We start from the raw sequence: 72,089 nt of genomic DNA, 5'->3' as shown, positions 1-72,089 counted from the left end.
AAGAATTACATGCAAAATAATAGTACCGCTTTCAGCACCTAAAATCCGAAACAATACCGCCAGGGAGGTTAAAGTGTACGTTACCCCATCATTTCCTTTTCCTGATACAGTATGTGTCTGTTTTACTATTTACTTATGTTAAAAAGTATCCTGTTCTCTCTGCATCCCTTCCTTTGCATGTAAATCCTGGGGAACCTAGCAGACCCCCTGCTTTTCTATTTCAAACTTGCCATGCTAGGCATGATGGCACATTCTTCCCAGCGTAGTCAGTTTCCTGGCTGTGCTGGGAGAACAGGATGTCTCAGAACCTAAATATTTTAGTGTTAAAGTGTATTTAAACCCAAAAATGTAACATATTGCAGCTGACCTGTCCTAATTGCATTTTTTATTTTTTTTTGTTCACCTGGCGATTCTGCTAGTAACATATTCCCTGTCTTAGAGAGCCACTCATTCATTGTACTGTATCTATGAAGAAACAGCACTGTCACCCCAGCACAGGACTGCAGAAACCTATTCCTCTCCTCTTCTCCATAACATTTGTTAACACTTATGAAACAAATATACCAAAATGCTTTTAATGGTATATCTTACAGACCAAAATAGAGGTCACATAAGAAAAGTTAATTGTTAGGATTTACATAACTTTTAACACATGATTGGATAATTGATAGCATATAATTCTTATACATTACTTGTTATATTACTGCTAATCATAATGCTCTGTTATCAGGAAGATGCTTAAAGAACCTTCTCTTATGAATGTCAGCAACTTGGCCTAGTCACTTTGGGGTTGATTTACTAAAACCAGAGAGTGCAACATCTGGTGCAGCTGTGCATGGTAGCCAATCATCTTCTAACTTCAGCTTGTTCTGTTAAGCTTTGAAAAATAAAACCTGGAAGCTGATTGTTTCTATGCAGAGCTGCACCAAATTTTGCACTCTCCAGTTTTAGTAAATCAACGCCTATCTGTCATTAGATGCATATACACTTTATTATGACCCACCCCATGACTGGATCTGACAACTCACACCAGTAAGCATAAAATGGGTTTTATTTGGGCAGTAAGTAGACCTGTTAGGGAAGCATCCAATAAATAGTTCCAACAATTGCAAGATTATCCAAAAATCAAATACAGGAGCAATTGCAAGTGTAGAAAAGTACATACCATTAGTCTGCCCAGCTGCTTGTGAAATGGCTCTGCCAGAATGCACCAGGAGAAGAGACGGTATCAAAATACAGCAATATGAGCAGTAACAAATGTAAGCGCTTTTGTGGTACAAAATAGCAAAAAATTACAGAGTATATAACAGTGCCAGCCTAACTGCTGTCTAACCACTGGCAAGCCGAGTAACAAACAAGTCTGTGGGGCCCATAAACTTTTTCTGGAGTGCTCATCCTTAAAATGAGGCTATTTGTAATTCACAAGCAAGAGAAGGGAGATATAATCCGCTTAGGCAGAGCTTTGCTGGAAAGTTCCAGTGACAGCAGACCAGTAAAATAAAAAAAAGGCCACTTATCGCATTTATGCTGCTTAGATGCTCTCCTGATAATGGTACGTCCCCTAATGGCCACCTCAGTAGACTGAATGGTAGCAGGCCACAGAACCTCTGGCTGGATGATGGTGGGTGAAAGGTGTAAGCCGCATTATACCTTGTGGCCTCTGTGCAGTTATCATGCCCACAATGCCTCGGGACTCCCTCCTTTAGCCTGCACCTTATTCTGGCTTTTGTCCTGGGGATTTCATAGAATGTCCTCTCTCTCCATTGTCAGCCTGCACAGCATATGTCTTGTCTCTCCCTTGGTCCTAGGCAGCTAAAGTCCCTCTCCCCATCCCGCTTCTGCCAGCCTGTGCTAGTGTCCCTGGCTCATGCTGCGCTAGTGTCCCTGGCATATGTCGCAGGGGTTCTCTGCTTTCCCCCACACAGCCTTGCCCTATGCACGGCTCCTGGGTCTTAGCAGCTGCTCCCCTCCCTGTGCCATGAACAGGGTTACATTCCAGCAGCAGAAGCAGGCAATCACATTCATACCTCCTCCTCCTCTTCCTCTGCCTTCTATCAGTCAATAGTAAGGAGGAAAAGGAAAACTGTGGGCCGTGATGACAGAGGCCAGGCTGGATGGCTCTGCTGGTTAAAGGGGCTGTCGCCAGGGTTACATATAATATATACCAGAGAAAAGATACAGCTCTGTTACAGATATTGTTTGAGGCGACCAAGTGTATTATGATTATTTCTTCATTAGGCTCAAATCGTAAAGATAACACACCAGGTTCAAGATAGTTGTTTTAAAAAATGTGACAGTTGTTTTCAGCTGAATAAAAAAAGATTTAAAAATTACAGCCACAACTGAAAAAAAAAAACAAATACTTATCCTTGTGTAAAGCTTTGTGAATTGGGCTCATCGATCTTTATTATTTTTCCAAGCTTGCTTTCAGTGTTAATTTCTGTGTCATTATCTTTTGAACAATACTCCCAAGGCATGTAAAAGTATGTAGGAATTACAGGATTAATCTTCATAGGTTCTTGTGCTGCTGTTCAGTCGTGTCCGACTCTTTGTGACCTTATGGGCCATAGCGCCAGGATTTCCTGCCCCCCACTGCCTCCCAGAGCTTGCTTAACTTCGTGTTCATTGTTTCGCTGATGCTATCTATCCATCTTGTTTTCTGTCGCCCTCTTAACTTTTTTCTTTTCATGTTTCCCAGCATCAGAGTATTTTCCAATGAGTCCTCTCTTCGCATTAGGTGGCCAATGTTTTTGAGTTTCAGCTTCAGGATCTGTCCTTCCAGTGAATACTAATGGTTGATTTTTTTCAGGATTGACTGGTTTGATCTTCTTGACGTCCAAGGGGCTTTCAAGAGTCTTCTCCAACACCATAGTTCAAAAGCATCAATTCTAGGTTCTTGTGTATCATAGTAACATTTTTCAGAGGTAAAAGTGCCCCAGAGGAGGTGTTATTATCAGAGAGTTTGCATTTCACTAGATTTCTGGTAGGATCAGCTGGTATTTTTCTATACTTGCAGTGTTTTTAATCAGACAAACCTGTGCATGTATTGCAGAGTTTAACATTCTGTATATTTTTTACTTAGACGTGCACTTTAATTCTGTAAAAATTGTACTTTTCATTGTATGCATGGCTAAATTATATTCTGTAGATAGGAGATTTTATGAACATTCTTTCTCTATGGAATCTCGCCTACCCTTTTCCCAGGCTTTTGTATAATGTAGGATTTATTTCCAAATTACTGCAGATCTCCTGACAATTTATAAGTTAAGGAATGTATCTTAATCTGACCTTTATAGATATAAAAGCTGATATGGAGCAGCTTATGTATATTTATCTTCGGCCACAATATACATTTCAATTAGATAGGGTAACTAAAATCAAGGAGCCTTTTTCTATTGCTGCAACTGCAATTTATTTTTTAAGGGGATGATTTGATGAGTGTCTAGGAAATATAACAATAAACTGCATGTTTATGCAAAGCAGATATATGATTTAAAATGCATAATTGCAACAATAATGTCAGTCTCGGGCTCTGCCAGATGACTTGGCAACTCTTGATGAAACAGACATATACTATCTATGAACATCTGGTAATTGCATATCCTATCTGTTGCTGTGAATGGAAACACTGTCAACAATGTCAAACTGTGATTGGGTTCATTGATTGCTTTCTTACATCCAGTTTTAAGAAATCCATTTTATTTTTTGTTGACAAACACTGTAAGAAAAGTTTTCAATTAGGTTGGTATATAGAACATGTCATTTCATTTTTTTAAGACAAACAGAGCTTGTATACCTATCATTAGACAAAAAACAGACTAATGAACTTTGGACTAATAGTAAGAGAGTTGAATGTCCTAAAGTGGACCTCTTAACCCGGCTATACATTGACTGAAATTTGCTTGGCCCAGTGGGGCCTGAGCAGATACTGATAAGTGTTTGGCTATCCATAATTCACGGAATCTGATTATATGATCAACGTTTGTCAATGGGCCATTTAAACAATGTATGTTGATATCCACATATCCACATTTAAACCTTGAGGAACTGAGGTTTGCATAGAATAAATCCAGCACGTCTCTAATCAAATCTAGTTATATTGCATCTTCCCCAATGTGGGTTTATTTTGTCAATATCGTCAATTTTAATTACTGTAGGGTCTTTTTGGCATTACCTCCTGAAATGGTATGACAGAGTATTGTTTCGAAAACCCTTTCTAATATTGTATATCTGTTCTTGTAACGCGTCCTTCAGCATTCTCATTGTTCTCTCAATGTACTGTTTATTGCATGGACATTGTAGTAGATAGACTACATGTCCAGGAATCACTGGTATGTTGTCTGCCTGTACTCAAAGAATGGAAAGGGGTACACTTCACTTGACAAGGGGTATTATTCCTGCCACGGCTGAGGCTTGTGTACCCCCCGGCCACCTCATCTGCAGCTAAAGTAGGAGTGGTGGTGGGGGCAGTAAAATTGCATCTCAACCACTCCTCAATTGCTAATGTGAACAAGCCCCTAAACATTTCTTTCCACTGCCAAGAACTGCACAGGCATTGGAATTTACATGGGTGTGCCATCTCTGAACCCCAGCATCTTAGAAACTAAACCCTGAACCTGGATAGTGCCTGAACAAAGATTGCACTAACTATGGGGAATAAAAAGCAGATAAAGACATTATCATAGGGTGTACAGTGATCTCTGTGAATGAAAATATATACCTGCAAGTGTTACACTTACACACACATACATGTGACAGGAAAAAAATATATCCATTGAAAATAATTGGTAAACATTTCAATCTGTACTATTTGAGGAACCATCCTATTTTGCTATTAATATCATAGGCCTCATTTACACCAGATTGTGCGGTAAAACATAGGGTGTTTTGTACCACAGAGGAAATGACAAAGATGGTAGAACAGTGACCAAAGGAGTAAAAGAGGGTCCTGGTTACAATGATAAAAAAACATTGATCAATTTCCATAAAGCTTCTGATATTATATAAACACCATTATAATCATAGATGTCCTATTCTTGAATTAAACAAATCCAATTATTGGATAAGTACCCAAGGTACAACCAAAAATTCAAATTTGTAGTTCTATTTACAATAAAAAATGTTTTTTGTTTTTTTCTGTACAGTTTTAGGCACTACAATAACCACTCTCCTGAAGAAGCCACACATTTGGCAAAACATGTTGAGAAAGTAACATCATTTTAGCATGGAAAATGTCATTATAACTGCTTTCTGGTAGCACGATATGCTATTGATTTTATTGTGTTTTTAAATTGTCATTATTTTATAGAATATGTGAATGTATCATTGTTAATTAAGCACCCTCAAATTCCCGTATCATGCCAACCTTTTTTGTAAACCCTTTCATATAGTAGCCTAAATATTGCAAAAGATGATGTTAGCGAGAAAATGTTCATCTAGTTGACATGACTATAATCCAACTCTCTAAAGGCCACCTGAAAAATAAACACATTCATGTATACTACATTATGCCAAAATGTATTTTGTTTAGTTATTTACATTTTGTTATCTCATACAACATACTGAAAAAAATAGCAGATGTAAATGAAGAAATACATTTAATAGGTTGTAAAATCTAAAAATATTTAAGTGCATTTGGCACTGCAGTCTTTTATCATAATGGAATCCATTGTGCAGTGACTCCAAGGGGAAATGGATCACTAATGGCAATGGAATATATAGAGTATATGTAATTTTCCATTGTGTAAAATTCTGTGTGAATACTGTATTTTTTAGGTCATTGTGAGACAAATAGTTTACTGATGTTTACACTGATGTTTTTTTTAGAAAAGGGGATAGAACAAAATGGCAGATGGGTGCAGGCAGGGGGATGAGAGAAAGTAGACAGTTCAAGGTAATTGGTAAGAGGCATGGTGAGTTTTTTAAAGTTGTAATTTTTTTTGTCACAATTTTTTTGAAAATTAAGAAATTACTTCTTTTTTTTACAACATTGTGATTTTAATGAGTTATTTTTGACAAACAAGCTTTAACCAGTGCTCGGTCAGACACTGATAGAAGTCACAAGACTGCTATCTACTGCTGATGAGAATAGCAATTTATATTTACTAAAATAATTTCAATTTCATGTTCTGTGTACTGTGGGAGATCAGATACAGTGAATGTAGGGTCCTGGATTTAGTAACACTTTAATACTGATTTAAAGCGGTTGTATCCCCCCCAAAAAAAAACCTGCAGGACAATGGCATAATGTGCTAGCATGCATCGCTAGTATGAAGCCCCGACACGGTCGCCCGGACATGGCTGAGGCAGCTGACATCTTCCCTCGGCGTCTCTTCCGAGTTTGGCGGCTCCGGCGCTGTGAGTGGCTGGAGCCGCGATGACGTCATTCCCGCGCATGGGCATGGGAGTTCACTACCGTTATAAGTAGGTAGCGGTGTGCAGTACGGTGAGCCCGTCAGGTTGGAAATCTGAACTATAAGCTACATTTTCCCAATAACAGATCACAAGGATTTAAAGCTTTTCATCACTCTTTGCTGTAACATAGTTGATCCTTTAAAGTGGAAGTAAAGTCCACTTTTTACCTTGTACTTACAGGTAAATCTATATTAAGGCCTACCTGTAGGTACAATGAATATCTCCTAAACTTGCATTGTTGGGATATTCACTCAGGGTGTAGCCGGAGAGGTCATCGCGGGAGTGACGTCATTGCGGCCCCAGCCATTCATACAGCCAGAGCCAGTGAACCCGGAGACTAGGCCGGGGGGAGACGGAACTGCCGGGGAGCCATGATAGCTCTGCGGTGGAGGGCTCTGTGTACAGGTAAGTCTGTAATAATGTGCTAGTATGCATTGCATATTAGAACATTATGACTTAAACCTCCATGGGCCCTATTTTTTTTTGGCAGTTTACTACCTCTTTAATACACAGGACTGTAGAACTGTGGCACGTATGATGGACATTTTGATTTCTGATTGTCTCAATATTTTTTTTTACTGTGATCTGGACTGAATACACTAGCTGCTATATTGTACAATTTTATTTTGTATTTATTTATTTTGTTCTATGTACCAGCTTTGTTGCAATATACTATATATCTAAACAAGATGAAGTTAATTATTTTCCTTAATTTATATGTAGATGCCACCCACCACTGGGGCACATAATAGTCAGCCCATCTATTGGAATAAATAGATATTCTGTACAGTTATTTAAACAAAAAAGAAGCCCTCCCAAAAAAGAATGCCTGGACCCATACATCAAAAACTATATTTCAACCATAGCTGGACTCTTATTGTTTCACTTACACAGCAGGTAAGATATCAAACTTGCAACACTTATTTACTAGTAGTGATATTCCTCCTTTCTGGGTCCATTACCCATACATTGAATTGTAAATTAAATAATTAAACAATGCACACACACACACACACCAGTAAAAAATACTCCTTGTTAGAAATAAAACAAACTTCCATCCACTTGTTCATCACTTTATTAAAATGTAATATGTAATCTACACCTTATATACTACTGACCTTAAAATCAAATGTGCAAAAAAATAATCTAAAAAGCACAATCACATGTTTCATTGTGATGACCGCATTTGTTTTTAATTATACAAGAGAAAACAGTGTTTAAAAGGAACATTTAACAACTGAAAAGAGTGATCAAAAACATTTGGCATTTGCCTTTCTTTCAAAATATAACTATTACTTAGTCATTACTGGAATAAGCGAATAGGAATTATTGCTGGTGTATGAGTGTGATTCCTTTCTGTTTTCCTGCATATAAAATAAATCAAAAGGATAGCCAAACCACTACATTGTTATGGAAAAAGTAAACCCTATTGTTATAGAAAACATAAGTTGATTTTTTCTGTTTTAGATATCATACACTTTGTGTTATTCCATTAGAGTCATGTACAGTACTGCATGCCTAAAAGACAGAACAATTAAAGTGTTACTAAACCCACAACAGTAAAAATCAGTCTGTATATGCAGTAAAGCATGCTTGTTATACTCACTGTGGAACTCAAGGGTTAATCCTCTGCATTGTGTAAAAAGGCTGTTTTATCATGTGCGCACAGATCCTCCCTTTCTTCTACTGACTCCAGAACATGTCCGGATAGGACAGAGCCTTTGAAATTAGGCTGCACATGCTCAGTTTGGTGTGTACTCCTAGAGAGTTTTTTTTTTTTTTTTTTTTTGGGAGGGTGCATGTGATCAGCACAGGGCCAATCATCACTGACCAGACAGAGGGTCAGGGGTCCTGAATCCTGAAAGGACAGCTCAGTGCAGTATGAAAACTCCTCCTACAAGCTTTAACTAGTACTCGGCAGACACTGATAGATGTCACAACACTGCTATATACTGCTGATGAGAAAAGGTATTTAGCAGTTTATATTTACTAAAATAATTGCATTTCTATGTTCTGTGTACTGTGGGAGACCAGATATAGTGAATGCAGTGTCCTGGGTTTAGTAACACTTTAAGGAAAGTCAATACTGTCATTGTTAAGCTCACCCTCTAAAAATATTTCTTGCACTACTGTCATGTTGATCCGGTGACTTTTAATGCTATGAGTCTCTGACCTTGATCAAAGCTGGATAGACACTGATCAAATTTGGGCCGGTTCCTAATGAACCATAGCATAAAATACACTTTGAGGGTAACCTTGTCAGCACCATCCCACCCAACATCCTTATGCAAATAAATTGAATGAGGGTGGAAAATTGTTGGCCAAATGGCAGCTGCAATGCAGCCACTGTTCAGGTATTGTGACAACCGCCAGCACCAGATGTCAGAATACAATAGCTTCAACCAAAGCACTTAGAGTAGCCTAACTTTTTCCTCTCACTACGGATACCTCATTAAAAAAATATATATTTTTTTATAGTCAGCATAACATGAGTGCCTCAAAAAAATATATCAGACAGCAGGTCTGCTTAAAAGTTGAACTTCAGACAAACAGTTACATTCATAAATGAAATACATATAGGGTAGCTGTTTTACCCACATAAGGATTTTTATTTCTGTCAATCTAGTCTTGAGACTAGACAGTTTGGCAAGGCAGAAACATTTTAGTAACACTGTCAGGTCTTGTCCACCCCCATCCTGTAAGGTTGCTGGACAGTGAAAGAAGAAGCAGCAGGCTTATGAGCTCATCTCTCAGTCACTCTTTTCTCTCCGCCTATCAGCATGCTCCTTGCAATGCAGCACAACAGATTGGCCACTTTTCTGGCTTCTTCCTTTGCCAGTCTGATCTCTGCTGTTCAGGGACTGGAAGAGGTTGATAGCAAGTCAAATGCAGGTATTTATGCAGGTATTTACACTGCATAAAATAATACATTTAAGTACATATTAATGTGTGCCTTTATATCTTTCTGGAGTTCAGGTAAAAAAGCCCTGTACTACCCCACCCCTATGGACTTTCCCCCTTTTTTTTATTTATCTGCCCCTGGCCTTCTTCTTACCTTAACTTGTTCTCTCTCCTGCTGGTCCTACCCTTCCTGCAGGCTGCATTTGATGGGCACTGGTAGGCTGCATTTAATTGACATTGATGAGACTGCATTTGATTTGCACTGATAAGGCTGCTTTTGGTGGGCACTGGTGAGGCTGCATTTGATGGGCACTGTTGAGGCTGCATTGGATGGGCACTGATAAGGCCAAATTTGACAGGCACTGGTAGGCGGCATTGGATGGGCACTGGTAGGCGGCATTTGATGGGCACTGGTAGGTTGCATTTGGAGTGATCTGGTAGGCTGCATTTGGTGGGCACTGGTAGGCTGCCTTTGGTGGGCACTGATAAGGCTGCATTTAGCGGGCACTGGTAGGCTACATTCGATGGGCACTGGTAGGCTGTATTTGATAAACACGGATAAGTTGCATTTTATGTGCACTGTTAAGGCTGCATTTGATGGGCACTGGTAAGCTGCATTTGATGGGCACTGATAAGGCTGTATTTGCTGGGCACTGGAAAGCTGCATTTGGTGGGCACTGATGAGGCTGCATTTGATGGGCACTGACAAGGCTGCGTTTGATGGGCATTGATAAGGCTGCATTTGATGGGCACTGATAAGGCTGCATTGATGCATTGATCTCTTGTGTCATGTCCGCAGTCTCTGACCATCTCTTGTATCATGTCTGCAGTCTCTGACCATCCCCTGTATGCCGGCAGTCTCTGACCATTTCCTATAGTATGTCTGCAATATGTCTGTGGGCTCTTTTTAACAGACTCTCTAACTAAGGGCCCTCTCTGTGTCAGTTAGGTAGAACCCCCTCCAGGTCCTATTAGAGTACTCTGCGTCTCTTCCTGTATTTTGTTTATTGTTAAGAGATCATGGGAGGATCCCAGGGTAATGAAGACTCCTTAGGGGAGCATCTCTGTGTTTGACTTCTTGCCATAGAAACATTTGTAAAGGGGAGGAGTTAGTAAGATGACCAACCCATGTGGGGGGCGCCAGAAATATTTCTGCACCCAGGCATCTGTGACCCTAGGATTGGCCTTCTTCCTTCAATGCCTTTAGGGTTTCCTGTTTATTATATGTACAAAATTTGGTTTTCTTCAAACACTACCATACAAGTTGATACCCCCCCAAAGGGAACCAGATGTCAAGCTATGCAACTTTATTTGTTGTTTCTTCAAAAATGCACATATCAATGTACTAGTGTTAATGATTTCAGTTCTTTCAGAGCTGCGACAGGCACTCATCAAGAGTCCCCAACTGTATCGACCCTTTCCATTCACCATCACCATTCATAGATGCTGTACTGTAGCTTCCATGAGTAAAACACGATCTATGAATGGAGGAAAAGGCTCTTTTAATCATCTGCCCATCTTCCATTCATAGATAATTTTTAATTCATAGTAGTGGTAGTATGGCAACGGTGAATGGTTGAGAGGATCATAAGGGTTGGCTTAGTCTGCATTCTTGATGGGGGGGGGGGGGGGGGGAGTAGGTATCATCTCTTGTGCTGATTTTAATTTTTTTTTAAAACAAACTTTTTCATTTATAGAAGTAGTAGTGTGGCTCCTTTGAATGGAGGAGGGGATCACAAGAGTTGGCTTAGGCTGGCCATACACGGTTCGACTCTGCTGAACCCGCCAAGATTTGAACCGTTCGATCAACTTGGGTCCAACCAGCCTGCTGGATTCTCTTGTGATTATTGCTAGCGGCTATAGCCAACGATAATCACTGTCTTCTCCTGACAGGAATGACCCCCCCAGTTCGAGAAGACAATTGCTGATTCTCTTGTGAGCACTGTCTGTGTTGATGGTGGAATTGTGCAAATTTCTTTCCTTCAACCTGCTAAGACAGGCACTCATTAAGAGTGCCCCACTGTATCCACCCTTTCCACCCACCACCGCCATTCATAGATGCTGTGCTGTAGCTTCCATGAATGAAACACAATCTATGAAAGGAGGAAAAGGCTCTTTCAATCATCTGCCCATCTTCCATTCATAGATAATTTTTTATTCATAGAAGTGGTAGTACGGCAACGGTGAATGGAGGAGAGGATCATAAGGGTTGGCTTAGTCGGCGGAAACAATTGCTAATTCCCTTGTGAGCACTGTCTGTGTTGATGGTGGAATCGTGCAAATTTCTTTCCTCCAACCTGTAGCTGGAGGAAAGAAATTCACACCATGTTTGGCCGGCCTTAGTCAACACTTGATGGGCAGGACGGAGTAGGTCATTTTCATTGCGCTGAATGTTTTTTTTTTTAAACCAAACTTAAGCATTACATAAAGAATTTTAAAAAATGATTTACTTTGTTGTGACAATCCCCTACTGAATTCCAAATCAATACTACTAGGCAAAATTGGGCTGTCCTCATTACATATTATTAAAAATAAACTAGCCAAAGAAAGAAAATTAAAAAAAAAAAAAAAGGGGGGGATACAGGCTGTTTTTAATTCCCATTGTCCATGGCTGTGTCCTTTGTGTACTCGGAGATTTTCATGCTTATTTCCTCTATTAAAATGGTCAAGTTCAGTTGCACATTTTTCTTTCTCGACTTGTTTACCTTTGCATTTAAAGCTGCCTTCAAATTAAACAGCACATCTATGAAACAGACACGGAGAATTCATTTTTTGGCAGGGCTGACATTCTGTCTAAGGAAACATGGTTTAAAACTGTTTATTTTTCTCCACATTGAAGTGATATAAGTATAGGCTGTTTTACATAGAAATGTTTTCCTCCTCTCTGCATGTAAAAATAAAACAATACAGCAGACTGATGGGCTTGGAGTTTTTCCAAGCTTTTTGTTTTTCAGTTTTGGCAATAAATGTACTACATGTTACATTGTCGGTTGAAATTCACCATCACAACTAAAAATACAAAAATGCTCTGCAGCAACGGACAGGTTAAATGCACTAAAATACAGGGAAATAACCATGTGCAAAGTATAGTATGCCACAGCATGCAATTAGAAGGTAGATTTCATTGTTTTGTCTGCTTCATGCCAGTAAAAGCTTGTTTTCTAATGTCTAGCTTTTAATTAGGAAAACTTGTACAGTAAAAAGAACAACATATTGGATTATTTTAAGTATTTGACGTGGAAATATTTGATTCGAAATTACAAATACGAATCTGCCATTACCCCACTTGGTTCTGTCATCCTTTATTTTTCTCTCTTTTTAACTTTTAACTGTGTATTCTTGTTTCTTTATTCACTGCTTTTTTTCCTAGGGGTTATGTCCAGAAAAAGTATCAAAAAAATCTGCTGCTCAAAGTCTGTATTGTGCCCATCTTTATGGTTTCAGGGGTTGCCTTTGAAGATCGTCAATGCTCCCCAAATGAAATGAAGTTGGTGCACTTGTTTGTTTATTTTATGCTCATGATTGTCATTAAAAAGGGCTCATGTGGACAGGTTCTCTTATCAAATGCAGCCATCTCCAACCAAATGCAACCGCATGCCTTTGATGTTTAGTAAAAAAACACAAAAGTTTGACCTGCTTTGCCTGCAGTTCAATCACGCTTATATGGGCGTCTAATAAATGCAGTGCAATGCAAAGTTGATCACATGCAGCCTCTGATCTGTCATGTGTACTGCTCTATTAAAGTCAATGGCAATTTGCTGACCTTTATTTAAAGCAATGCCCATATGCGTAATCCCCAAAAAATCATGCGTTTAGCATGCTTGCCCTGCTATTATGTAGCGTAGAAGAGCCTTCTTTGTAGAGAAGGAATATGCTTATCTTAATTACAAATCACAAAATAAGGGTTTATCGTTTTCGGGGAGTGGGCAAGCCTTGCCAATTGTTCCTTAATATTTTATTGGCCAACAATGTATATTGAACAGATATAGCCTGTAAGAGAGCTATTTATCTGAAACTGCGTGGAGTTATTTTGGACCTGTTGGCTATTATCATTTCAGTGAATGGAAAAAAATGGCTTCTATGGAGCAGGACTTGGGGAGCAATGAGAATATATACCCAGACAGGTTGTGGTTGAGCCAAAAGGAGCAAAAAAGCTTTAACATAGATATGCTATCTGTCTAGGGTAAAAAGTTGGGTGAATTTAAAGAGAAACATGAATGGGACCATAAATATTTAGAGCAATATATATATACACACAGTATTATATAACAGTTTTGGTGGCGTGATCTGCATTTTTTTCTATCCTCAGGAGGTGTCTTTAGAGAGGTAGTAGTCGCCAATGCCTCTTCCGGGGTTGGGGAAGTGGTGGAGACCTTTCGCAACATCACTGCCTTTAGGTTTAGCCCTCCTGCAACGCCATTTTCGGTTGTTTACTGGCAATAGCTGTAGTTTTCATGGCGACATCACGTAGGATATATAAGCGCGTGTCACTGGCCTGCTCCATTCATAGTTACATAGTTACATAGTTACATAGTAGGTGAGGTTGAATAAAGACAATAGTCCATCCAGTTCAACCTGTGTAGGTGTGTGTGGCTGTAATCATCTCACATAGCCCTGAATGTTCTGATCATTGAGATGTACATCTAAGAGTCTTTTGAAAGCCACCATACTACCCGCAGAAACCACCTCTTGTGGTAGAGAATTCCACAATCTTGTAGCCCTAACAGTAAAGAACCCCCCACGTTGCCTGAGGTTAAAACGCTTCTCCTCTAATCGCATTGTATGCCCTTGAGTCCTCATGCAATCCCTTTCGACTGAATAGCCTGTGGATCGGGCATAAAGTGTATAGGAGCAGAGCTACATTAGTGACATCATACAGTGGCCATTTGCACTCGGTGAGTCTGTGGTGAGAGAGGTGCTGCAAAATTTTATGTAATGCTCTGTACATAGTACTTTGTTTGCACTTGCTTGTGAGTATCATTTTTATACTTTTATTTTAAATGATTTTACATGTTCCGAGAGCACTATTGGTCCCAATTCTATTTGCATGAATGAATGCCTGCATTTGGTGATACTAAAGAAGAAGATGAACATATTGAGGAGCCATCCAGTGTAACACCATGAATGGGCAAAAGTGCTTTTGACCTTGATTTATAATTTGGGTCAAATACTGGAGGTGAACACATACAGTTCATGGTTGGCGAATTGCATGCTGTGCACAGGTGATATGTAGTGTCAAGATAAGTAGATACATAAATTTCATCCGTGTTTGGAAGTACTGAACATTTTGTGGACTTTTGCAAAATCACAAACAATATTATGGACTGTTTGGGTTTTATATATTTTTTATTTTTATAACATTGTTTTATAAATTGATCTACATTATTCAAAGGGGTGGTGTGAAATCACCTAATGGTGGTGTAGCAGCAACTAGTGGTTTTTGTATATTGTTCTAATTGTGGTGAATTTTTTTTTATTTTTGTTTTTTTATTTTTTGTATTTATCTTATTATATTGACTTATTGTGTATGATTCATGATATTAAGGTGACTGATTACTACTATGTGATTGTAAACACATTTTTTAAATAACAAACAAGTTTGTACTTGTCTTATGTGCTCTGTACAAAATGATAACACAGAGAGGCCCCTATTGTCTTCCTCTCGGGGTCCCCACCAGGGCTTCTGGCTCCTCCTTTTTTTGGTGTGCCCCCATAGCAAGCCAATGGCTGCCACTGCCTCAGCAAAGCCTTTGACAATGGGGAGAGCTTGCTGAATTGAGTGAATTGAGCGCTGGATCAAGTGAAGTAAGTATTTGAGGGGTGGGGGCATACTGCTACCTTAACATGTTTTACGCTGAGAATGCATAAGGGTAGAAGATCTTTAGGCTTTAGATCCACTTTAAATAATGTATGCAGCTTTACATCTTCTTTTCTAGCATTGTCATTCCTTTTTTTCCTATTTTCAGAGGAGACAGGATATTAAAAATTCAATCATAGAAAGCTTACTATCACTTTAAAATTTTAAGTAAGAGCACGAGGAAGGTTATTATGGTAGCTGCAAACAATTTTCATTTTCCTTCCCCGTTGGACCTTTTTTTTTTTTTTTTTTGTAAACTATAGGAACAGTGCCTCCATCCATATGCCTATTTGGAAATTCAGCCTGGAATTTTTCTTTTGTTATGCACAGATGCCAGAGAAACCGGTTGTTTCTCTGAACACATCTATAAAAATGTTATTGTAAATGTCTAGAAATGTCAAATCTCTTCCAAAACCCCTACATGCCTTGCACAAAATTCTTGGATATTTCCATTAGCCTATAGTTAGAGGAGGCACTAAGAGACTTTTTTCTTAGAATCTTTAGGCCGCTCAAACTAGAAAGGTAGAAACCATCTCTAATAATCAGCCCTGAACTAATTATCTTGCAGTCTTCTGAGGTGTTAAAGCTGTATCTAGAAGCATTGTTCACCCCCACAATGGGATGGACAGTTTTCAGCACTAAAACATAGTCAAATTGCAGTTGTACGTCAGCCCTAATTCAGTAGTGTTCAAACTGGGAACTGGGCACTATAAGATTGCCTTATGGAATGTATCTGTGTCCTAGGTTGCATTCATGAAGTTGGACTCGAACATCGGGTGTTTGTGTGTTCGCATATAAGCCTTTAAAATAAGGACTTTTGATTTTTCATGTTCGTGCCCCATAGACTTTGATAGAGTTTGCATAATCGGTAGAAATTTTTCCATGTTCGAGATATTCTGGTGCAAACTGAACAGAGGGGTGTTAGGCCCATCACAACTCATAAACTTAAAGCTGTCCGTACATGGATGGAAATTTGGCTGGTTCAGCAGGGATGAACCAAATCTATGTAATGGCAGGCTGGTTGTACACAAGTCGATAAATCGACCGATTTGTGTACAACCAGCCTATTGTATGGGAGAATCAACAGGAGTGTGGATGGGAGAACCCAGTGGTTGAACAAAAAAAATCTCTCTTTTTTGGCCAGCCTTAGGCCTATTTTGCTGTTTAGGACTTGTATTCAACATTTTCCTCTTGTTCCATGCTTAGAATCCAATATTTCTCGTTTCCTCACGTAACAATTCAGCCTTTTTCTGGTTTATGTTTTCTCCCTGCTTCCTGCCCTAACCTCCTGCTTGTTCTTTTTCTCTGCATGTCTGTTTTAAGGCCTGATCCTCAGCCTGTCCTCCTGACCTTGTCTCTGCTTTATCATTTATTGCCTTGGTCTAGCCCTTCCTGAACTGTCATCTGTCATACCATGCCATTCTGAATGTTGCATTCTAATGTCTGTCTGCAACATAACTTCCGAATCATTAGGAGCTCTAGAGAATACCAAACAATGCAGGGGCCTGCACCATGATGAACATCTTCTGCTATTGGTGACACAAAGGGATCTACTGCAGTCCACGATACCATCAACCATTACTTCAATTGTTGAATTGAATTGTTGAATTGCACTAACATGCATTAAATGAATGCTCACAGGAATAAGGCTGACAGCTTCTTTAGTAGATGAAGTAACAACTAGCTGTACAGAACCAATTACATATGGGTCTTTGCCAGTGTATTGATGGAGAGGAATCTGTAATGGAAAATTGTTCCTTGAAAGTAGTTGTCACAGAGGTTGCAGCTGTCTGGTTGGAGGCCGCAACATCTCATGATCCCTGACAGCCTTTTTGGTGAAACTCTATAAATTGGATTGCCCTCACCATTTGGGTGTGCCTATAGTGAGTGAAAAGGTGAGAGGCAGAGACCTCATTTGTCAGGGAAAGTTATCAGCAATTGCTGATTGAGTAGGGTCAGCACAGGGACACCACTTGTTCTCCACAGAAATACCGGAATTCGGAGAGGCAAACTGGGGAGTCTCTTAAGCAATACAGAGTGCCACTAAGGTATACTCCAGTTCACTACCGCTCCTGCAGTAGTGTTGTTTGGTAAAAAGATTACGCTTGGAACATTGCCACTCTGCAGTGCTTTGCAATACTGAGTGATACACCGCTGCAATACGGTGCTATTGCCAAGTAATCTGCTGCAATACTGTGCCATTGCCGAGTAATATACTTTAGCAATACTGTGCCATTGCCGAGTAATATACCTCAACAATACTGTGTCATTGCCGAGTAATATACCTCTGCAATACTGTGCCATTGCAGAGTAATATACTTCTGCAATACTGTGCCATTGCCGAGTAATATACTTCAGCAATACTGTGTCATTGCTGAGTAATATTCCTCTGCAATAATGTGGCATTACCGAGTAATACTTCTGCAATACTGTGCCATTTCCAGGTTATATACTTCTGCAATTCTGTGCCATTGCTGAGTAATGTACTTCTGCAATACTGTGCCATTGCCGAGTAATATACCTCAGCAATACTGTGTCATTGGCAAGTAATATACCTCAGCAATACTGTGCCATCGCAGAGTAATATACTTCTGCAATACTGTGCCATTGCCGAGTAATATACTTCAGCAATACTGTGTCATTGCTGAGTAATATACCTCTGCAATACTGTGCCATTGCAGAGTAATATACTTCTGCAATACTGTGCCATTGCCGAGTAATATACTTCAGCAATACTGTGTCATTGCTGAGTAATATACCTCTGCAATACTGTGCCATCGCAGAGTAATATACTTCTGCAATACTGTGCCATTGCCGAGTAATATACCTCAACAATACTGTGTCATTGCTGAGTAATATACCTCTGCAATACTGTGCCATTGCAGAGTAATATACTTCTGCAATACTGTGCCATTGCCGAGTAATATACTTCTGCAATACTGTGTCATTTCCAGGTTATATACTTCTGCAATTCTGTGCCATTGCCGAGTAATATACCTCAGCAATACTGTGTCATTGGCAAGTAATATACCTCAGCAATACTGTGCCATTGCCGAGTAATATACTTCGGCAATACTGAGCCATTGCCGCGTAATATACTTCAGCAATACTGTGCCATTGCAGAGTAATATACTTCTGCAATACTGTGCCATTGCCGAGTAATATACTTCTGCAATTCTGTGCCATTGCTGAGTAATGTACTTCTGCAATACTGTGCCATTGCCGAGTAATATACTTATGCAATACTGTTCCATTGCTGAGTAACATACTTATGCAATACTGTACCTTACTAAGTGTATATTGCAACTGTGACAGTACCTACTCTGGGAAGTTTTATGACCAAATCTGCTGTTGATTAAAAAATACACAATCTTTGTATACTTTTTGTTTTATAATGTGTCTGTCAGGTGTAGCTTTATGATGTTTTAAAGCTGTACTGACAACTTGAAATGACACAAAAATATAATTTTCCTAAGATAACACTGGAAACATAATAGAAAATGTGATAGATTAGTATGGGCCACCCTGTCTTCAGATATACCCATACTATGATACATTTTCCCACATGTATGCTAGTTAAGGCTCTTATTACTGCATTTCTGCATGAAGTCATTTTAACAATATTTACATACTTCTAATAGCAAGCTGTATAGATGAACAAGGAGATAATTAGACCAGCCTCTCAAGTAGACCATCACAGTATCCTTTTATACTCCTGCAGCGGGTGAACAGAACATAAAATCCTGGATTCATAAAACTAGCAAATTAAACGTGGCTCCAGTGGTTTTGGAGTTAGACCAGCAAGTTATCTTTATTAATGCATTTGAGGGAAAAGTCTCATTTTATTACATTATTTTCCTAATGATAAAGACTGTAATGGAATTTCAGCAAAGAACATTAAAGATATTTTAGTTTGTTGGAGCTGGCTCAATATGACTTTGATTGGTGTTGGGATATGACTTGGCAGTGTCCATAATCTGACTGACTTCTGTCTTAATAGCAGTCAGTAAGGCTGTTTCTTTCTACATACCTTTGCAACTTGACATATAGTTGGCTCAAAATCCAGTTTTGACACGTAAATCCCACATGTCAAATCATATTGTAAAACAAGTATCCAAGTGTCAGCACATAACCCAATAGTCTAGGGACTGGAGAACAGAATAAAGGAACACCTTTTGGAGGCTTTCATCTGCTATTAACCATCTGTGAATAATTTAAATATGCTTTACATAAACAAAGAAACATCCAGTGGACCTAGACCTGCATTCATTTAAATTTACATGTCTTGCCAAACTGATGCACATGGCAATACCAAAGATCATGATATAGTATAACTCAGTAAGCCCCTTTATGTCTCAGTTGATGATGTTCTTAAATAATTTGAAATTGATTTTAATTTTAGAGGATTCCCTCTATCCCGATGTCAGAACATAATACGCTGAATTTCTATTCTACATTTAGTTTAAAATTGTCTATTCTTGTTTATAATCTGTAGTAATTTTAATCAACTGTAGTACAATATTCTCATATAAATAAAACCAAATGATGTCTATAATAGCATTTAAATGAAACATACAAAACCACATAAACAATATATCAAAATATAAGATGAAAATACCCTTTATTGGAAAAAAAGAAAGAAAATACCTAAATAAAACCATAAAAATACAAAATATGCAAATTTTATCTAGAAGTCATACACACAATAATCCTGCCACTGGAAACTCATGGATGTGTGCTTTAGGTAGAAGAGATCCAACTGTATGGCCTCTAGAGAGATAATGATAGCTTCCATTCCCACTAATACACCCTATAACTGCCTATGTCAACATCATACTCCCATTGATTTATTCCTCGCATTTATACGATTAGAGTGCCAGAGGTAAAAATTTAATTTCTCCACAGATTTTTTGGCCAATTTCCATGGTGGTGTGTTTGTATGACAGAAGAGCCTCTGCTCCTTCAAACAAAGGGGCTGTAGGTGGGCTGGTTTGATTATCACCTATAGATATCCCTGATAGGCTGCACATTACAGGTATACTTGATGAAGCTTCATTTGTTCTTTAGGGTACAGAGGGTATATGCAAACCTTGAGAACCTAATGCAACTGGTTTGTTTTAATGCCCACCTCCCCATCAGCACTCTCTAACTTTTACTTTGCTTGCCCAACACTCTTTTCAGTCTCTTAAAGTGAAGAAAATACCTGGTACCTATAGATTTGGATGAATATGTTACGCATTCCTTTTTCTTCCATGTGACAACCCAGGTGTTTTGTGATTTTGAGACACATGATACGGGGGTACCACCTGGCCTCCTGTAAGGGGCCTAGGCCCCATCACTTCAACAGGGGGGGGCTGTAGGTTTCACAAAGCATCCAAAGTGCAAGCATTTTATTTATGCTTCTCCCTGTTTCCAGATTTCCCCGCTGCTCTCAGGTGGTCTAACCATATATCCTGGGCCCCATCAGTTTACCCAGAGAGGCCCAGATGGCTGTAAAATTGAGGGACAGGTGGATTAACACCATCCGGTGCCACATTTTCCAAAAAAGAAAAGAAAGTTCCATCCCTGGTGAAGTGATATCTGTCACAGAGCACTGCAGCTGTCAGCAAATTCTTCACACCCTGCCTCCTTCAGCAAGTAGGTGCTGAGGAGAGGGCAGGCTCAGACTAAGGGGAAATCGGCGGCAGCAAGAAGCTATCAAAGCACAGAGGGACAGTATGAGGAAAGTGGGGAATGGACCAGAAAGTCTGCAGTGAATTTTGCCTAAACATGGTACTGTCAGAAAAAATACACCCTCTTCACTTATGCCATGCCTCTGTTGCCCATGATTAATACAACAGCTAAATTTGATCATCATCATTATCATCATAGTAATCACACAGTTCAGGTGCATTGTACCACAGCACCTGTATTGGACGGTGGAATGCATTCTTAGACCCCATGAGGCTCATTCACACATGGTGCCGCAGATATGTGTCTCCTGTGCAGGGTCATCTTTTACCATCATGGGGATGCACTTGTTGTTGGGGATGCAAGTGTTGTGTGCATCCCTTTGTCAATGTCCTATTCATTTCTATTGGGACAAGCCACTGCATGGGCACAACCTCTGTGTCCTATTCTAACATACAGGTAGGTGTGGGTGCGGGTCCCAATAGAAATGAATGGGAAGCTGCCAAAATGCTCACCCTTATTTTGCAAAACAGAGGAGGATGGATACTGTATGTTGTGGCCATTAAGCTTTTTGTGCAGCAAAAATGATCCCTGCTGTTGCCTTCAGCCACTGCTCGCCCCTGTTTTCCTCGGCTTTCCGATTCCATCAGGTTGGGTTGGCAGTGCACCTAGGAGAAGGAGGAAAATATTTGTCTCCCTCTCCTCTGTGACGAATAAAGCTGGAAGCTACACGTATTTTGCCACTTCCAGATTCAGTTCTGTATTTACCTGGTTGTTACCAGCCTGGAAAGCAGCAAACCAAACTGATCTTTGTTTTACCAGCTGCCTTGGAGGGCAGAGGAGAGATCAGGGACCTAATACATCGCATATCTCCCTATAAAGAGGACCTGTCACTGCAAAAGGTATCACAAGGGATGCTATTCATCCCTTGTAATAGCAATAAAGTTGAATGAAAAAACCCATACAAAAGCAATAATTCTAGTCTCAGAGCTCACATTTAACTGTAAACTGATGACCTGGAAGGTTTTTTATTGCGTTGCCTATCGACCATATATGGACCGTTTTGTTATTTTTTCACCATCTCACAGGTATTTGCAATTTTAAAGCATAATATGTTTTGCATTTATTTACTCGATGCAACATCATCTTTTATATTTAAAACAAAAAAAAAAGATATTTTATTGTGTGTTTGTGTATTAAATTGCATTTGAGTGTATGTTTTCCTTAAAAACATGTGTTTTAAAAATGGCTGCACAAATCAAGTAACAAATTGCAACAATGTCCATGTTATTCTCCTGGGCCTCGGCTTTCAGAAGACATATAATGGAGTTTCTAAACAAATTTACAGCAAAAAAAAGTTCTGATATTAACTTATTTGTGAAAGATGTCAACATTGGCCCAGACAGCAAGTGATTAAAGTGATTGTAAAGGATTTTTTTTTTTTAATAACAAACGTGTTATACCTACACCAGGAACAGAGCAGCCCTGGACCTTCAATTCTCAGGTCCCCCACCGGTGTTCCTGGCTCCTCCTCTCTGTCAAGTGCCCCCATGGGAACATTTGCATGCTCGCTCCCGAGCCCTGCTGTTGGGTCCATTGACACAGACATAAGGGCTCAGATATTAAGGGCTCAGTCCTACCCCCCACTCCCTCATCACTGACTTTAATTGACAGCACTGGGAGCCAATGGCTCCTGGTGCCCCAGCAAAGCCAGTGAGACCCTGAAGTGAGGGGAGAGAAGAGCTGAAGTTGTGCACAGTGCTGGATGAGATGAAGGGTTCAGGTAAGTATAAGGGAGGGTGGGGGGGGGGTTGAGGGGCCAAAATTGATGCCTAAACATAGAATGCATTAAGGTAAAAAATGTTTAGGCTTTAGAACCACTTTAAGGCTCAAGAAATATATATTAGGCCTTAAAGTCGGCTGCAGCATTCTCATTAGCAGGAATAATAAGCGGAGTGTTTCGGAAATTACGTATTCGTTTTGGATAATCAAATTTATAACAGGCCGGAGAAAGATACATTTTACTTGAAAGCAAAGGTGCATATTTTTTGAGGTTGGTGGGGCAGGGTCAAGGGTGCGGGCAGGGGCAGGGTCAAGGGTGGGGGAAGGGTCAGGGTCAAGGGGGGCTCTGTCAGGTAGGCTGTAGGGGGCCCCATAATTTCTTACAGTGTTCCTGTCCAACACAGTCACATAGGGTTGGGGAGAAAGTCCTCAGCCCTGTGTAAGCTCTCACTAGAGGCACTCAAAGCTTTCATCTCCATGAATTTTTTTTTGCAGTGGAACACTGATTTGCAGTAGATTTTGTTTTTCTTACATGAAATAGACTCTGTAATATCAAAGTGAAAACAGGTCTGTTTTGAGAGATAAAAATGAATTACAATAAAACATGCAGAATAGACAATTACATAATTATATGCCCCCTTTTATATGATACATCTAAATAATCACTGGTGTGGCCAACTCTTTTCTAAGGTAACATTATTTGTTGAATGGAGATCTTCTTCGTGTACTCAAGGGATCTCAGGTGACTAGTATATATGCATTTGCATCTGGAAGGACTCACTCCTAGTGAATCAGAATCATAGGATAACCTGCACCATGAAGACAAAAGAACACTTTAGGGAAAAAAAAGTGATTGAAATGATTGAAAAAAGTGGGGAGATAGATACAAAAAAGTTTCCAAGCCACTGAATATTAAATGGAGTACATTTAAATCTATCGTTAAGAACAGGAAAGAGTGTAGCACAGCTGTTAGGCCCCATGCACACGGGACGTTTTTAACGCCGCTGTAAGCAGCGTCAGGCGTTTTCTTTTTGCAGCCTAAAAACGCCCCTCCATGTTATTCTATGGCCTCATGCACACTCAGACGTTTTTGAGCTGTAAGTGGCCTAGGCGTTTTTAAGCTGCAACAAGAACCCACGACCTGCGCGTTCTGAGGACAAGCGTTAGAGCGTTAAAAACGTCTGACGCTGCTAAAAGCTGAATAATGTTGCTATAACGTTGCTTAACGTGCGCTAAGCGACGTTATAAGTTTTTTTTTCTTCCATTCAAAATCAATGGTTCCCTATGGGAGCCTATTGATTTGAATGGAGGTCGCACCGCAACACCGCAAGTCGGATCCGACTTGCGGGGCGAGTTGCGCTGAGAATCTTGAGGGGGAACTCCACGCCAAAATGGGAAAAAAACAGCGTGGGGGTCCCCCCAAGGTTCCAAACCAAGCCCTTCGAGTCTGGTATGGAATTTGAGGGTAGCCCCATGCCGAAAAAACGGCGTGGGGTTCCCCCCAAAATCCATACCAGACCCTTATCCGAGCATGCAGCCCGGCAGGCCAGGAAAGGGGAGGGGACGAGCGAGCGGCCCCACCCCCCCTGGACCACCCCAGTCCACATGCCCTCAACATGGGGGGGTGTTGGTGCTTTGGGGCAGGGGGAGCTCTGCACCCCCAGCCTCAAAGCACCTTGCCCCCATGTTGATGAGGACAAGGGCCTCTTCCCCACAACCCTGGCCGGTGGTTGTGGGGGTCTGCGGGCAGGGGGCTCATCGGAAAAAACGAGCAGAAGACCCCGGAGAGGGGACAGCAAAAGAGCAGAAGACCCCCCGAGAGGAGAAGACCCCGGAGAGGAGAAGACAAGAAGAGCCGGATGAAGATTTTTAATAAACTTTCCAAAACGTCTCCTGTCGTTATTTCCATACACTGCCTTTTATGTGGTGAATGAGTAGGGGTACAGTGTACCCCATACCCATTCACATAAGGAGGGGGTCCGGGATCTGGGGGGCCCCCTTGTTAAAGGGGGCTTCCAGATTCCGATGAGCCCCCTGCCCGCAGACCCCCACAACCACCAGCCAGGGTTGTGGGGATGAGGCCCTTGTCCTCATCAACATGGGGGCAAGGTGCTTTGAGGTGGGGGGTGCAGAGCTCCCCCTGCCCCAAAGCACCAACACCCCCCCATGTTGAGGGCATGTGGACTGGTGTGGTCCAGGGGGGTGGGGCCGCTCGCTCGTCCCCTTTCCTGGCCTGCCGGGCTGCATGCTCGGATAAGGGTTTGGTATGGATTTTGGGGGGAACCCCACGCCGTTTTTTCGGCATGGGGCTACCCTCAAATTCCATACCAGACTCGAAGGGCTTGGTTTGGAACCTTGGGGGGGACCCCCCATGCCGTTTTATTCCCATTTTGGCGTGAGGTTCCCCCTCAAGATTCTTACAGCGCAACTCGCCCCGCAAGTCGGATCCGACTTGCGGTGTTGCGGTGCGACCTCCATTCAAATCAATAGGCTCCCATAGGGAACCATTGATTATGAATGGAGGCAGAAAAAAACGCTGCTAAAAGCAACGTGGCAAAACGTGCAATAACGCCAATGGAAAAATCTACTGAAAGCACGTTTTTACAGCTGCTTTTTCCGGCGTCAGAACTAACTTTGACGTACGTTTTTTCTAACGCCCTGTGTGCATGAGGCCTAAATCTTCAAAGAACAGTTCGTCCAACATACGTGAGTATATGTTCAAGCAGAAGACTAGTGAGGAGCAACCATTAGATCTATGATAACTCTGAAAGAGTTAGGCGGCAATAGACAGTTCAAATCTCAGCCGGTTCAGCAGGAACCAGCCGAGATTTGAACCATGTATGGGCAGGCTAAAAATACTCAAGTTGATTGATTGATCAACTTGGGTACAAACCAGCCGCTCAGATTTTGCATGTGATTATTGATAGTGGCTGTTATAGCTGCTAGCAATAATCACTATGTTCTCCTGGTAGGAACAGCTTACCCCCACCCCCACTAGGAGAACACAATGGCTCTGTGGGAGGAATTTCCCCATCAACACTGACTGTGTTGATGGTGGATTTGAGTGAAAATTGCTTTGTGTATGGCCGGCCTTAAAACCTCAGTGGGCAAAGCTGAAAAAAAAAACCTGCAAAAAACCTGCATTAGAAAACACTGCGCATAATTATAAACACACCATCCCCTCCTGTGAAGCATGGTGGTGGTAGCATCATGTTCTGTAACAGCAGTCACTGGTGGAATTCTAATGGTGGTGACTAGAATGAATCCAACAAAATACAGTCATCGGGATAGAACTGTGTCATAGTTGGTATATTTTTGGGGTGGATTTGGTGGCTATCATTTATCATGATTGACACAGATCGATCTACATCACTGGATAATGTGATTGACACTGGATTTACATCATGATATTTATTGTTCTTTTATTATTGTTATTGTTATTAAAGGACTTGTCAAAAAATGGAGGTGTGTTTTGTACTATGTACCCTAGGGGGGGGCAGTATATGGGTGCCCTTTATTGTTAAAATTGTTAGACTAACTGTTTACAGGTTTTATTGTATGTGAAGCAATTGCTAGTACTGTAAACCATAATGAATAGTAGCTGAGATGTACATTGTCTAGTTTCATATAGGTTACAGTACCTATTACCATTTACAAGTAACTTTTATTTTTACAACTTGCTAAATGCATTACACATTCCACAATGTGCTATTTTTAATTATAAAATAAAACATAGAAAAGTAATCACTTCATATCAGTTACATTAATCAGCAATAAATGTGGTATTCAGCCATATTAGTTACTGGAATGTAAACAATGGTCTGGATCTGAATTTAAAAAGAGCTGATAAAAGTAAATTGCTGGAGGCCTGTGTGAGTCTGTGAAGACTAAATATCAGTTCTGAACTCTAACAGGTTGATGCTGTTTAAATACTTTTCTATACATAATCTTAATGCATGGTTACAAGCAATTCACTTTTAGCACTTTTTTATATTAGGTTTTGTTTTCAGATTTGTTTTAGTGTAGTGTGGGGCAGAATAAATGCGTCAACCAAACTGTGATCATGTAGGTGGCCTTTTTCAACTGTTCTTTGTGATGTTAAAACAATAGCAAATGGAAAAATTATTACATATGATCATTGAAAATAAACCTAATATATCACTCTACAAATTGATACAAAAAACATTTTTTTAAAAGCAATCTTTCAAAAAAACATTGAATCTGCTTAAAGCTGAATGGGTTGGGTGGGAATGAGTTATGGTTGTTAGGACACCAGTGGTTGCCTGCTTCCTAGCAACCAGCCAAAAGGGGACGCTGTTACATTTAAAAATGGTAGTAATACTGTTGCTAAATGTATCACTTCATGCTGCAGTTGGAAGGTCGACTTGGCCGAACACTGATTTAGTTTGGTCTTATGCCAAAGTCTCAAACAAGCAAAGTTTGTTGTGAACCTAGGTTCGGACCAAACTGATGGCTCATCTCTACTCAGTAGCTCCCTGTAAGATGCCTATTGCATATTTATCAAATTGCCTCCTGAGTTTATTCAGCAATCTCTTCTCCTAAAATAAATAAATTGAAATATAAAAAGAAACGGTAGGATTAGGTGACCTAAAATTATTCTCCTGGCCTCTGGAGACATATCCCCAAACCCTGGGCCTCCATCTACCCATGCTCAATACACCACCTACCCTACACCCTCTGGCTGCAGCCGCACTCAGCACAATTTAGTTCCCATCTCTCCTCTTCCCAAGACCGGACTCCCTTTCTCTTGCGCCCTCTGGAACGCCCGCTCTGTCTGTAATAAACTCACCTCTCTCCATGACCTTTTCATCGCTAACTCATTTAATCTACTTGCCATCACCGAAACCTGGCTGCACGAATCAGACACTGCGTCTTCTGCTGCCCTATCCCAAGGTGGTCTTCTATGGACTCACTCCCCTAGACCCAATGGACGCAAGGGAGTGGGTGTTGGGATCCTTCTAGCCCCACATAGCTCCTTTCAGGTAATTCAGCCGCCTCCCTCTCTGTCACTCTCCTCATTTGAGGTACACTGCATTTGTCTTTTCTCCCCTGTCTCTCTAAGGATAGCTGTGATCTACCGCCCACCTGGACCAGTATCAACCTTTCTTGATGACTTCTCTGCCTGGCTACCATACTTTCTCTCTTCTGAAATCCCCACAATCATTCTCGGCGACTTCAACATCCCTATTAATACTAACACTCCTACCACTTCCAAACTTCTCAATCTAACCTCCTCCTTTGACCTGAAGCAATGGATACATGCTTCTACTCACTCTGAAGGCAATATCCTTGACCTATGCACTCCACACAACCTTTCAAACATTCCTTTCCCTCTCTCTGATCACTACCTTATTAGTTTCACTCTCTCCCTCTCCCTCCAGCTACCGTACAGTTACCCGCAGAAACCTACGCCATCTCAACCCTTCTCTTCTCTACTCTGCTACCGGCCACCTCTATGACATAATTGCACCCCTGTCCTGCACCAACCTAGTTACTTCTGTCTACAACACTTCACTCTTAGCCTCCCTGGACACACTAGCCCCCCTCACCACACACCGAATCAGGCCCCGACCCCTTCAACCTTGGCAAACCGATAACACTAGAAGTCTGAAAAAGCATAGCCGTGCTCTTGAGCGCCTATGGCGTAAGACTCGGTCTCAGAAGGATTTCAAACAATATAAATCCGCCCTCCAAAAATACAATTCCAGTCTCCACACTGCCAAACAGACCTATTTTATCACTCTCATTAACAGCCTGTCATCACGCCCCCGGCAACTCTTCGCTACCTTTAACTCTCTACTCCGTCCTCCACTACCCCCTCCCACCGACACACTCACTGCCCAGGAGATTGCCAACCACTTTAAACAGAAGATTGACAGAAATCGTGAGGAGATCGTTGCTGTTCAGATACCTTCCTCCATGCCTTATGCTTCACGCCCACAAGTGCGATCATTACTTCCCTCATTCAACCCCACCACTACAGACGAGGTTGCTAAACTACTTGCTAACGTCCACTTAACAACCTGCCCTCTGGATCCTGTTCCCTCGCAAATGCTACGATCACCTTCTGGCCCTATTCTACACTCTCTAACCCACATCTTCAATCTCTCCCTCTCTTCTGGCATCTTCCTCAACTCTCTAAAACATGCCCTAGTCAGCCCCATACTTAAAAAGCCCTCACTGGACCCAACCGATCTGAACAACCTACGCCCTATTTCCTTTCTCCCCTTTTCATCCAAACTCCTCGAACGTCTAGTCTACAACCGACTGTGCGACCACCTTGCCGAGAATAGCCTCCTTGATCCCCTTCAGTCTGGATTTCGGCCTCAACACTCCACTGAAACTGCACTCCTAAAGCTGACAAACGATCTGCTAACGGCCAAAACCAATGGACACTATTCAGTACTCCTACTTCTGGACCTTTCTGCTGCCTTTGATACGGTTGACCATCCCCTCCTCCTAAAAAAACCCCATGCCTTTGGTCTCCGTGACCGTACTCTTCACTGGTTATCTTCCTACTTATCTAACCGCACCTTTAGCGTTACCTACAATTCTACTTCCTCCTCTCCTCTTCCCTTCTCTGTTAAAGTCCCCCAAGGCTCTGTTCTTGGACCCCTCCTATTTTCAATCTACACCTCCTCTCTAGGTCAGTTGATAGCCTCCCACGGCTTCCAATACCATCTCTACGCTGACGATACCCAAATCTATCTATCCACTCCTCAGCTTCCTCCCTCAGTCTCCTCACGTATCACTAATTTACTATCAGATATATCGGTCTGGATGTCTCACCACTTCCTCAAACTCAATCCATCCAAAACCAAGCTTATAATTTTTCCTCCACCGCGTGCCCCTTCCCCTGATTTCTCCGTCAATATCAATGGCATTACCATCAGCCCATCCCCACATGCCAAGGTCTTAGGTGTTGTCCTGGACTCTGAACTCTACTTCAAACCCCACATCCAATCGCTGTCCAAATCTTGCCGCCTCAGCCTCCGCAACATCTCCAAAATACGCCCCTTTCTAACCAAAGACACAACAAAACTCCTAGTTCACTCCCTGGTCATCTCGCGCCTCGACTACTGCAATTCCCTTCTCATTGGCTTACCTCTACACAGGTTATCCCCCCTTCAATCCATCATGAATGCTGCCGCCAGACTCATCCACCTCACCAATCGCTCAGTGTCCGCTGCTCCTCTCTGTCAAGCCCTCCACTGGCTTCCGCTCACCCAACGAATTAAATTCAAAATACTTACAACATCTTACAAAGCAATCCACAGCCTAGCCCCCAGCTACATCACCAGCCTAGTCTCAAAATACCAACCTAATCGCTCTCTTCGTTCCTCTCAAAACCTCCTGCTCTCTAGCTCACTCATCACCTCCTCCCATGCTCGCCTCCAGGACTTTTCCAGAGCCTCTCCAATCCTATGGAACTCCTTACCCTTATCTGTCCGATTATCTCCCACTCTATTAGCTTTTAGGCGATCTCTGAAAACCCTCCTTTTCAGAGAAGCCTATCCTACCAACCCCTAACAAATGTACCTCCTTTTCTCCATCAACCCATCCCCCACAGTTATTGCCTTTTGTTTCACTTGACCCTCCCTTCTAGATTGTAAGCTCTAACGAGCAGGGACCTCTAGTTCCTCCTGTTTTGAACTGTATTGTAATTGTATTGTCTTCCTTCACATTGTAAAGCGCTGCGCAAACTGTTGGCGCTATATAAATCCTGTATGATAATAATAATAATAATAAATTTAGAAGGCCATTATATGGTCCCATCTAATTTGTTGTTTAATGAAGAAAAGCTTTAAATTCATATACTAGGGTATTTTCTACTGATTTGTGTATTTATTCTGATGTCGGATTACTCATTGATGAATTCTGATTGGTTCACTTTTTTCAATCTTATTAAAGTAAACTTGTCACAAACCTGGGCAGTTTAGACTTAACACTCTTTTGAAACCAATTCCCTCTGTACTTCTTACCTCTTTAGCTGTCCCTCATCTTGACCTGATTTATAGGCCTCTACAAAAATGAAATATTTAGTCAGCAGTTCCAAATATATAGTTAACTTCATTTTCATACTGATCCTAGCCTTTCTTGTCACGCTCACCTGTGCTGTTGTTGGTCTTTAGAGTGTATCTATTGGTCAATGGGGTGTTAACAAGAGGTGCCTTGAAAAGGACCTTTCTAATAGGATGATAGGGTATTTTGCAGTATTATTGAAAGCTACAGATTTTAGAAAGTTGAACATGACATTTGAAATTACATTGCCATGTTAAAACGTATGTAATAGTAATTGTTAAGTGGTGTGGTAGTGGGAAGGCCGAGGTGATTGATGGACACTGTGGGGTTGATTTACTAAAACTGGAGAGTGAAAAAATCTGAGGCAGGTGTACAGGGTAGCCAATCAGCTTTCAACTTAAGCTTGTTCAATTAGGTTTTGACAAATACACCTCAAAGCTGATTGGTTTCTATGCAGAGCTGCATCAGATTTTGCCCTCTCCAATTTTAGTAAATCAAGCCCTATTTATCACCTCACATGCGTTCATATGTAGGAAACTAAGGTGGAATCCAGTCTGGGGTTTTCGGGCAATCTTGGCAGTGTTGGTGCCGAACCAGATTTTGCATTCCACTAGTGACCGCCAAGAGGTGGTATAAATAAAGCAGGAATGGAGCAGGAGGTTGCTCTAACCTGGGACTCAGGAAGCCAAAACTTGAGAGAGCTGTGGATGTGAAAGATTGCATTGTAAGAGAAAGGAAAAGGTTTGCATAACGTTTGGTTTTGTTGGTAACTGGGAGAAGCCCTTCACCTGTGAGATAGGAACCTGTAAAGTTTAGTTAGGCTCGGTTCACATTTGTGCGATGCGGGAAGGCTGCGAATAGGCAGCGTGTTCCCGCATCACATCCGCACATCTGGCAGTTCACACTGCCATATGCGATACGCAGGGGGTGTCAATTAAATGTTAACGGCACCCCCAGTTTGATCGCATATCGCAGTGCGATCTGAGAGTTCGCACAGAATCGGATCGCACAAGTGTGAACCACTGTGCGATCCGATTCAGAGGCGGCTCAAAATGCCTCATGTGCGTGTTTGCTGCGGATTCGCTGCAAATTCAGCCATACAAAGTGTATGGCTGAATTTGCATCCGCCCAGGAGATCCCATATAATGAAGGAGCAGCACGCTCCGAATTACATGCGATCAGCGCATCTGCAGAAGTGTGAACCGGCACTCAGTGCCCGGATGGCAAGGATTTACTTTCTGTTTTGTTTTGTTTTGTTTGTTTTCTATGCAGCCTTTTAAATAAAACTGGCTACAAGTGAGACTTTTAAGAAAATACCTGCTTTTGGACTGCCATTTTTTCACAAGGTAGATGATCTCCACTTGAGCTAACCCCCACAGTGGCTTTACATTACTTTAAAGTGGAACTTTACCCATAACAACTTCATAAAAATAATGTTCTTCAGCAAGAAACATACATTCCACATTAATAACTATGCTACCAAAATTAGTGTGTGCTTTAAATTACCTCTGGCATTGCTCCTGTTTCTTCTTGCTGAAGGTTTTCATTTTGCTGAAGCCCAGAGCCCCTAAACAGCACTAATTCATAAAGTAGAACTAAACCCATAATGAGAAAGATATGTAGGATGCGCTGATAGGTGTTGAAGCTGCTACCAGGGTCCAGTGCCTATAGTGGATGTGTATATAACTTAATCACTTGCCGACCGCTCCAGCGACGTAGACCTACTACGGTATTCAGACACAGCGGGAGTCGTGCCAGGGAAGGAGAGGCGGTGATCACCGCCGCTCTTCCCCGATCGAGTGAGGAGATCCGCCCGCTTGTGTAAACAAAGTGGGCGGATCTCCTAAGTGACAGGCAGGGACAGATTACAGGATTCAGCGTAGCTGAACCTGCGATCTCTGCCTGTGTCACACAGTCCCCTCCACCCACACACGTCAGTAAGCACCAGGCATATATTTAACCCCTTGAGCACCAATAAAGTTAACCCCTTCCCTACCAGTGTTTTTTTTTTTTTACAGTAACAGTGCATATTTATAGCACTGATTACTGTAGTAATGCCACTGGTACCCCCAAAAGTGTCAAAAATGTCAGTTAGGGGTCCGATCTGTCCGCCGCAATGTCGTAGTCCCGCAAAAAAAATCGCAGATCGCCGCCATTACTAGTTAAAAATAACAATAAAAATGATTAAATTTCCCGTAGTTAGTAGCTGCGATAACTTTTGCGCGAACCAATCAAAATACGCTTATTGCGATTTTTTTTACCAAACATATCTAGCAGAAAACAAATTGGCCTAAAATGTTAAAAAATTCAGATTTTTACTTTTTTTTTGGGGAATTTCATATAAAAAAATGTGAAAAATATTGTTTTTTTTTTTCAAAATTGTCGCTATTTTTTTTGTTTATAGCGCAAAAAGTAAAAATCACACAGGTGATCAAATACCACCAAAAGAAAGCTCTATTTGTGGGGAAAAGAAGGACATAAATGTAATTTGGGTACAGTGTTGCACGACCGTACAATTGTCCGTTAAAGAAACACTGTGCCGAATCGCAAAATATGGCCTGGTCAGGAATGGGGTAAAATCTTCCGGTCTTAAAGCGGTTAAAAATACGCTCATTGAGAATTTTTTTGTCAAAGACATGTAGCTAAATACATTTTGGCCTAAATATATGACAAAAATTGAATATATTGGATATTTTTTAACTGTCAAAGTAGAAAAATATTGTTATTTTTTCAAAATTGTCGCTCTTTTTTTATTAATATCGCAAAAAATGAAAAGCGTAGAGGTGATCAAATACCACCAAAAGAAAGCTCTGTTTGTGGGAAAAAAAGGACGTAAATTTAGTTTGGGTACGGCGTTGCATGACAATTGTCAGTTACAGTCGCACAGTGCCAAGTTGCAAAAAGTGGCCTGGACGTAAAGCAGGAAAATCCTCCGGTCCGATTTTGTTTGTTCCCTAACCAGTTTATTTGGAATCAATTTGGCACTTTACCTTTTCCGTCGGGTAAGGAGGATATCCTCAAGGTGGTGGGATTCGCACATATTGTTTGAACCGCACTTGTTTGATTGCCACAATTTGAAAATATTACACACTTGGAAAGCAACACGGTGGAAGATTTTGAATCTTTTGGACTGTTTGTTTCTGTCATTTCACTGTGATCTATTTATGCACAGTTTATTTTTTCACTGTTGCAATATGTTTTAAAGATACATCACTATTGTTTTGTATTTGTTTTTATTCAAGTTTTAGCGCACCACACTCATTATTAAGAACTAAACCCATAGTTTTAACGGTTTCAAAAAACAGTTACATTCCTGGAATTCCTGTCACATTTGCTTGTGTCCTCAACCAAACTGTCAAAATATCAATAGGGCTGGTGTCATAACTGATCACATGTGCAGCATCATGGCACTTGCAGATCAAACTGAAGCAGCTTCCTTGGCTGTAAAAGATTGGGGAGTTTAATTCCACTTTAAAGAGGAAGTAAACTCTAAAAAAAGGATAAAAAAAACCTGTAAATACAAAGGCATAATGAGCTAATATGCATCGCATACTAGCTCATTATGAAATACTTACCTTAAAACGAAGCCCTCGCAGTGCCTCCCGCTCATCGACAGGGCAGCCGACATGTCCGGATGCCCTGCTTCCTTGTTCGCATCCTCTGGCCATCTGATTGGCCAGAGACGCGATTACATCACTCCCGCGCATGCGCGTGGGAGCTGCCGTTCACGGCACTGGGCTCTGAAGGAACGCCACGGATGGCCGTTGCTTCAGAGCGCATGCGCCAATGACGTCATCGGCTGCATGCACTGTAAATATCTCCTAAACTGTGCATGTTTAGGAGATATTTATAGCACCTATAGGTAAGCATTAATATAGGCTTACCTATAGGTAAATGTCAACAAAGTGGGTTTACAACCACTTTAAGGCTGTCAGCAGATATGCCTCTACAAATATGGAAGTGCCTAAAAATGGGGAGTAACTGAGCATGTGCAGAGCAGGGTTCCACTTTAGGTAAATCAGTACCTAATTAATTATGAACATTCAAGAAGATCAGGGAACAAAGATTACCTTGTATTAGTACGCTTGTTTGTTTTACTTTCCTGTAGTTTTGTGTTTTGTGCTGATTAAGGCACATTACTGACCCCAGCTGGTAGAAATCAAAATAGAAAGTGAAAAGTCAAAGCAAAGCAAATGTAAACCATTCATTTTGAAAATCATATAGATGAAGGAGCAATCAGTCTGTCACTATAGAAATTTAAATTTGTTTGTAGAGATTTAGAGTCGGTTCACACTAGCGCGACTTGTCAGCCTGACAAGTCGTGCTCCCTCGCGGTCCATTGACCGCTACAGGACCCATTCTAATAGGAGCGACACAAGTCGCTCCGACTTAGACAAAGGGTCCTGTACTACTTCGGGGCGACCTCGGAGCGACTTGCATAGACTTCCATTATGTGAAGTCCCTGCAAGTCGCTCCGAAGTCGTGGTGCATGGGAATTCACAAGTCGCCCCCGAAGTAGTAAGGAGTTGTGTCGCCTCAGTGTGAACCGACTCTTAATTACCGACTAAAAATGTATTCTCCTTTAGATGGAGACTGTAATTTAAATATATAGAAACCAGTTTTCATTGTTTTTATTTTTATTTTTTTTAGATAGCGTAGGCAGTGGTGGGATTCAGCCGGTTCGCACCGGTTCCATAGAACCGGTTGCTAACTTTCTGCAAGTTCGCAGAACCGGCTGAATCCCTCTGCGCGTCTGAGGACGCGCAGGACAATTGAATGTCCCGCGCTCGGGCAGACGTGGCGCCACGGCCCGCCCATTCTGTGACAATAGCGAATGAGAATTCGTTATTGTCACATGATCCTCCTCCTGGCCAATCAGGGAGCGGGTCCTCCCGCTTCCTGATTGGCCGAAAGGCAAACACCGTGCCGTTGGACGAGAAGGAGGCTCCGCGGGAGGACTCGGAGACGCGGGGAGCCGACTGCGAGACCGTCCGTGAGGTAAGTGCATGGGTCTCGCGGGGGGGGGGGGATCGCTGGCACTCTGCAATTGGGGGCAATGTTGTGGCTGGCACTCTGCAATTGGGGGCAATGTTGTGGCTGGCACTCTGCAATTGGGGGCAATGTTGTGGCTGGCGCTCTGCAATTGGGGGCAATGTTGTGGCTGGCACTCTGCAATTGGGGGCAATGTTGTGGCTGGCGCTCTGCAATTGGGGGCAATGTTGTGGATGGCGCTATGCAATTGGGGGCAATGTTGTGGCTGGCACTCTGCAATTGGGGGCAATGTTGTGGCTGGCGCTCTGCAATTGGGGGCAATGTTGTGGCTGGCGCTATGCAATTGGGGGCAATGTTGTGGCTGGCACTCTGCAATTGGGGGCAATGTTGTGGCTGGCGCTCTGCAATTGGGGTCAATGTTGTGGCTGGCGCTCTGCAATTGGGGGCAATGTTGTGGCTGGCGCTATGCAATTGGGGGCAATGTTGTGGCTGGCGCTCTGCAATTGGGGTCAATGTTGTGGCTGGCGCTCTGCAATTGGGGGCAATGTTGTGGCTGGCGCTCTGCAATTGGGGGCAATGTTGTGGCTGGCGCTCTGCAATTGGGGGCAATGTTGTGGCTGGCGCTATGCAATTGGGGGCAATGTTGTGGCTGGCACTATGCAATTGGGGGCAATGTTGTGGCTGGCGCTATGCAATTGGGGGCAATGTTGTGGCTGGCGCTCTGCAATTGGGGGCAATGTTGTGGCTGGCACTCTGCAATTGGGGGCAATGTTGTGGCTGGCACTCTGCAATCATTGGGGGCAATGCTGTGGCTGACACTCTGCAATCATTGGGGGCAATGCTGTGGTCACTGTGCATTGAAAGGGGGGCACGCTGGTCTCTCTGCATTGAAAGGGGGGCACGCTGGTCACTGTGCATTGAAAGGGGGGCACGCAGCGCTGGTCACTGTGCATTGAAAGGGGGGCATGCAGCGCTGGTCACTGTGCATTGAAAGGGGGCACGCTGGTCAATGTGCATTGAAAGGGGGCACGCTGGTCTCTCTGCATTGAAAGGGGGCACGCTGGTCACTGTGCATTGAAAGGGGGCACACTGGTCACTGTGCATTGAAAGGGGGAACGCTGGTCACTGTGCATTGAAAGGGGGCACGCTGGTCACTGTGCATTGAAAGGGGGAACGCTGGTCACTGTGCATTGAAAGGGGGCACGCTGGTCATTCTGCTGGGAAAGTCGGAACTGGTTACTAAAATTTTTGAATCCCACCACTGAGCGTAGGGAATGGTTAATACCCCTGTCTTGTTTTGCTTTGGGAGAGATTTCCCTTCAATTACTGTCCCATAGACATAACAGAAACTGAGAGTAAATTTTCTATCTTTTTTAGTCTCTGTGACAATGGTAAACAGGACAAATAGAAAGAGTAAAACTTCCTAACAGGGGAAAAAGACAGCCCTAAAAACCTGACATGGTTTCTAATACATCACTGCTCTTTCCAAAACTGAAAAAAAAAAAAAACCTTTAGCCCTTGCTGCCCACCAACCTGGGAAAATACGTCATTACTTTGACGTTTAACCCCTTCACGCCTAAGGGTAAACAAATGTAAATGCCTAAACACAACATGTGTTAGTAAAACTATACATATCGTCACCACTACTTTGTGCTTCCAGGTAGATTATACCTTGTTTTTTCTTTTTTTTCTTTTTTTCAGGAGAAATTGGGGTTTGTTCTGGTGGTAAATGGTAACATATATCTCCTGATTTTTTTTTTTTTTTTTTTTATCAAAGGAAAACTGGCCCAAAATAGTAAAAAAAAAATATATATATATATATATATATATATATATATATATATATATATATTTTTTAGTTTCAAACATTTTATTGGTTTTAACCACTTGCCGACCGCCGCAAGTAGATATACTGCGGCGGTCAGCCCTGGCCAGGCAAAGTGACGTATATTTACCTGTGACCGGCTTGTGAGCCAATATCGGGCGAGCGCGAGCCCACTGAGGCGCGCGCCCGCCCCGGCTCATTCACTGAGGAGTCCGCCGGTCACACTGCAATCTTCGGTAGAGAGGGAGAAAGGCAGGCTGCTTATGTAAACAAGCCGCCTGTCATTCTCCCCTGTGTAAAAATGGAGATCAGACGGTTCTACTATGTAGGACCGTTGATCTCTGTTTTTACAGTAGTAGCCATGTCCCATCACAGTTAGAAGCACGCCCCTAGGACACACTTAACCCCTCCCTCTCCAATACAGTTAACCCCTTCCCTGCCAGTGTAATTTTTACAGTAACAGTGCATATGTATAGCACTGATTACTGCAGTAATGTCACTGGTAACCCCAAAAGTGTCAAAAATCTCAGTCAAGGGTCCGATCTGTGCGCTGCAATGTCGCAGTCCAAAAAATCGCAGATCGCCGCCATTACTCGTTAAAAAAAAACCACCAAAAATGACAAAAATCTTTCTCTTTGTTAGTAAATACGATAACTTTTGCGCAAACCAATCAAAATACGCTTTTTGCGATTTTTTTTACCAAACATATGTAGCATAAAACAAATTGGCCGAAAATGTTAAAAAATTTTGATTTTTACATATTTTTGGGGGTAATTTCATATAAAAAGCGCATGATCAAAAAATCGCACAGGTGATCAAATACCACCAAAAGAAAGCTCTATTTGTGGGAAAAAAAGGACGTGAAATTCCTTTAGGTACAGCGTCGCACGACTGCGCAATTGTCCGTTAAAGTCACACAGTAAAAAATCGCAAAAAACCCCCTGGTCAGGAAGGGGGTAAAATCTTCCGGGGCTTAAGTGGTTAAGTATTGATACATCAAGTCAACAAAGAAGTGAACAATGCATTCTAGAGGAATAAACATGCAGCAATCAGCCAGCTGGTACAATGAAAGTACATAGCTTGGATCAGTCAATATGCAAAGTACAAGTGTTTAACACAACTAATAATAAGGAGAGCAGGTATTAGTAAAAGAGAATAGAATAGAAGGAATCAATCAAAGAGAGACTGTGCCTATATCCGGTATCAAGTGAATATGCATAGATAGGTAAGAAAATGTGATATTAATGTGAGTATGGGTGCAACCATGGTCCTCTTTGGTCCAGAGTTAAATCGCCGTGGCGGGCAGATCCGGGTGAGTCAGAGTGCGTTAAGAGAATGGTAATCACATTTTTATGCTTTTGGGGTAAGATATAACGACCAATGCTCTCCTCTGTGAGGTGCGCCTTGGAGAAGAGGTATTCCATGTTGCAATGGTCATTGATGGAGTTGATTAACGCCTCAAAGGTTGGCGAGGGGGGATTTTTCCAGGCCCTAGCTAACACTAGGCGTGCCGAGATTAGAATAGGATGAGTGATTGGAGGATAATTGTCGGGCAGCGAAAGAGGACTGAGACCAAAGAGGGCCATTGGTGGAGTAAGGCTTAGAGCAATGTTAGTCACAATTTTTATTTTTTTTTAAATGTAGCCGTATATTTCTTGCTATTATCATAATTTACCACCAAAGAACAACCCAAAATAAATGTAATTTGCGCCTGAGACTGCAGCAATACCACATATGTATATGTTAGTTGTTGTCTGTATCTGTAGTACAGTCAAGAAACAATGGTGCGCATCTTGCGTTTTTTTTTTTTTTATCCTGCCTAAAACACACTGACACTAAGGAGTCTATTTACTGAAGATAGAGAAGGCAAAACTAGTCACAATTCTGCAGAGAAACCAATCAGCTTCTAACCTTAGCTTGTTTAATTAAGCTTTAGCAATAAAACCTGGAAGCTGGTTTCTCTGCAGAATTGGGACTAATTTTGCCCTCTCTAGCTTTAGTAAATAAACTCCTAACTGACACTAAAACGAATTTACATTTTTTTTTTATTCCACCCAAAATATGCTAACCGTGACCTTAACACTAACCTGGCAAACCTTAATCTTGTTATTTTTTTCTTTATTTTTTATTTGTTGTTTATTCTTTATTTTTATTAGATTTTTTTTTACACGGTTTGGTTTGTTAACATTTTTCTCTCCTGCAAGAAGAGGAAAATGCGACGTATCTTTCTCTTCATTCAGAAGACAAACATAGGGGCAGGCTCACAGTGACTGATCACTGTGATAGCCAATCAGAGGCTATCACAGCAATCTGGTAATCCCGGAACTGAAAGTCCCAGGTCCTGATCGTTAGTATGAGACCCAGGGCTCTCAATGGGAGCGCGCTGTGTGGAGTTCTCCCACCACAAAGGGTGATATGTATATATGCGGCCCCAAGGGAAAAAGCTCACTTCCGTGATACTGCATATACAGTATGTGTGCAGTTGGCAAGAAGGGGTTAATACCCAGGTTATGCCTGCCGGTAGAGGCCATAACCCTAGTATCAACATTTTCCTCGGTCTTCTCTTTCTGCTAAAAGTGACAAGAGCAGCTTTTTAGCCACTGGATCACTTTTAGAAGTGGCGGGAGGGTTCTCTCCCCACCCTCCCCGCTTTCCGATGGTTCTCAAGCTTACCTGGCTGATTGTGAATTTTGGGAACTGATTCGGCAGTGGCAGGGGCTGGACACAGAGATGGGCAGAGGAAAGATGACCTACGCTCATCTCTATGGCCTAAGACAGTGATTGCGAACCCCAGATGTGTTGGAATACATTTCCCATGATGCTCAACTATACTGCAGGGTATATGAGCATCATGGGAAATGTAGTTCCAAAACATCTGGGGTTCCAAGGTTCACCATCACTAGCCTAGGAGGACCGGAGGTGACGTCACTTCTGGTTCAAGCCTGATTTAAACAAGGCCTTTATTCTTGTCAGAAGAGATGTTTACATTTCCTGTGACAGCAATAAAAGTCATAAAACACATTTTTTGAAGGGACAGAGTAAAAATAAAAAAAGTAATAAAATAAATAATATAAAAATAAAATTTAAAGCGCCCTCGTCCCCATACTCGCGCGCAGAAGTGAACGCATATTTAAATAGTGTTCGCAGCACACATATGAGGTGTCGCCACGAGTGTCAGAGCAAGAGCAATGATTCTAGCACTAGACGTCCTCTGTAACTCTAAACTGGTAACCTGTAAACATTGCCTATGGAGATTTTTAAGTACTGTAGTGTGCCACCATTCCACGAGCGTGTGCATTTTCCAGGCATGGTATGTTAGGTATCTATTTACTTGGTGTAACATAATTTTCATATTTAAAAAAAATTTAGGTATATATTGGGCTTTTTTTTAAATCATCAATGTGTATTTGTTCCAAAACAATTTGCATTTGAGAAACTGATGCGCATAAAAAAATTGCAACAGCCGCCATTTTATTCTCTAGGGCATCTGCTAATATATATATATATATATATATATATATATATATATATATATATATATATATATATATAAAACCCTGATTTTCACTTGTAAACAAAAAGTGTCAGAATAGGCCGGTTCTTAAAATGTTACTGGACCCATTACCCTGCATTCACTATATCTGAACTCCCACAGTACACAGAACATGGAAATGCAATTATTTTAGTAAATAAAAACTGCTAAATATCTTTTCTCATCAGCAGTACATAGCAGTCTTGTGACTTCTATCAGTTCCTGGTTAAGCTTGTAGTAGGAGTTTTCATACTGCACTGAGCTATTCTATCAGGATCCAGGACCCCTGACCCTCTGTCTGGACAGTGCTGATTGGCCCTGTGCTGATCACATGCACTCTCCCAAGAAAAAAGAAAACTCTCTTGAAATACACACCAAACTGAGCATGTGTATCCTGACTCCAAAGGCTCTGTCTTATCCAGACATGTTCTGGAGTCAGTGGAAGAAGGAGGATCTGTGCATTAAAGATTAAACAGCCTTTTTACATAATGCAGAGGATTAACCCCTTTAGGTTCCACAGTGAGTATAACAAGCATTCTTTACTGCATATACAGACTGATTTTAATGTTGTGGGTTTAGTAACACTTTAAGTGGTTAAAGTAGACCTAAACCTAGACAACATTATACTGCAAACAGTGCGAGACCAGCCATCTGTGAATAATATAGGTCTGATATTAGACATTTTGCAACTGCCCATTTCCATAACACTTACCACACTGTGCTAGCAACACCACAGTATAGAGATATCACCGAAAGTTTTCTACAGGAATAAAAACTTTAACTAAACTAAAGTGTTGTAGCCCAGGATTCCCATACAAATATCACAAGCCTAAATCCAAGAGATCTCCTGTGCTCTAATCCCTAATGAATATGGAAGAGAACAGACTTGGTAGGTGTGAGTAGGAAGAAAATTTCACCTCAAGCTGGATATAAAAATGTTTTGTTCTTTTTTTTATTTTTCATCCAATGGACAGAATCCTACATCCACACAAACAAGGTGGATGGAGGAATTTCTCCACTGGGACAATGGATTCTGATAGTGATACCCACAGCTGTCACAATACACTAAACCGTGGCTGTAGCTGATTTGCTGAGGTGGTAAGTGGGGTCCCCCAAGGCTCAGTCCTGGGACCAACCCTGTTCAATTTATTCATAAACAGCATTGAGGACAGGATCAGTAGTTCTATATCAGTTTTTGCAGATGACACAAAATTGGGCAGGGCAATAACTGCACGGCATGAAGCAGATATCTTACAGAATGACCTGGACAAAATAACAGAGTGGGCAACGACATGGCAAATGAGGTTTAATGTGGAAAAGTGTAAGGTTTTGCACTTGGGGACTAAAAACATAAAAGCACAATACACTTTGGGGGGGAACCTTTGGGGGAATCAAAAATGGAGAAAGATCTGGGAGTCTTGGTAGAGGATAGACTAAGCAATAGCTTGCAATGTCAAGCGACAGCTGCCAAAGCCAGCAGAATATTAGCATGCATAAAGAAAGGGATGTATTCCAGAGATAAAACTATAATCCTACCACTGTATAAAACTCTGGTCTGACCGCATCTGGAGTTTTCTGTCTAGTTCTGGTCGCCAGTCCTCAGGAGGGATTTGTTGGAGCTGGAGAGAGTCCAGAGAAGGGCAACTAAACTAATTAGGGGATTAGAGGACCATAATTATGAAGAGCGTCTGCAATCGCTTGATTTATTCTCCCTGGAGAAGAGACGCCTGAGAGGGGACATGATAGCAATTTATAAATACCTCAATGGTGATCTCAGCATAGAAAAAAGCTATTCAGTCGAAAGGATTGCATGAGGACCGAAGGGCATACAATGCGATTAGAGGAGAAGCGTTTTAACCTCAGGCAACGCAGGGTGTGCTTTACTGTTAGGGCTACAGGATTGTGGAATTCTCTACCACAAGAAGTGGTTTCTGCAGGAAGTATGATTGCTTTCAAAAGACTCTTGGACGTACATCTCAAGGATCATTCAGAACATTCAGGGGTATGAGAGATGATTACGGCCACACACACTGTGACGGTGCGGCGGTTCGTGGGGTCTGAAGTAGTTACGGTGTCTGGTGGGGAGTGCTTGGAGCCCTCGGGAAGCAATAGGCGCATCTTTCAATGGAGGTACCTGGTCGGGGTGCTGGTTGTTCCGTTACACACACCTACACAGGTTGAACTGGATGGACTATTGTCTTTATTCAACCTCAACTACTATGTAACTATGTAACTGATCAAGAAATATTTTCCAACATGTTTGACAGAAGTTGATCTGCTGAACCAGAAAAATTTCAATCAGGGTATGGCCAACTTTATTTGTATTTTTTTTTCTGAGTCCACCAAAGTAGTCAGCATCTAGCCACAAAATTTTTTTTAGCAGGATGAATATGAGCGAAACTGCACAATTTATATTTTCTGTAAACTAATCCAAAATGTTCATGTTCGGCTGGAGTATATATAACTAAGAGATAATCTTATCCTGTACGATAACTATCATGTAACTGTGTTATGTACTCCTAAGCCACTAAAGACATTTGATCAGGTGAATATAGAATAAGTTAAATCCAACTTAATAGCATCCACAAAGAACTCATTTATTGTGAATGAAACTTTTCAGTGGAATTTTTGACTAAAACCAGAAAATACTGAAATAGCACTGAAAGAACATTTAAAACATATTCATTTTCTATTCTGTAATGTCTACTTGATAAACAGCTGTGCAAACTAGAAAAACATTATCAGATATGAATACACCAGTTCTGAACACAGTGGTTTCCTGGTTTTAATCTACTGTTGGCTTGTACTCCAAGGAATTTGAACAATCTGCATACTGAGAATGGAAAGTTTGTAATTGATATTAAAGCGTGGAATTTAGTTTTCTTAAACTGTTAAAGGTAAACAGTATTGTGTTTCATTAAACATAGTAGTAGTGCTTAACATAATTAGCTAAGTTCCTAAGGATCGCTTAAAAAACACTGTTTATTTTTTTGTCTAGCAAAGTTAGCTATAGACACTTCAATTTTTAATGGTATTGGAACCACCCCTCTGTCACTTACCCTTTCCTGTTATGACCACCTCCTCAAGGTTAGCTATAGAAAACTGTCCATACACCGCTCAAATTTTGCACGATTTCTGCTAAATTGGCCTAAATTACAATTGAGGGTGGTCCTGGCAGCACCACCCTACTGGAAATTTTCCACCCAACTCCAGCCAGGTGGAAAATTGTTGGGCAAAAAGTGACTGCATCCAATCAGTTACTATATAGATATTCAGTAGCCAGCAAGAAATCCTTCATCCACACTGTTTTGTATGGATTGGGGGATCATTCTCTCATTCAGCCCCAAGGGGGTTTAGAAATATAAAGGTGTATGGCTAGCTTTAATCTGCCAGAGGCAAGCAAAGTTTACAGCTTCCAGCTCCAGTGCAGTCTAAAGCTCCAACTATGTACATAAATAGGGGCCTTACCCATACCACATTAAAGCTACACCTAACAACCCCACTGACTTCAGCCCACTGGAACGACTTGATCTTGCTCATAGTTTTAAAGAGTGGGACACTGTCAGCCCTCATTTTCTTAGTTTGGCTTCATTGAGACAGCAGCCCTTCCCCTAGGAGTAATGCGTAGGACTATACTGTATTCCCACATTTATACTGACCCTACTATCTGTTTCTTTTTTTGGTGAATATCCCTCCCTAATTGCTTTACTCAATGTCAGTTTACGTATTTGGTTTATTCCAATATTTGCACCACCTCCCCCATGTGGGGTCTGCTCTTGTGGACTATGCATTTATAAAGTTGCACTTCTTGAAATAGTCCTTCTTTTGTTACTCTTAATCTGATGTCTTATTTGATGCTTTATTTCCTGAAGTTCATTGACATTTTTCTCATGTACATTGCTATGTACTTTGTTATACTTCAATAAAATATTTAAACAAGAAAAAGTGGGGCACTGTATAACACAATGAAGGCCTGCCCCCTTACAACACAGAATATGCAGGTCCGTAATCTTTCCAGGTCAGTAATTTACCAGGTAGTGAATGGAAATGTTAAATGTCAGCTTTAAAGGCTGCTTCTTCTTTAAATTGCTTTTGCTATTACCTGACCACTCTTATCTTGACTTCCAGGGTCACCGGGTCCACCATTCTAATCTAGTATACCTACCATTGTCTGCTTTTTAATAAACAAGTTTTTGGAGACTGGTTTGAGTTTCCATTGACTTCAATCTGGCTTCTGGTTTGTAAATTCCACATTTTTAGAAGTTCACTAATCTTTGAAAATGGAACAGAAAGGGTGTTTATATATGACATATAAAATGCAATTCACTTGGCCTATTAACATCCCAAAAGGAACATATTCTTTTTTTGTAGTTCTCGGTTAAAAGTTATTTATTTTATTGGAAACAAGACATAAGCAATACTTTCAGAAATTGCATTTCCATTAAGTTGTTTAAAAAATACGAGTCCACGCATATTTTAACCCATTGTAATGATATGATAAAAATGGGGGAAAATTATAATTTTATAGGGGAAAACTGTGAAGAAAAAACTGTACATTGTCATTTCCTGTAAAAAACTGAAAAAACGATAACAAATTACATCTCAATTGTTACAAAGAAATAATACATGTTCAAATGATGAAGGACCAATGACATTTGAACAGAAAACTACTGTACTACCAGCAAGTAAAAGTAAACCTGTCATGTAAGAAAAGTTCACACTATTTAAAAAAGGACTTTGGCACAGAAGTAATAGCTTTTACTGCTTAGAAGCTTGTATACAATAGAACCTGAGAGACAGACCCTTTGTAGTGCTTGTGCTGGAATGCAGTGTTCCAGCTCTCAGGCAAAAATACACAGATTAAATTGCTTGCTGATTGTATAGAAATTTACGGATAGTCAATAACAATGTAGACAAATTAAAGTTGTCTTTTAATTCTGTGAAAAAAATCAAAAGTCATTAAAAATATTGTTTTTTTTTCTCCCTTCCATGGCATTAACCATCCATGATGTGTTTATAACATCTAAACATGAATTATAACTAAAAATATATGTAGTGGTAGCCATCAAAATAGTTAAGGTCCTGTATATGTCAACCTATTCCTTACAATTGGATGGCAAATTAGACTGACATTGCAGTATTATACAATATTAACTGCTAAAAGTATCTTATAAAGAACCCCTACATGAAATTTGACCATGCTATCATCATGTCATGTGCAGTTTTAGGATTATTATGGTGATGTAGCCATTAGAATATGGAGCTGTCTATTAATGGTGGAGTTGGTGCAGATGTCTTTAAAGACAAACTGTTGCTGAGCTCCATACATGAGGTGGTTCATAAAAAAATAACTTTTGTACACTTTCTACCAAGGTGGGGGTGACTTGGGGTCTCAGGAGGTCAAAAGGCCCAGCAGCAAGAGGCAGACAGGACTGAAATACAACTGTCACCATGCATACCAGCCTACACATTCTTTAACTGTATGGGTTGCATTTAAAGAAGTGCCAACAATAAAACACCATTAGTAAGTATCAGTCCCTGACATTGAGGACTTCTAGGCTCTCTGATATCTAGAAAGAATGATAGCATTAAAAAAAACACTGCAAAAAAACACTCCAGCTGATATGCATACAGAGAGCACAGCTTACAAACGAATTACTTATTTTTGTTTCATGTAGGCATTGCTGTAATTACTCAAGTTCACCCTAATGATAATACTGCCAAGCTGACGACCTTAAAACATGCCTACTTTTTTTTGCTGGAGAGCCCTCTTTTTTGCTTTACACATAGAGATAGCCTAATGTAACAAAAAAGCCATGGACAAGGATGCCAACTACTAGACTTCCTGTTGACATCATTATGCAAGGTACCCTATTAGATGTAATGCCTATTATGTTATTGTAGTGTTAAACCATAGGGGCCGCTGGTGAATATGGATATCTGCCACCCTGCGAAGCCAGGCACATGAATTTTCCATTCACATGTGAGACAAGAATCATTCCTTACAGCTTTGTTTTGTTTTTTTTATTTATTTAGGGGAATTAAACTTGGATGGGGTAGGGGTTCTTATGGGATGCCCACTTTATCAGCAACAAATTCTTCAGGGACACAACCTATATACATCCAGTATATATATATATATATATATATATATATATATATATTTCTTCTCTTCTATCTCCAGCACAATCTTGCTTGTAGAACTACAACTCCCAGGACTAGCTAGCACTGATTGTTTGAGCCAACACACACTCAGTTAGATCCTTGTGAATGCCCTTTGCAGGCAGGCACTGTGGGCCCTTTTAGTAGTACAGCAAAAATAGAGGTTTTTGGTGCTAGCTGTCCTTTTCTGTGGCTACTGCTCCCAGTACCACCGCTTCATGCACTGCCAGCCCGCCTGGCTGCAGCTGCCCTTTTTACTAGCCCTCCTGGCTACATCTCCAAAGTTCTCCCAGACTGACTCTGCATCCATCCCAGACTATTTGCACCCAGTCCCTTCAGGCATGCTTCTCAGTCTTCTGACTGCAACACTCACCAGCTCACATGGCTGTCTTCCTCCCTGGAGCTTTGCCCGGCAGTGTTCTCCTACTGTCCTCTCCTTGCGCCTGTGCCTTCTGGTCAGAATCCTTCTGTGTGTCATTAAAAGGGGACTCAAGACAAGGGGTCCCTTCCGCACCTGAGTCCATGCCTCAGTTCACCCCACCAGACTAGGGGACTACTCTCAAAGGCCTCTGACAGCCTAACATTCCATCTCCATCTTCCACCCAAACTCACACTGCCACTGCAGGGCTGGCCCTTAATATTTGAGTGGGCCTGCCCCCTGCCAACTATTCTGTTGGGGATTGGTCAGGGCCCTCAAAATACTCCAGCTAACTCCTCTAGACTCCTACTACCTGCTTCTCCAAGTTTCCAGCAAGCAGGGAGAAGTTGACAGAGAAGCTGCTGTTGAGTCATCCAGCCTACTTGAGTCACTTACCGGACCCAGAAAAACATACAGCCAAGCCTGAAAATGTACCTACACTAACACAAAAACATCCTACTCTAGCACTCTAGCAACACTAGGGGGTGATACAGTATGATTATATGGTACTTATTTCTCCAAAATATATATTACCAAATGGAAACTGTGCTCAATATTGTATTTTGCAAAGTGGTTTCCGGCAGGGAACCCACACTAATTATTTCTAACACGAGGTTTAAAGCTAAACTCCAGGATAAGCTAATATTATCTAAGTACATAAGTAGATATGACCTTCAGGTTCAGTCGAAGTTGAATTCAGTCTAAATTCGACAAACAGTTTAGCAAACAGAAAAACGAAATTGAGTGTTCGTGCACCCGCTAAGCCAAACCTGCAGCTGAAGTGGGAAGTAAAACTTGTAGCAGAAGTATTACTACTCCCGCTCAGTCTGGTTGTTAGGGAGTAGGAGCAAGTCAAATCTGCCTGGGTTCGGTTCAAACAGGGTTGTGAGCGTTGCCCTGGGAAGCATTTACCAATGCAAAAAACATTTTTTTTTTTATTAAATTCGATCAGGAACAGTAATTTTTTTTAAAATGCTTAAAGCAAAACATTGAAAATATCCAACTCCTTTAACCACTTTAGTCCCGGAGCCAGTTTTTGTTTTAAATTCTTAATTTACATATTTTAAAATTATTTTATGTCTGAAGATTACTTAAATAATATATATAATAAGTCATCAGTTTAGAGTTATGCAGGAGCTCTTTCTCTGGCTTGTGAGGTGATATGTAACGTGTGGCGCAATTGCAATTTTCATATGTAGACGCCCCCAAGGTATGTGTTTTTGTGCGTGTATGTGGGGGTGGGGGGTCTCTAAAAAATGTTTTAGTTTTGTATTTTATGTGTCTCTTTAAATGTTTTAAACTTTTTTTTCTTCTTTTCTTTTTTTACATAAATGTTATTGCTATCACATACTGTATGGGACCAAAAGCCCCATGTGATTGTGTATAGGTGACTCTTCATGAGACATCTAGAGTTTAATAGATCCTGGATGTCTCCTCTGTACTCCATTGCAGTGGATAGAACACAGATCGTGTTCCATCAGTTGCTTCACCGGGCGCTGATTACAGTGATTGACGGTGTTGGACCAGGCAGTGATGTCATGCATGTTGCCGATTCCTGGTCCATATACTGGGTGGTGCCTGGCGGGTCTATAAACGGGTGTTTTTAGAGTTGCAGCTATTCTTCCCAATGGCACCTGCCATGACTGCAACGGGCCCGCAGATAGAACAGCAGAGCACCGTAAACATGGCAGAGGGGTCACGTGGGGAGAGGTGTGGCACATTGCACAAGTTGTGGAAGTGATCAGTGGCTTCACAGCCACTCATATTACTTCCATAAGAAAGTCGACAGTTGGCTGTACAAATGTAAACACACTCTTGGCTGGTTTAGCAGCCGGGAGTGTATTTAAAAACACATGTTCCCGGTGAAGTCCCAGCGTCGTTTTAAAACGGTACTGAGACTAAAGTGGCTTCAATAACATGCCCTTTTCCTGTCTGTGATATAGTGCATCTCTGTGATTTACAGATGGTGCTGCAGCAGCTGTCACAATTACAAACGACGGTAAAACGAAAATGACATGTCGGCAAATGACATGTCATTAGCAGCTTCTTTTTTTTTTTAAAACAAAACAGCACACAGACTCCTCACAGGGTTTGCTATGTATTTTGGGGGATCCTTAGAGGGGCCAGTATGCTATTTAAAAAACAAAAAAAAACTAGCTTTCAATGAATGCCACTTGTTGGAAGTTTCCACAATATAATTTTTTCTTTGTAAATGTCACTTTTGCAGGGGCATATGGTACATATGCCTCCTTAAAATACATACTAGACCCTTTAAGACTGGTATACATTTTCAGGGGGTACCTCACAGAAAAAAGCATGAGGTCCCCCAAGAAATCCATACCAGACCTTTAAATGGAGCATGCAGCTTGACCAGAAAAAGGGGGGACAAGCGTGTGGCCCCCCCTCCCCTCCTGAACAATGCAAAAAAAAATTGCCACCCCAGCACACACAGCCGATCCAAACAGGACTCATAGCCAAATAACAGCTCCCTGAGTTGTCATCAGCTATATAAGGTAAGGATATAGATAAGGATATATATAAGGGAAGGATATGTATATGGATGGTGGTGACATCATTGTCATTGTCAGTCGCCACTTCGCTGGCAGGTTTAGGGCATTCTCAAGGCATATTTTAAAGGAATAGGTCATTTAATATGTCACTTTAAAGATTATTAAAATCACTGCTTCCTGCAAAACAGTATATTTAAACTTCTTTTAAATTGGAACAGATCTCCCCTGGCAGTGTCCAGCCCCAGGCCCCTATGACATTTGTTTGACAATAACTTGCCTATTAGCATTGAAAATGTCTTAATAGACAAGAATCATTCTTTTCTTTTTTAATGTCAATAAGAACTTTCATTTTAAAGTTGCGGCCCCCATTGACTTCTGTAAAAGCTGTACGGCAAACGTCCTATGAACTGTATACAGGTAAGTTCAGCCCCTCCCTTTTTTAGGAGGCTAAATTCAAGTATTCCTGTTTGAATATTGGTGTGTTTTGGGTTGTCCTCTAAATCTTTGTAGTAATCTATTGCAAACCATTGTCTATGTGCATGAGCTTCCTGAACTAAGCCAGTCACTATTGCTTTCTCTCAATGTGCTGAAGTATATGTGGAGCAGAGTGATGATGTCAATGCTATAACTATTCTGAGTTGCATAGGCAATGTCAAGTTATATCCTTCATGGCTATTTAGGAATATATTTAAATTAACGTGTTTGTGCCTCACAGTTCAGCTTTAAAACAAGTCTTCACTGACCTCTGCAACTGCAGACACTGTTGAAACATTAATCTTCAAACTTCACAATGGAGGTACTGAATTTACAGCTCCATTCCCCTAATTTTCTCTGACAGCAAGTACTTCCTCCCAGTCTTCTAAGGTAAACATACACAAGGTGTTGTAAACTGTTAGAAACTCAACTTCATAGTCTCTGATGAGATTCTGAAGTTGAGTTTCTAATAATGAATAATGAATTATTCTACATTACTGTCAGGGTCTGTACATTACTTCTGTCTATTTGTGAAGCTAAGGGGATTGACAAAAAGGACATTGACAAAAAAGGCACTTACAGGGGGGGTATGTCCCAATGCAAAATAAAATAAAAAATGAATAGACACCATACGGTGGGGAAAGGACCCTACATTTTATACAACTTTGAGGGTGATATGGGAAAAATAATAATTCTTCAAATTACATGCTACAGAAATACCTTTACGCTATATGCAGGGTTACAGAACAGTTTGATTGTATGGGACAGCATCAACAAACCATAATTTGACATCACAAAATTTGTATGTGTAATAAACTTTTTCATTTTACATTATTCCTAGGCTAACATAAAGCATCAGCGCCCCTATTTAATCAATTGTTACTTAATTAATTTGAAGAAGACAATACACGTAACATGCTGCATACAGTATACATAATATTTTCATAGGTCATGTTAGACTTAATTGGCTAAAGCAAATCCACATTTATCTTATGAGAGCCCAAACAGGTAAATCGTTTCTTGTTCTCAGATTCCAATAGAATGCTACACACAGCACATGTAGCATTAAAACAGTTTCTTGTAGAATCACATTGACTAAACCACAACCCTATTTATGCTTTGAGGAATCCAAAAAAATGGGACATTTTTTATTTTTTCTAATATAAGTAAGATGATACACACAGCATACACATTAATTCTATAAATAATGTTTAAAACTGCACCCCCAGCTTTGGAGTGTGCCAAAAAGTGAACACAAAGAACATAATAAAATATTTTTACACTTTGAAAAAGGAAATACTGTACCTACTGCATAGACAGTATAGCAAAAATTACTTTTAGTCCACATATAGGAAATTACATAACACATTAATTTTTATAGGCCGAAATCCATATTTAAGTATATACAGTATATTTCTCATGTTAAATGAATAAATAATTAAATAACTCTATAGACAGTATTTAGTTTGTTTGCATTTTCAACAATTGGGACACAGCCAGGTTTTATTCAAAAAATCAACTTTGAAGTGTACAACGTGATATTTTAGAATAAATAAAAGCTAAATATTGTACTGGCAAATATTTTGAGGCTACATTCCCAGGGACGCATTTACCTGTGCATCAGTACAGACACTGTGTATTTTTGTTTTCCCTGATGCCCTAGAGATGCGTACAGCTGCCCATAAACATGAACAGGTGAAGGCAGCTCTACACAGCTCTACGCGTACAGTAGCACATGCGTACTCCTTAGGTGCATTCAGTGGAAGCTGTACGCAGGACTAGGGATGGGCTGTGTGTTGAAAGTGAACGTAAGCTCGTTGAGCACACAAACAAATGGGGCGCTCGGTGGGAAGTTAGCCCGCCGATGAGCGCCCCATAATGCACTGCACTCTTGCAGTGCATTGATTGCTGATGGTTGGCCAAAGCATGCACCCGACCTGTATGCTTTGGCCAATCACAGCACAATGTACTGTGAGAGCCATGATTGGCCAAAGGCAGAGGGCCTTTGGCCAATCATGGCTCAGGGGCTAAGTCCACACCCCACATTAATCAAGGCTGCTGCCTACACAGCATCTGTGTATAGTGTGTGACAGTAGATATTAGGCATGTAGTTAGTGGATAGTGTGTTCAGTCAGTTAAGTGCAGTCAGTGTAGTGTACAGACATACCCCACAAAATGTATAGATATGTTGTAGTCCTGGGTCTCCTCTCGGTGCTCCCCAAGTTTGGTGTCCCTGTCACTTATGGTTTGCTAGCAGTGCCATATCAAACTGACCAATATTTCCCATAGATACCAATGGTAAAGACAGGGAGCAGTGCCATTTCAGGCTGAGCAATAATTCACATAGATGCAGAGTTGTATAAAGTATTTGAAACCCATACTTGAGTAAAAGTACAAGTGCTCGATTAAAAAGTGACTTGAGTAGAAGTGGAAGTGCTCGATCAAAAAGTGACTTGAGTAGAAGTGGAAGTGCTCAATCAAAAAGTGACTTCAGTAGAAGTACTAAAGTATTCAACATTTTTTGTACTTAAGTATTGCAAGTAGTTTTTTTAAAAATTTTGCTACTCAAGTACTGGAAGTAAAAGTACCAGTAGTTTTGAAAAAAAATTGCTACTCAAGTACTGAAAGTAAAAGTACAAGTACTGTGTTATGTAGTTATTAGAGAAAGAAGTCAAAAGTTTGAACATCATATTGTTTTTTATTATTTCAAATGCAACTTTTATTTATACATACAGTAGCATTTATTTCCGTATGCGCTGATAATACACATGTTTTGAGCTTCATGAAACCTGCCATCTACTGTTCTGGCAGTGGTAATTTTTATAATAGTAACGAGTAACTATGCAGCACAAAAAAAAATATTGGAGTAGAAGTATTGAAATCATCGAAAAAATGTAGTGAAGTAAAAGTGGAAGTAGGAGAAAAAAATTCTACTCTAGGAAAGTACAGATACCGCCTTTCGGTACTTACGTACAGTAGTGTAGTTCTACTTAGTTACTATACATCTCTGCATAGATGCCAATGGGCACTGAAAGCTGAAAATTGGTCTGGGCAGGAAGAGGGTGAAAGTGCCCTGTATTTAAAAAAAAAGGGGGGGGGAAAGACCTTTACCCGTGCCGCATTCTCATATATTAGTAAATGTACAAAATGTTTCAGTCCTTCTTGTGGTGGATTTTAATGGCATTAACATGAGACAGACTTTTTATATATTGAGAAATTATCTTTTATTGTACATCATAAAAACATAGTAGTTATTGGACTAAAATTGTGCACCTGATCAAACTGACTACAGACACCACTCTTGAATTGAATGCAGCCAGCTGTCTGCTCCATGTCAACAATTTTTCTTATAAGAAATACAAAAGATCCTTGATGAGACATCTGCTTAATGCAGCCAAATCTATTATTCCACTGCACTGGAACTCAAAAGCTATTCCTTCAATTAAAGAGTGGGTGGACAGAGTGAACTCGATTTATGAAATGGAGGAAATTTTGGCCATTAAAAAAGAAAATAGCACTCCTTTCCACACATTATGGAGACCCTGGCTTATGTTTACACTATCCTCTGATTTTAAAATACTGGTTTCTCTTGAATGTGTACCCTTTGTATATCCATAGATTCTGTCTTCCAATGCTAGGCGCCTGACTTTCAAATGCTCCCAGTCAACTACTTTTGTGACACTACTAGTAATTCCCTCCCTACCTTTACGCTCTTCTTCTTTCTACCTTTACCTTTACATTTCCATTCTGCATCTTCCTTATCCTGGCCATCTCGGCCACTCAGTGGGACCGGATCTGCTTCAGTCGTCCATGTCTCATAAGAGTTACCATTGATGCGATCATAGACGTTTCATAGGCTGATTGCACTTTACAGTTAGATATTTTTCATTTTGCTATATTTAATTTCATTGTAGATGAGAAATCCCTATGCTTTCATTGTCTATGTTTATGTTACAAACATTATTGTTGTGTTTACTACTGTTCCTTTTTATGATGTTATTGTTTGCAACTAATTTTTTAATAAAAGCTTCTTATTGGGAAAAAAAACATAGTAGGCGCCCAAGGTTGACTACACTTAAAAGAAACACAAAATGCTGTGATAACAATATCCTTATGAGGTTTTGGGTGTGAACACCTATTTTGCACGATGCTTATATCCCCCACGACCACCGCAGATGTCGCCGGAGCCGGCTGATGATGTCACATGGTCCCGTGTGCCCCATCATCGCACATGCGCAAGATGATGCTTACCGCGGTGAGGCATTTCTCATACAATGAATGCCAGACCCGCTCAGGTAAGGGCTAGGTGTGTGGGCAATCAAAAAAACCTGATATTTCATAAAATGATTATCCAGATAGATGGAATGGAGTAATGCCAATCGTTCTCCCAGTATGGAAAAACAATATGGGGAACATGTGCCCGCCCCTCAGAAAAAAAGACAATACGTAATGCCTCATGTATGCCTGATGACTGTGAAAAACAAAAGCAGAAAAAAACATTAAAAGTCAACTATATTTATATAAACATATTCAACCTGTTTTCATATGCATCCTATATTACAGAGTGGTATATACACAAATTAGATAATATTATTATTTGCTTACTATTGTCTATGACAGAGAGTCAATTGGTTATATTGAGGAACAGAAAGCCAAAAAGACAATAGGGAATCTAGACTCCTTTTTGATAAAACTGACCCCAGGTACTTAGCATTGAATATTATAAATGTATCCCCACATTCTTTAAAAACTTCTGAAAAAGAAATATTGAGCCTGGGCCTTACGTTCTGCCCTGTACAGGAAGTATATTGCTTTGAGACTGTAAAAGACGCCCATCTCTTTGCACGTAAGTTAACCTATACATTTTTATTTGATAAGGACCACAATAAAAAGAAAAATGATAAAGCATTATTAGATCAGTGGAAAGATTTCACTGTTAAGGACTTTAGAGCTCTACAAGATCTGATGGATCCCTTGGATGAAAATGAAGGCTTACAAGATGTGTCAAATATAGGGACCAAACATCGAAACACTCTACCTACAACCTCAGTTAACCACTTAATCCTCGGAGGATTTGGCTGCTCAAAGACCAGGCCCTATTTTGCGATTCGGCAATGCATGATTTAAACGGACAATTGCGTGGTCGTGCGACGCTGTACCAAAATAAAATTGACGTCCTTTTTTTCCCACAAACAGAGCTTTCTTTTGGTGGTATTCGATCACCTGTGCGATTTTTATTTTTTGTGCTATAAACAAAAAAAGAGCGACAATTTTGAAAAAATAACAATATTTTTCACATTTTTTGTTATATAAAATTCTCAAAAAAAAATGTAAAAATCTAAATTTTTTAACATTTTAGGCCAATTTGTTTTCTGCTACATATTTTTGGTAAAAAAAAATCGCAATAAGCATATTTTGATTGGTTTGCGCAAAAGTTATTGCATTTACTAACTACGGGAAAGATTTATGTCATTTTTATTGTGTTTTTTTTTTTTAACTAGCAATGGCGGCGATCTGGGATTTTTTTTGCAGGACTGCGACATTGTGGTGGACAGATCGGACCCCTGACTGACATTTTTGACACTTTTGGGAGTACCAGTGACATTGCTACAGTAATCGGTGCAATAAACATGCACTGTTACTGTTAAAATGACACTGGCAGGGAAGGGGTTAACTTTATTGGTGATCAAGGGGTTAAGTGTGTCCCTTGGGGTGTGATTCTAACTTTCAGGGGGCGTGGCTTGTTAGATCATCACAGAGACATACGATCCTACATAGCAGGATCGCATAGTCTCTGTGATGATCTAAGGGAGAATGACAGACGGCTGTGTTTACATCAGCCGTCTGTCTTTCTCCCTCTCCTGAGGGAGATCGCGAGTGGCCGGCGGACATCTGAGCCACCGATCACACGTGCGGGGATGGCAGGGAACGAGAGGGGGTGGGAGCGTGACGCCTGTACCAGTACGTCACTTTGCCTGTAGGGGGCTGACTGCCGCAGTATATAGTCGTGCGGCAGTCGGCAAGTGGTTAAACCTGCAATAAACAAAATATTTGACAAATTTCCCCATTGCAAATAAACCCCAATATTTGAGCTTTTGTTTCACAAGTATGTAGAGAAATAAATGAAATACGTACACAAGGTTACTCCACAGGCAATCTAATAACTAATAATAATCTAAAACACAAAAGGAAGCCCTTCATTCATTAAGTGTAAACAATGATTTGGTGATAAAACCATCAGATAAAGGTGGAAACGTGGTGTTGATGGGTAGAGATCCATATAGAACCATGTGTCTAAAAATACTTAAAAACAGGGAATGGTACAGGGAAATCCCAGATAATACAGTAGAGAGGTTCAGGACTGAATTCAAATCAATCTTGATGGATGCATACCATCCAAATATTATAAATAAAGACGTTTATGAGTCTATTTTGGTAAAGCACCCAAAAACACCTACATTTAATACTATGCCAAAAACTCATAAAAACCTTACTCAGCCTCTAGGCAGACCAATAATATCAGGAATTGGATCCCATATGGAACTGGCTAGCTGTCTCACAGACAGTTACCTGCGTCCCCATGTCCCATGCCTACCTTCATATATTAGGGATACCCCAGGCTTACTCCAACGTTTGGAGGGAATCGTGACACCGCCCAAAACCATTATGGTAGCCACTGATATTGAGGCATTGTATAGTAGTATATCACACAATAAGGGGCTACAAATCATCAGTGAATTTTTGAAAGAACGGGATTGTGATTCATGGACATATAGCCTCTTCATCCTATCTCTGCTTGAACATATCCTTACCAGCAATGGTTTTTGCCCTATCTCCATTCCCAGTCGATGCCTCATCAGGGGAAACGCGTCGGGGGGAGAAGCCTGCCCCAACACCACCCGTGGCCCGTGCTGCAGAGCGGCCACGATTGAATTTGCATTCGCCTATTTATTCAACTTAACTGTAAGTGTTCTACCTTTTCTTAATAAAGTCGTTTAAGAAGTAATGCACTATTGCCTGTTCCATTCTTTTTTGGGCACTATCTGTCACTGAGTGTGAGGCGTACAGGAGAGAGACCAACCCCCATACAGCAACAGGAGTCAGAATAAGATTTACAAGAAAATTCACTGCCTGCTAGTCTGGATAGTTTGCCTGATGATTTGGAGAATATTATCACTCACCATCTGACCTGTGAAATACTTGCCTTTGGTAAGAGTTTTGATATACCACATATCGGGTGGAAGAGTGAAAGGTTGGGACTTCATATCTATTACACTGGCTGGTGTCATCTTCTCAAGTGTCTTATTATGTTGAGTTGGTAAGGGTATCACCACTCTTTTCTTTACACGTGGGTGCCAAGAGGGATTTGGTGTTTGCACGTCCTCTTCTTTACCTTCATTCACCATCAAGAAGATTTCAGCCTTTTTTCATTTTGGACTTGTTTTGGACTGCACATATTTCCATAGCATGTTTTTGTTCACATTGTGCACCATTTATAATATCTGTGTATATTTATATTTATTAGGTATTTTGTTTATTGTGTTTTTCCTTTTGGTTTAACACACATTGCTCACATCTAGCGCACCCATTTTTTGCACATCACACGTTTACTTTATCAAGGTTAAAGTTTCGGTTGCTGCTGGAGATTCATTTTTTGTTTGCACACCTCATTGTTTAACAATGATTTGGTGATAAAACCATCAGATAAAGGTGGAAACGTGGTGTTGATGGGTAGAGATCAATATAGAAACATGTGTCTAAAAATACTGAAAAACAGGGAATGGTACAGGGAAATCCCAGATAATACAATACAGAGAGGTTCAGGACTGAATTCAAATCAATCTTGATGGAGGCATACCATCCAAATATTATAAATAAAGACGTTTATGAGTCTATTTTGGTAAAGCACCCAAAAACACCTACATTTTATACTATGCCAAAAACTCATAAAAACCTTACTCAGCCTCTAGGCAGACCAATAATATCAGGAATTGGATCCCATACGGAACTGGCTAGCTGTCTCATAGACAGTTACCTGCGCCCCCATGTCCGATCCCTACCTTCATATATTAGCAATACCCCAGGCTTACTCCAACGTTTGGAGGGAATCGTGACACCGCCCAAAACCATTATGGTAGCCACTGATATTGAGGCATTGTATAGTAGTATACCACACAATAAGGGGCTACAAGTCATCCGTGAATTTTTGAAATAACGGGATTGTGATTCATGGACATATAGCCTCTTCATCCTATCTCTGCTTGAACATATCCTTACCAGCAATGTTTTTGTCCTTGACGGCTCCCACTACCTCCAGGTGCATGGGGTAGCTATGGGCACCTACTGTGCGCCCATGTATGCCAACCTGTACTTGGGGGGGGGGGGGTGGGAGCAGTCTGTGTTTTCATTATAAAGATACACAACATTTTTTAATTCAATACTACTTTGGTATAGCTATATAGATGATGTGATAATGATAAAGGCAAAACGAAGCGCAACTTTTGGCGCAGAATAAAAGACCATATATACTATATTACAAGTAATCAGTTGGATACACCTATTGGATGACATGTTGCATTATATCATAAACGAAATGACAGTGTGATAAAATTTGCTTTTGATGAGAGGATTCTACAACATGAAACCAGGTGGATAAATCTCGTATAAGCTACTAAGCCACCCAGTCTGAACAAAGCTATCAGCTTTAAACCATTCCTATAACTATTAAGCTACTGATCCTAAAGAAATTTGTTCGTTTTTTTTTTAAATATTTTGTCTATAAAATACAACGATCGAAGGGCGAACATAAATGCTCATTCAGAGACCTTCTATCATTGACACTAGAAGCAATAATGACCTTCATACACTGCAATGTTCCTCAACATAACCACTTGATTCTCTGTCACCAACAATAGTGAGCAAATAATGATATTTTCTAATTTGTGTATATACCACTCTGTAATATAGGATGCATATGAAAACAGGTTGAATATGTTTATATAAATATAGTTGACTTTTAATGTTTTTTCTACTTATGTTTTTCACAGTCATCAGGCATACATGAGGCATTATGTATTGTCTTTTTTTCTGAGGGGCGGGCACATGTTCCCCATATAGTTTTTCCATACTGGGAGAATGATTGGCATTACTCCATTCCATCTATCCTGATTTTTTTTGATTTCCCACACACCTAGCCCTTACCTGGGTGGGTCTGGCATTCATTGTATGAGAAATGCCTCACCACAGAGACAGACAGAGCCGGGTGGTGTCTGGGGCAGTCGTGTAAGATATAAGCATTATGCAGTATTCATTCAACCGATATTGCCGATATTTTCGTGACGTCATTGCGTATGTTGCATGCACACATTCTGCCCACAACAGGGTGCCAGCAAGCAAGCACCCACACTGCCAGGCGTCAGCCACAAACCCACAACAGGGTGCCAGCAAGCAAGCAAACACACTGCCAGGCATCAGCCACCAACCCACAACAGGGTGCCAGAAAGCAACCCAAACTGCCAGGCATCAGCCACCAACACACAACAGGGTGCCAGCAAGCAAGCACCCACACTGCCAGGCATCAGCCACCAACCAACAAGAAGGTGCCAGCAAGCAACCCACACTGCCAGGCATCAGCCACCAACCCACAACACGGTGCCAGTGCCAGCAGCAGCAGCAACTTCAGCAAGCCATTTTTTTAAATCTTTTTTGTGTCTTTCAAATTGAAAGGGAGATGGATGAGGAAAGGAAAATGAGAAGTGGGTTCTGGGACTATTTCTCGTCTCAACCTACTCCAGGAAAAGCAGCAGTGTGCAACACACAGACAACATAAGCATGGGATCAGTAACTGCAAAAAACAAAAATACATCAAATCTTTGGGCCCATCTAAGAGTTCATCATATTGAATTGTATCATGCAGCACAGAAAAAACAAATCAATGTGATTTTTATTCAATACCTCCTCCACTATCCCAGGCAACAATAACAGATATGTTTGTGGAAAAAAAACAGATGTCACTGTCTAGATTCAGATGGAAGATCCCAACTGTTGGAGAGAGTAATCAGAGAGATGATTGTCACTGATAACCAGCCATTTACAATGGTGTCTGACTCATGATTTGAGCAGTTGATGTCCATTCTTGAGCCAAGCTACACACTGAAGAGTGAGAAGTATTATCGAACCGAAATGCTGGCAAAGCTTCACCAAAAGGTCGTTGACAAAGTAAAGGCTATGCTGCAACCAGAGAATGCTGGCAACTCACTCTCATTCACGACGGACTGCTGGTCACAAACAGAGTCCGAGTCACTTATCTTTCCTACATGCCACTTCATTGACAGCGGATGGATAAAAAGGTTATTGGTGTTGAATACATAAGTGATACAAGGATCCCACACTGAGTACAGTAGAGAAATGTTTCTAGGCCTGCTTGAATAATGGGGAATCAACAAAGACTGAGTGATGCTTGTGCAACTTCGAGACAGTGGAGCAAACATGCATAAAGGAATGAGGCTTGCTGAAATGTCAGACCTCTGTGTCATGGCACACAACACCCTCCAACTTTCAAATGATGGTCTGTCAAGCCAAAGAGCTTTGATATAAGTTTTGAGAAGCATGAAGAGATTAAAAAATGTTGTGCTTGCAAGTCTTTTGAATCCTTGATACAAGAACCATGCTTTCTCTTCTGATGATGTATTGGCTAAGGCGAAACAATGGCTGACAGAAGATATTCAACAGGAGGTGCAGGAGGTTCCTGCCGAACAGACAAGTCCAGAACACTATTTTTATGATGGGCAGCATGCTGCAAAAACAGACAAATGTCCAAAAATACGTCAACGAACAGAAGAGAATCTTCTTCATCATCGTCAAATTGATCAGGACATTTTCAGTGTTTTATTGGGGCCTTGTGCGGAGGATTAAATTTCTTCTACATCTGCAATTATGAGCCTGGATGATGAACTTCATCTCTATTTGAAAGAAGCAGTAATTGACAGAAGAAGTCATCCTCTTCAGTGGTAGAAAGAAAATGAGGCACGCTACAAAAGACTTGCTTTCCATGCTAGAAGATACCTCTCTCTCTCTGCTCCTCTGTCCTCCACTCCTCCTGAGCATGTTTATGAAGTGGCAGCATTGTATGGACAAAACAGAAGACCTTTTACAGGTGACCATGGACATGCCGAAATGTTCTGCTTTCTGCATTATAATATTGTTCTACTTAACTGGGAGTATTGAAAAGAGTAGTTTTCTTTCTAGCAGTTTTGCACTGACTGCTGTAGTTTCAGTGAGTGCCCTACTGCAGAGGTAGTCCACTGCCTCCAATCCACTGTCTAGCTGTTGCCTAGCTTTTTTTCTAGCAGTTTTGCACTGACTCCTGTAGTTGCAGTGAGTGCCCTACTGCTAAGAGTCCAATCCAATGACTAGCTGTTGCATATCTTTTTTTTTAGCAGTTTTGCACTGACTGCTGTAGTTTCAGTGAGTGCCCTACTGCAGAGGTAGTCCATTGACTCAAATCCACTATCTAGCTGTTGCCTAGCTTTTTTTCTAGCAGTTTTGCACTGACTCCTGTAGTTGCAGTGAGTGCCCTACTGCTAAGAGTCCAATCCAATGTCTAGCTGTTGCATATCTTTTTTTCTAGCAGTTTTGCACTGACTGCTGTAGTTGCAGTGAGTGCCCTACTGCTAAGAGTCCAATCCAATGTCTAGCTGTTGCCTAGCTTTTTTTCTAGCAGTTTTGCACTGACTGCTGTAGTTTCAGTGAGTGCCCTACTGCAGAGGTAGTCCATTGCCTCCAATCCACTGTCTAGCTGTTGCCTAGCTTTTTTTCTAGCAGTTTTGCACTGACTCCTGTAGTTGCAGTGAGTGCCATACTGCAGACAGAGGTAGTCCTCCACTGACTCCAGTCCAATCCACCGTGACATGTGTAGCTGTTGCCTTGCTCTTTTTCTAGCAGTTTTGCACTGACTGCACTGCAGTAGTTACAGTCAGTGTCTTACTGCAGAGCTAGTCCTCCACTGACTCCAGTCCATCCAATCCACAGTGTATGTGTATTTCGTGTAGCTGTTGTTGTTGTTGCCTAGCTTTTTTTCTAGCAGTTTTGCACTGACTGCACTGTAGTAGTGAATTAAAACATATTGCAGTGAATGAGTCCACTACTGCAGCACTTTATTATGCATTAATGCACAATCAGATGATGTGAAATGCAAATGTCCCTGCAATTGAAGTTTTCCTATCAGTTTTTATGCAGTTAAGGTGTGAAGAACGAGCACTTAATGTTAAAAATGTTAATAAATAAAGATTAACATGTTTATTAAGAGATTTGTGTCGAAATTTGTGTTTTTTTGGCAAAAGTTTACATGTATGAAAATATCGGCAAATATCGGCCGATACCGATATTCGATCTGCGAAATATCGGTATCGTCCAACGAAAAACCGTTATCAGTGGATCACTACCTATGATTATATCTACCCCATGGGAGTACACACATGCTGCTCCAGACTGTAGGACTTCAAATAAGTCTGGGATGGGCTGTTCTTTTTCATATCCAGGCTGACATGCAGGGCAATATTTTCGGATGAGCAAAGCATGAAGGTGTGTATAACATTTGTATAACATTTGTTCAGATCATTAGAATAACAAGGATATTTGGGCTACGTGAATCTAATCTTAAACAAATGAATTCCCTTCTCTAGTGACCACACTCCATCAACATACATTGGATTCTCATCCCCTATAAAACCAAGTAAAACACCTCTATAAGAATAATATATATGCGTTAATATAGGTTGTAATTGAAAATCGCACATTACTTATATATATATATATATATATATATATATATATATATATATATATATATATATATATATATATATACTGTATATATACTGTATATATATTGTTAAAGGGAATTTGAGTGAAAATTTACCAACACAACGAATATATGTTAATGAGATGCTAATCCCCTGTGTCCGCCCCCAGACATATGCGATATAAGTATGCCTCTTACTAGAATGCATGTAAGTGACGACTTTGATTAATTCTATACAAATATTTTTGTAGAAAAATGTATATCGTTATTTTGTTATCTTATGTGAAACTTATGATAATGTCTGTTTAAGATTACCAGAATGTGATAAACCTGCTGTTGGTCCTAAGGAAGCATATTGCAAAATGCATCGACCAGCAAAAGGATATACATACCTTAATCGATGTGTTGATCGTATATAGGTGTTCACACCCAAAACCTCATAAGGATATTTTTATCACAGCATTTTGTGTTTGTTTTAGGTACAGCCGCCTTGTGCGTCTACTAGGTTTTATTAATGTAAAATAAAAGAAAAAATTTTAACCACTTGCCTACCGGCGCATTGTAAAATGATGCCGGCAGGAACACTCCCTCGATTCGGGCGGACGTCATATGATGTCTGCCTGTTCGCTCAGCTCGGCTGCCCCCCCCCCCCCCCCGGGGGCTCACAGCGCGGAGATTGGGGATGTGGCGTGTCCATCGGGACACAGTCCATCCCCGATCAGTGTAAAGAGCCATTAAAAAAATCGACTTGGGGATGAGGTGCTTTGAGGGCCCACCCCCGCATTTGGGGGCATGCTGCCTCGCATGGTTCAGGAGGGGGGGCGCTCACTCATCCCTTCCTGACCTGCTAGGCTGCATGCTTGGATAAGGGTCTGGTATGGATTTTGGGGGGACCCTACGCATTTTTTTAAAACATTTTGCCATGGGGTTACCCTTAAAATCTATACTAGACCCGAAGGGCCAGGTATGGCCTGGGGGGGGGGCTTAACAACGTTTTTTTTTTTTTTCATTTTTTTTTATCTGTATTGCAGGGAGCCGGCAATACGTTACACCCACGAGCAACTTTAAATTACATTTCTTTTTTTCACTTCAAGTTTTATTGAAAAGATTTTAAGTTACAAAACAGTAAATAAAGAAAAAGAACAGGATGTGGGTCTGCAAAAAGTGACATATATGACCCGGTTTACTTATCTAACAATGCTAGACATACAACAACTTAGCTTGAGTAAGTCATAGTAACTTCATAATTGAATAACTGAATTAGGTAAAGGTACTAAGGATAAGTAAGGGAGAGGAGAGAGAGGAGGGAGAAAGATTGTTATCTCATAGCTTAGTAAGGACAGAGAATATATTCGAGAGTAGCAAACAAAGAGAGATACTTATATAAAACATGTTTGCAGGGTATGTTATAAAGGGTGTTGTAGAATATTCAACCAAGTAAAATAAAACTATAACACTAGCAGTGCTAAGGCAAAGAGAACTGTTGTGTGAAACAAAGTCCTTGACAACTCATATGATATATAGGTGTGCAGTCCATACAGTGATAAGTCAGGCAAAATCCATCCACCAGGGTAGGGGAGTGAAGGGTCTTGTCTATTCCCACTCCCCCCCTTAAATGGAACACTCACCAGAAAACGGTGAATAAAAAGCCTCCAATTATATCCACCAATCGACGGGTGTACACATCACTGCTGGGCTGCACCTAGCTCCTCCTTCCTCCAATTTTCCTCCGTTCAAAGTTCATGCAATTGAACAAAGTGGGGGCAACAATAATGTAATTCCGCAAAAATGTTTATTAAAACCACACAATTAAAGCCCCTCTCCCCCTCCAGATGTCTACTTACAAGAGGGCAATGGAGTGAAGGCATACAGATCAAAATATGCACACTGGATAGTCATCCCAAAGTAATTCCTGCAGCCCAATAGGAATCCTGGACAATGCCCTGTGTGATAAACTCAGCGACCGCGCACATCAGCTCTGATGTTTCGTCCTCTCGACTTCTTCTGAGAAACGTCAGAGCTGATGTGCGCGGTCGGGAGAGGAGGGGAGAGGGGCTTTAATTGTGTGGTTTTAATAAACATTTTTGCGGAATTACACTATTGTTGCCCCCACTTTGTTCAATTGCATGAACTTTGAACGGAGGAAAATTGGAGGAAGGAGGAGCTAGGTGCAGCCCAGCAGTGATGTGTACACCCGTCGATTGGTGGATATAATTGGAGGCTTTTTATTCACCGTTTTCTGGTGAGTGTTCCATTTAAGGCGGGGAGCACCGCAGTGTGGGAATAGACAAGACCCTTCACTCCCCTACCCTGGTGGATGGATTTTGCCTGACTTATCACTGTATGGACTGCACACCTATATATCATATGAGTTGTCAAGGACTTTGTTTCACACAACAGTTCTCTTTGCCTTAGCGCTGCTAGTGTTATAGTTTTATTTTACTTGGTTGAATATTCTACAACACCCTTTATAACATTTGCTTTTGTATAGCAGCTGCTTTGAGACTTTACGTCTTCTTAACACATTTATTCCATCATTGTTGCCATTTATCCATTGTTTGTTTATTGTGCGCGGGGTGAGTTATTTTATGAGACTGGCATTCTAGTCACACATATTTTGACTCTTGTGTTTGCATGTTTGCAGGGTATGCCAACATTTCACATTTGCGTAGTGTCTACTATAGTTCAGGTGTTGGTAGCGCTGGCAGAGTATTTGGTCCATGGGGCCCAACGGTCTTGGCATTTGGACATTGATAGATATGCCTTTGCATACCTCAGGTCCAGTTGCACGTGTTGATTGATTGTGGAGTGGAGTTGAAGGAGTGATGGTATGGTATTGCTGTTCCAGTTTCTTGCTATCAGGATCCTAGCTGCAATGAAGATGTGTGTGAGGATGGAGTGGAATGGAGGAGGCCAGGCGTCCAGGTCAAGCCCTAATAATGCTTGATGGGGGGTGAGTGTGCTGCGGATTCCGGTAATGATCCATATTGCAGTTTGGACCCTACCCAAAACAGGGTGAGTGAGGGGCGTTCTCACCAGATATGGATGGTGTATCTGAAGTTGCCACATCCTCTCCAGCAGTAAGGCGAGTGTGCAGAGGAGATATGGACAAGTCTTGCTGGTGTTTAGTACCAATGTTTCCCAATGGGTGAGGCATCTGGAGTATGTTAACAGGTTTTTAGCAGCTTGGTGCCATGATGCAAGATCTGTTGTGAAGTTTAGGGTTTGTCCCCATTTGGTCATTAAAGTGAGTTTTGTAGAGTTTTGTGCAAAGTTCAGCATTTTGTAAATATGCAAAATCCCTTTGTCTGGATATGAGGTTTTCCCAAAGAAATCTAAAATATCGGCTGTGAGAGTAATGTCTGACCATTTGATTTTCTGTAGAGCGTGCCGGATACAGAGAAATTTGTAGAAGTCCTTATTTGGGATTTGGAATTTTGTATGAAGACTTTGAAATGAGCGCAGGGTTTCGTTGTCATATAAGTCCTCAATATTGGAGATTCTGGCCGCTGTCCAGGAGTTGGTGGAAAGAACTGTACAGATCAGTTCCAGGGCTGAAAGGGGAAGGAACTTTAAGATTTAGTTGTAAACCTTTGGGGGGTTGATAGCATAATTTCCAAACCTTAATTGTGGCGCTTACCGCGCTGAGAAAAGTGGGTTGTGGGTCGTATTGTAGCCAGATGGCAGCTAATAGGGATCTGGTGGGCCTCCCTAAGCAAGTTTCTTTGATTTGAGTCCATAAGGGCCAATCTGTTTGAGACCACCATTGTTTAGCTTGAATTAGGATGATAGCTTTATAATAGTGCTTTATATCTGGGACTCCCAGTCCCGCTTTAGATGTAGCTGTGCACATTGTAGAGTGTTTTATCCTGGAACGTTTGTTGTCCCATATGAAGGAGTTGACAGTTCTTTGTATTGATGATAATTGTGTGGATAGGATGGGTACAGGAAGAGTGCGTAGGAAGTACAGCACGTGCGGCATCAGGTACATCTTTGCTAATGCGGTTTTGCCAGCCCAGGAGGTTTCGGTAGAGCATAAAGAGAAGCAAAGGTTTCCGTAATTTATTTAATAGTTCAGAGTTGATTCAGGAGAATGTTGGAGGAAGGAGTTGTTAGTTGTGTTCCTTAATAGGAGAAAGTATTGGATGGAGCCAAGGGAAAAGGTGACTCTCGCATGAGGCGGTTTGTGTTTTGTTGGTCTATTACTATTCCAATCATGGAATATTTAGTGCAACTTACTTTGTACAGGGATATGTTACTGAAGAGTTGGAGTAGATCGTAGAAAGCTGAGGGGGATTGGAGAGGGTTTGTCATGGCCACTATGACATTGTCTGCGTAGAGTCTTAGCTTGTGAGTCTGTTCTCCTATTTGTATGCCTGATATCTGGGGTGCATTCTAATAGCTTCAGCTAGGGGTTCCATTACAAGGGCAAATATTAGTGGGGAGAGGGGACAGCCTTGGCGGGTGCCGTTGGTATTCTCAAATCTGTCGGAGGTCATCCCGGGTGTCCAGACTTTGGCTGTAGGGGAAGAATATAGTGCAAGGATTTCTGTATGTATGTTCCCTGTAAATCCAAACTTTTGGAGAACCGCTTGGAGGTAAGACCAGTGCACCCTGTTGAACGCCTTCTCTGCATCCAGTGATAAGAGCAGAGAAAGTGTTCCACAGTGCTCCACCCCTTGTATTAGGTTTATAAACCTCCGGGTGCCGATGTGGGACACAGCCCACTTGGTCCTTATGAACCAAAGTGGGAATAAATGAGGAAATGCTAGTGGCTATTAATTTTGTGTAGATTTTAAGATCCTAATTTAAAAGGGAAATGGTAAGATAATTAGCTGGTTGCTCGTGAGGTTTACCAGGTTTTGGTATGAGGACAATTAGGGCTTGCAGCGATTCTTTAGGTATTGTGGCTGTATGTAGTATATGGTTGAAGGAATTGGTTAGATGGGGTAGTAACAGTGGCGAAAAGGTTTTAAAGTATCCATTGCAGAATCCGTCTGGTCCAGGGGCTTTGTGGAGCGGGAGTGAATGAATTGCTGTTAGCACTTCAGTCTCAGAGAATGGCTCATTGAGACGCTCGAGTTGGTCTGGAGTGAGGGAAGGCAATTTTAGGTTGTCGAGGATGCCAGATATCTGTTTGATTTCTGGGCTAGTTTCAGTTGTGGTGGCATTTACATTATATAATGCAGCATTATATCGGTTAAAGCAATTCGCTATATCTTTGGAGTTGTCTACCCTTTGTCCGTTAGCCGTCTTGATATAGGGAATTTTTGTCGCTATGGTTCTTTGTTTGACTATTTTGGCCAGATGGGAGCCAGGTTTGTTCCCAAAGGCATACCAGTTGGCTTTTATTCATTTGGCGTGGAAGTCAAATGAGACCTGTAGATAGGATCGAAGCTCCTCTCTGAGGTCTCTTAGACGTGCTGTGTCTGGGTCATTAGGGGAAAGTTTATTGGATTGTTTAAGTTTGCATATTTGGTCTATAGATCTATTTAGAGCCTCAGTGCGCACTCTCTTCTCCCTGATTCTGAGTTTGATAAAAACACCTCTCATGTAGGCTTTGTGAGCATTCCAAAGTAAAGTGTCAGTGGTTACAGATCCCACATAAGTAGAAAAGTAGGCCTCCGCTTCCAGTCTGATCTCCACCGGGCACTGGGGTTGAGAGAGTAGGGATGTGTTCATGTGCCACATTGTGTGTTTAGCCTGATTTCCTCCTATGAGAAGGGAGATCATAACTGGTGCATGATCAAACCATGGTATTAGGCCTATGTCGGCCTGATGGAGAGTTTGGAGATTGTGTTTGTGTGTCAGGAAGAGATCAATCCTAGAGTAGAATGTGTAATCCCTCTCCTCTCCATGTAGACAGCACCAAGGGTCAAAGAGGTCTTCCATACGCATTATGGGAAGAGAGGGCCATGGGCCTCCATCTTCGGTGGTCAGAGGAGTCAATTGTTTGGTCAGCAAAAGTGTTAAAGTCCCCAAGGTCTCAAGGTGTTGAAGTTGAAAGGAGATAGACTTATGAATAGCAATCATCACACCTTGTACTTTTTTATGTGCTTGTGCATGAAGAATGCGAGGGTATAGTCAATGTTGACATGAGGGAGCTTTACCATGCATAAAGTGTGTCTCCTGCACACAGTATGTCAGATTTCTGTGTTAGGTCTTCTCTCCACAACCTGGAGCGCTTGAAGGGGGAATTAAGGCCGTTGGCATTAATTGTTGTGATGTGTAGTGACATGGCTGCTTCTGTCGGTCGGTTCAAGAGAGGAGAGGGATCACAACCATGGGTTTAAAGTAGTAGTATATGAGGGTAGGTAGAGAGGGGGGAGGGGTAGCTGTACCTGTAGTGATTACAGAAACAACAATCACAGAACAGTTTTTCGTAGAAAAAAAAAAGCAGGGTAAAGAAAACAATAAAGAAGAAAATCAAAGAGATTTGTACAAGGTGTAGCAGTAACAATTACACTTATCAAGAGCTGTGTGCGTAGCACACTTTGTGCTGGGGGGATGTGAAGTAAACATGACTGAAACTAACTTGTAGAAAGAACAAGTACTTACGGTCTCCTGAGACTCAGAGCTCTCATGCAATCCGTTCAATAGAAACCAGCATTTTATAATCTGGGCAGGGAGTTAAAGTGGTGAACTGAAGCTAACATTACTTCTGTCATTTATGTTCTGGTAATGGTGTTGACAGATTTTGGTTTTATGATTTGCATCGTTTCGTGGTGGACTGGTGGACGAAGGTGGGGAGAGGCCCCAATTTTTCAGTTTTTTGTAGCCATCCTTCAGGGAGGTTATGGTAACTTGTTGGCTTTGGTGAGTAACCAGAAGCTTTGTTGGGAAACCCCAGCAATAGATGATGTTGCGTTTCGACAGTGTCGCTGTAATGGGCGCAAATTCTCATCTGCGCTACGAGGTCTTGATAGAGTTGTGCCCCCACAAATGGATGGGGGAGTTTATGGGCTGATCTAGCCGTACGTAGGAGATGCTCCTTAATATGATAAAAATGAATCCTTGTCAGGACATCTCTGGGTATCTTGTCTGGTAGGTGGGCAGGTTTTGGGATCCAATGAGCCCTGTCCATCAGGAGGTCCCTGGGAGTCAGGTCTGGTATTAGTTTCAGGAAAAGTTGCTGCAAGTATGGGATAAGGTTGGCTGATTTGAATGCCTCAGGGACCCCCCTGATTTTGAGGTTATTTCGCCGTGAGTGATCCTCGAGGTCTGCTACCTTTAATTGGAGTTTACGGATCTGTTCAGCCTGTTTGTCATGTGTATCTACCATTTCATCACGTGCCTTCACCATTACAGTGAATTGATTTTCTAGGTGTTCAGTGTGGTCTTCAATGTCATCAATTCTGCTGGTGAGGTGGGATATGGAGGAGCGTAGCTTGTTTTGCAGGCCTGTTTGTAGGGACAGTAGCATTGCTTTCAGGGCATTCTCAGATGCAGGGAATGCTGCTAGAGGAGCTAAGTGTTCTGTCTGCATGTCTGCCTGTGTATCTGCTGTGGCAGCCTTATGCAGCTTCTTAGCAGAGGGGCTCTTGTAAGGGGAGTGTACAGAAGAAAGTGCTGCTCTCTGACCCCTTTAAGCTGATGGAGGTGAGGAGGCTTGCTGTGGAATTTCTTCCATGTCTAAGAGGCTGTCTCCAGGCTCTTCATGCTGCGTGGGCAGCGTGTGAGGAGAACAGCCGTTCTCCTCAGCGCCATCTTTGTGGGATCTGCCTTCTGAGATCATGAAGAAGTCGGTTAAGCAGCGCAGTCCGTGAGCTTTATTTTTCTTTTGGGACATATCTCGAGTGCATCTCCATGTGGGGATCTCCCTTTCTATCATTGTTGCTGGTCCCTGGAGTGCCGTGAGCCGTTGTGGAGAGCCGAGTACTGAAGGAGCTTCACAGACAAGTGGCCATCTTCAGCAGGAGCCAGGACATGCCCCTTAAATTACATTTTTATTGTTTCACTTTAAGAATCCCTAAAATCATTGCTCCTTTAAAAACAATAGTTTTAAACATTTTTTGCATTGATACATGTCCCCCAGGGCAGTATCGGGGTCCCTGTACACTTTTTATGGCAATAACTTGCATACAAGCCTTTAAAATGAGGACTTTTGATTTTTCATGTTCGTGTCCCATAGACTTGTGCTCGCATGTTCGCTAGAACTTTTTCCCTCTTCGAGATGTTCTGGTGCGAATGGAACAGGAGGGTGTTCAGCCCATCCCTACCCTGTACTAGAACATCTGGGAAAACACAGATTCCCCGTGTCTTTACGCTAAAAAGGCAAATGTGTCCATGTGTATTCAGCCTAATTGTCTGCATTTTCAAGAGGCAACAGGCAGCTTGACATAAAATACATCAACATTATTGATGCATTTTATGATCCAAAATAAAACCGCAAGTATTTCCCAGACTCTACACAGTAAATAAGCACTTTTTACAGTCTGCAGTTTAGTGTGGAGCCAGAAAGACAGCCAGGTTTTAAATAATTACTTTTATTCCACACTGTTTCAGAGAGACAGTTTACATAAATATTCTTGATGAACAGGAATAGGCTGAAAATGGGAGACAAAAAGTACAGTTTTCCTGAATCAGGCACTATATATTTTAATACTGAAGAGCAGCTGTATAAAACATTAGGGTGTGGCACATTAACATTCCTGAAGCAGCATAATACACCACAAACAATAAGGTGCATTGCAGGAATGACCATGTG

Source organism: Pelophylax lessonae (genome assembly GCF_965119305.1).
Source record: "Pelophylax lessonae genome assembly, chromosome: 1".
NCBI lineage: Eukaryota > Metazoa > Chordata > Amphibia > Anura > Ranidae > Pelophylax > Pelophylax lessonae.
This window is presented reverse-complemented; position numbering follows the sequence as displayed.